The 56,676-nt window shown below is 43.2% G+C and overlaps 3 protein-coding genes and 1 long non-coding RNA gene across 16 annotated transcripts in view; 1 reads left to right on the forward strand and 3 right to left on the reverse strand.

Moving 5' to 3' along the window:
• Positions 1–1,952, forward strand: part of LOC147045697 (paired box protein Pax-3-like) — a 17,748-nt gene extending 15,796 nt beyond the window's left edge. Inside the window, exons 9-10 of the mRNA XM_085929502.1 lie at positions 901–1,112; positions 1,345–1,952. Of these exons, the coding sequence (XP_085785628.1) occupies positions 901–918 (18 nt within the window). The 3' untranslated portion in view covers positions 919–1,112; positions 1,345–1,952. The remainder of the gene's footprint in view (positions 1–900; positions 1,113–1,344) is intronic.
• A 3,953-nt stretch (positions 1,953–5,905) lies between these two features.
• LOC147045698 (collagen alpha-4(VI) chain-like) lies at positions 5,906–11,343 on the reverse strand. 12 transcript variants are annotated; one of them, XM_085930671.1, is made up of 18 exons: positions 11,264–11,343; positions 10,668–10,691; positions 10,380–10,409; positions 10,158–10,172; positions 9,938–9,952; positions 8,965–9,036; positions 8,266–8,286; positions 8,167–8,187; positions 8,065–8,085; positions 7,957–7,977; positions 7,841–7,861; positions 7,707–7,718; positions 7,357–7,371; positions 7,251–7,265; positions 7,017–7,031; positions 6,346–6,933; positions 6,169–6,236; positions 5,906–6,095 (listed from the first exon to the last, which is right to left on the reverse strand). In XM_085930671.1, the coding sequence occupies exons 4-18, from the start codon at positions 10,165–10,167 to the stop codon at positions 6,006–6,008; spliced, it is 1,005 nt and encodes a 334-aa protein (XP_085786797.1). In that variant the 5' UTR covers positions 10,168–10,172; positions 10,380–10,409; positions 10,668–10,691; positions 11,264–11,343; the 3' UTR covers positions 5,906–6,005. The 12 variants fall into 12 exon arrangements, with proteins under 12 accessions (XP_085786797.1, XP_085786793.1, XP_085786787.1 ...); XM_085930667.1 differs by having other exon boundaries at positions 5,906–6,052; positions 11,148–11,313; XM_085930661.1 differs by having other exon boundaries at positions 11,148–11,311.
• Positions 11,344–13,159: 1,816 nt separating this feature from the next.
• LOC147045699 (uncharacterized) lies at positions 13,160–15,101 on the reverse strand. Its single transcript, XR_015068196.1, has 3 exons — positions 14,831–15,101; positions 13,803–14,347; positions 13,160–13,732 (listed from the first exon to the last, which is right to left on the reverse strand). It is a non-coding gene; the product is annotated as an uncharacterized LOC147045699 (long non-coding RNA).
• An 8,405-nt stretch (positions 15,102–23,506) lies between these two features.
• Positions 23,507–35,115, reverse strand: LOC147045700 (uncharacterized). Of its 2 annotated transcripts, none has more exons than XM_085929998.1 (29): positions 34,940–35,115; positions 34,817–34,872; positions 34,672–34,749; positions 33,979–34,193; positions 33,829–33,901; positions 33,253–33,659; positions 32,474–32,990; positions 32,196–32,392; positions 31,741–32,130; positions 31,269–31,561; positions 30,910–31,175; positions 30,784–30,852; positions 30,527–30,664; positions 30,198–30,454; positions 30,033–30,117; positions 29,888–29,953; positions 29,639–29,773; positions 29,298–29,554; positions 29,108–29,192; positions 28,789–29,028; positions 28,561–28,698; positions 27,941–28,197; positions 27,774–27,858; positions 26,682–27,698; positions 26,308–26,519; positions 26,073–26,226; positions 25,668–25,984; positions 25,467–25,596; positions 23,507–25,037 (listed from the first exon to the last, which is right to left on the reverse strand). In XM_085929998.1, exons 1-29 carry the CDS (start codon positions 35,017–35,019, stop codon positions 24,895–24,897), a joined length of 6,357 nt encoding a protein of 2,118 aa, XP_085786124.1. In that variant the 5' UTR covers positions 35,020–35,115; the 3' UTR covers positions 23,507–24,894. The 2 variants fall into 2 exon arrangements, with proteins under 2 accessions (XP_085786124.1, XP_085786123.1); XM_085929997.1 differs by having other exon boundaries at positions 30,784–30,855.
• Positions 35,116–56,676: the final 21,561 nt, after the last annotated feature.

Consider the following 56,676-nt stretch of genomic DNA (forward strand, 5'->3'; position numbering starts at 1 on the left):
ATTGATCCATATAAACAGCATCCCATTTCTTTGAATACATTGAATACAGTCCATACGTCCTTTACGCACGTAAGCTGGTCTATTCATTTACGTATCTGCGGCTCCGTTGAGCAATTTGGGACTAACGTCAACCATGCTAATTGCGCCGACCCTTCTGATGAGTGACCCTCTCAAATGGGCTGGCCCTCCGCTAAGATTACATGTACGTACATACATCGTTGGCCCGGTTACCTCCGTTTACATTACGCTCATCAAACCAGCCGGGTAGTTTGATGCCGAGGCATTTCGGCTGCGGCGATGGCGGGGGTCGCTTCGCTTCGCTCGCTCGCTCGCTCGCTCGCTCGCTCCCTGTCCTTTCGTGAACCCCGGCGATGATGAGCTAGCCAGCCCGTCGGACTCGAGTGCGGCTCACCTATCCATGTAATGAGCCCCGTGTTGGCCTGACTCAAAGAAAGGAGCAGCTTACCAAAAAGTGTGTTTGACAGGAGGGAGGGGCTCGCGCGGCTCCTCGTGGGGGTACGTGGTGACCATCAGTGGCTACATCTTGATCTCATTAATTTAGCCCGTCCTGGGAGAGATGTTGGGCAGGAGAGACATATTTGTGAGGAAGGGGCTCTTTAACAGGGGGCGATTATGACCCTTGGCAGGCTCATATTGAAAACATGTGTCCAACAGGAGGTCAGATTTACTTATTGATCAACAAAGCAGAACTAGAGGGATCCAGGCGGAGGGTTAGCTTTGCTTTGCTTTGCTTTGCTTTGCTCTAGCAACCATCAAAGGGGGTCTCAAGAGATCCCCAAAGCTCTGTTTTGATAGGACGTTTATTGTTCAACCCAGGACCCGACTTTTCCATTCTCACCTGCTCTTAAACACTTTCCTTTGCTCCTTTCTCATCTTCAGGTGCCTTTTATTATTTAAAGCCACCTTCTCTTCAACACGGAGGCTTGCTTCCCTGCACTTCCGCTCGGACTTAGCCGGCGTCTCCTCTAGACCCCCAAGCGCCAACCACCCAAGGACCGCCACAGAGATGGCAAACAAAGGGTTGCATCGCCGCGATGCAGCGTGTCCTGATGGCTGGGCGGACGGACGGACGGGAATGATTAGAACCAAAGGTGCAGCAGCCTCTCCAGTTACCTCGTGCGTCTCGGGCAGGAAAAGCAGGATTGGTGGCGGGCGGGCGGGCGGGCGGGGGTATTTTTAATACATTCAAGATTCTCGACTTGATTCTTGCAACCTGTGGCGGACTTTAGCTGCATTTCCAACACAAAGGGTGGAGCCTGCCTGACATGTTGATTGGTCAGCAGGATAACCACACCTCTTTTTCCTTTTCTCTCTGGGACCAAGTTGAACGAGGATGAATGGATTTCTTTTCCTCCTCAAAAAGGCCAGATGTTCTTCTGGAGGCAGACAACCATTTACCCTGATGTGGTTTCTCCTTGAAGACGACCGGGGAAGAGCCACGGGTCGTGTGTGAAACGGGACGAAGAGACGGCCCGAAGAAAGTGCAATACCTTCATACCTCATAAGCGAACGCAGACCACACGTGCTCGAATGTGTCCTACAAGAATGATTTTTTTGTTTCCTCATTCGTGTGCGTGGCCAATCGGGGGAACGAACGGTTGACGAAAAGTGGAACTAAGCCAAAAAAATGGAAGAAAAAAAATGGTCAACAGGAGAACAAACACATTTGACACTTCTTTTGATTTGCATGTATTGAATTTATTTTGATCACGATTTTTGTTCCATTCCTTATTTATTTAGTTTTGTCAAGTGCTCTGCGTCTTTTGTCATGATGTCATCGCAAGTGCTTCAGTCTTAAAACCATGTTCATTGTTCATGTGTTGTTGTTGGTTTTTTTTTCTCAAATCACATTGTATCCTCTTTGTTTGGCTTCAAATGATTTAGTTTGAAGACTTTGTGTACAATACAGCAGCACTATTTACTATTTATAATAAAAAGAGGTCGTGACTCAGTGAGTATTTTAGATGCGCAGGCTTCCGTTTGAATTCGTTGCGCCGCTCCTCACGGAGTCCCCGTCCCGTCCACCGGGGACACTACGATTACCACCAGACAGACACGAACGAATCCATATCAGCACAACTCTTAGTAACGATATTTGAGTCCAAAAATGACAAAGGCGATTCTAGTGCTAAAAATGTCTCTTCTACAGTATTTATGGCAATGTGTCTGTGAACTGCACAACACCATCTCTTTGTGTGTCTTGACATGTGAAGAAATTGACAATGACGCAGACTTTGACTTTGGTGCACTAAATCAGGAATATCTCCTATTTCATAACCACTTCTTTGGACAAATTCCTGCTCTCGTGGGGCTCCTTTGCACCCCTTGATGACTAAAGCAGAGTTGCCGTAAATCACCCGGGCGCCCACTGGCCCACCGACGCTCTTGGACATCAGTCACTGACATGGGCCGCACAGGGTTCAGAGGTTAGAAAAAAGAATTAGCAACCTCCGCAAAAAGCTGCAAATATCACTGGTGAGTTTTTATCACTCCCACATTTTTTTTTCTTCTCATGTGGAGGATTGAGGGATCAGGTGCGCAGCTGTTAGCGTCATTCATTTGTCACTCTGCTAGTGTGGGAATACATACACGGAATGCGTTTGTTGTTTGAGGACATTTGGGGAAGCCAATGTGCTGTATTCATTTTGTACAATAAGATTGCCTTTATTAGTCCCACAATGAGAAGATTTGCCAATACTTTTGAACAAATGATATATATTTCATAACATAATAAATATTGAAATCAAAGATAGAGCTAAATATTATGTTGATTTATTTTCAAAGTAATCACATGTTCTGGATTTGATTTGATGCTTGCTCTTCATTCTATGAAATGGACTCGCACGCTACGCTGTTCTATCATGTTGTCTTAAATGTTGCCAACTCTGCATCCGTTGCAGCTTGGTCAACCTGGAAAGAGAATTGCCCGCATCTGTGGTCCCTGTTAAAGGCTTTTTGAGTTATTCCTTGCCCTCTTGGGGACTTCATATCAGGGCAAGTGCTTGATATTTGTCAACGGTGTGCCACATTTAGGCACGGATTTTGCCTAAAAGCTGCCAAACCCGTGTTGTCCAAATCTTAGTTTTCTTTCATTTCTCAGCACATCTTCATGACAAAATAAAAGCACAAGAGCACAAGAGCACAAGAGCACAAGAGCACAAGAGCACAAGAGCTCGCTCGCTCGCTCCCTCGCTCGCTCCCTCGCTCGCTCGCTCCCTCCCTCCCTCCCTCGCTCGCTCGCTCGCTCGCTCGCTCGCTCCCTCCCTCCCTCCCTCCCTCCCTCCGCGTGTAGTTTTCAAATGAATTGCTGATTCCAATTAGAATTGCACTTTATTCAGTGCCATTCTTTTTCTCTCCCACCTTAGTGATAAACCTTAATATACAATGACCCAAAAAGTGCACGAGGGAAGCTTTGAGATGGGGTGTCAGTCAAGCAGCAACACACTGGAGACAACTTAACCTTTGACCCCGGCCCTCTTTGAAATGGGTAGACTACTTGACCGGAGGTGACAACAATCCATGAGTCGGTGCGCCTTCCAAGCACTCAGATTGAAAGTGAAGTAAAGCGGACAAAGGGCTTGGAAAAGAAATGTTTCCAATGGGAAGGAAGAAAGGCAGCAAATGCTTTGAATCACAATGACAGAGTGGAATGTTGATTGTAGACTGGCATTTTTCTTTTTCTTTCTCCTTTTCCTCGGGAAGAATTGAAGCCGAAAAAGAATCAAAAGTAAGTCACGGGTCTTTTTAGTATGATGGGTTTCATAGGAAACGGAGTTTTATCCGTTTCTCTCGAGAAATGATCTGCAGAACTTGCAGTAATATTCATCTTTTTGTTGTTGTTGTTGTTGTTGTTGCAGAGGATAAGTTGTGAGTGCTGCAATATTGTCTTTCCACATGTGCTGTTCATGCTCAAATCGCTTCAAAGGTAAGAACACGTACAGATGCTATTGGCTCATCTATGGCGTTTCACCAATTGCGTTGGCTTTCGACTAAAAGCACAACGATGTCGTTGTTTTAACTCGCTCCCAATCGTTCAACTTTAAAACAAACTATCCTCGAATTTTATCGCGTCCAAATACTGAGAATGTATTGAACTATGTTTGGTTAGAAACTATGACCATTCATGCACAAAGCTACTATATACGAGCATGCGGGCTGTTTGAGAACCGCTGCTCCGAAGAGTGGATGGCTCGAATGTTTTGACAGTTACTGAGCCAAAGAAATGTCAGGAAATTTCACTTCAGCCAAGACCTGCAGATTATTTGACCCCCCCCAAAAAAAAAAATCTGTACTATAATTTCTTTTGCTTTACATCTAACAATCAGAAATGTCACGCGACTCGGCCGGCCTGCATCCAGACAGCTGCCTCTGATGATCACATAGAAGGGTGGAAACATGGAAAAGTGCGGGTCAACGGCAGGCTAGAATCTCCTCCGGTGAGGCCCAATCAGGATCAGTATCATACACGCAGGCACACACACACACACACACACACACACAGCGCTGGCTGGGAAGCAGCTAACCCTAACACAACTTGATGGTCGAATTTCAAAGTAGTTTTCATTTCACAGAACATGCCACTTTAGATGTAGTCTTAATGCAAAGTTGTTGTGGAAGTTTCTGAGACACAGGTCAATGGTGTTGCTGGTGCAGTTGGAAATGACAACCACAATACAATGATAAAGCGTATTGCCAGATTGATGTAAAAGTAGAAATCTTTTGGGGTTTTTTTGTATTCAATGTTGCGAGCACTCCGTGTACGCGCGTGCATGTCAGCATTGCTTCAAAGTCCTATACAATGACATCCCACTCTCAAATTGGCTCTAATTAAGACAAGAGAATGGCTATAGTCACCAGAGACTGGGCGACATTCCTTTACCGTTACATGGTAAGTGATCTTTGGTGAGCGGACGCACGGCTACAGGGCTGGCTGCTTCAACCTCGGTTGACCCCGCACGAGCTAAGTTTACAAAGTGGTGACGAAAGGCGAACCACAGTCTGCAGAATTAACTTCAATTGCACGGGAGGTGAGGCCGTGCACTTTAAAAGAGAACGCACGCTTCGAATTTGTGTCTGCGCGCGCACATACGGTTGTGAACAAAACTTGACATGCAGGTATAATTCAAATACGAATTGAAAGATTTGCTCGGACTTTTTAATAAGTCGACAAATCTAATTGTCGACCTGCAAAACAAAATGAGCAGTCACACCGGTTTGTATGAATGTGACAGGATTTGCAGTGCGAGCTGCTGTACAAACAACACCTTGTTAATTGTTGCTTCAATCACGACTCATTTGAGCAACATTCTTTTTTTTTTCCCAGAAAGTGCAAGTCTTATGGCCACCTCTGCCTGCCCAATATCCATCCGCTCGCTACTTTTAAGATTTGCCAAAGGCAAGAGGCATTGACACATGCTCTTTGTGCAATGAAATCAGCCAGGTCAAAGGTTTGTGAGGATGAACAGCGCTTGTTGTCTAATTTGAACTATCCGTGGCAATCCCTGCTTCCACTTCCTACGTGCTAATTGCCTCATCCTCTTTTAGAAGTGGAGGTCATCGTGTAAACAACCCCCAAAAATTCACTCTCTGATGCCAGAGTGGACCAAACATATCCTCCACTCACATTTAGGTCCTTTGAGAAAGTCAACATGCAAAGTCCATCGAATCATTTGTCATCGTTCGACAAAAAAAACGGCTGAACGAATAAGTCCTTTGTGCTGCATTCGCTACCCATGTGTGAATGGAGCGAGAGCGCACATTTGAAAGGAGAGACAAATTCCCAGCCAGAGGCGTAGAAGCCACTTTCTTAAAGCTAGCTGTCAGGCCAGCCTCCACCAATGCCTGGACATAAGTCGTTGGGATATCAAATCCGAATAATCAGAACAATGATTGACTCTTTTATTGTCAGGTTTACATGAGCGTACATTTATTGTCCATATTGACAGACTGGGACAGCGGGCATCTCCTCTTTGGCCCACGGTAGGTCAGGGTGTCGGCGTCTGCTCTGGGGTTACCGTTGCATTAAAGTCAACTTGGCAACCCGTGCAGAAAGTACTGGTTAGATTTAAGACGAACTGTGAGAAAGCAAGCATCCGTAATGAAGAGAGAGCAAGAATGTACATTTCGTTCGCATTTGCATGCACTTACTTGTCGGAGGACTTCCGTCACGTTCGTTCCCGGGGTGAAATCGACACGAGCTTTTATATGCGCATACACTGTTGGGAAATAGGAAGAAAAGATGTCATATAAACTTCACTTGGAAGACCCTGTATTTGTTGGGCGGGCGGGCGGGCGGGCCGCTCGCTCGCTCGCTCGCTCACTCACCTTGTCCCTGCTCGATTATGAAGCGGCACACGGATTGTAGCAGAGCCTCGCTCAGACTTGAAAGACCTTGAAAGTTGTCAATGGAGAATACAAACCGCTCAGACGGTTGGTCGGCGATAGCCTCCAGCTCGGTCAATCGGGTCAGTCCCACTCCGATACTGTAGAGGGTGACACCGTGTTGTCTGAGGCGCCTGGCGGGCTCCACCACATCGTCTAAGGATTGTCCGTCTGTAAGGACCACGGCGACCTGAGGCACCCCCTGGTTGGCTCGGCTTCCGCCGCTTTCCGTGAAGAACCGCGTCCGTATGAAATCCAAGGCCCTGCCTGTCATCGTGCCTCCCCTCCGAACGGGGTAATTGTTCAGTGCGGCTAACAGCGAGTCCTTGTCCTGGTGTTCATTCAATAGGAACTCTTGAAAAGGGTTGTTGGTGAATTGGGCCAAACCCACACGGACGTTGTTGGGACCGATGTCCAAACCGGACACCGAGGTTAGGAGAAAAGATCGGATCTCCTGGAGATTGTCAAGGGTGATGCTGCCAGAGCTGTCCGCCAAGAAGACCACATCAGCCACGCTGGCATTCTCACATTCTGGGAGCGGATTAAAAAAAAAGGGAGTCGCATTCAATTTGCATCCAGACATTTGTTTAGATTCGGCGCCTCAAATAGGTTACCTGTGATGTTGAGATCTGAAAAGTAAAACAAATACGCTGTTTATTCAATTTCATTTCCCAATGTACACTTTTACCATATCCGTGTGTTTTGTGTGTGTGTGGGGGGGGGTCGTGTGTGTGTGTGTTTGTGTGTGTGTGTGTGGGGGGGGGTCAATCAATCATTAAAACCATAGTGGCTACGGGTGGTCCCAATTGGGCACTTGCGTGTTTGAGCTTCCCTTGCAGATTATTTACCTGGGGTGATGACAGCTGGGAAACGAGTAAAGGAGAAATACACACGATTGATTCCATTTTCATTGATGAATGTAGTTTCACGTCATCTTTGCACTAGGTTGGTTACCTGGGGTAGTGGAAGCTGAAAATGAAATGCAAAAGACAAACATCACGAATTGCATTTTAATTTCAGAATGTACAGTATTCCCTTATCTATACATCAGGCATTTGGTGATTCAAACGACTGTGGCTGAGGGCACAATGCTGGTTAGCCGCTAGCCCATTGATGAACTTTTAATCGTGCTCCAACCGACGACAATATCAATATTATAGTATATACAAAACGCTAGTTTCCTTGTCTTGAAGCTCGGCTGAAGCTATTGCTCATATACTATTCTGCAGTAGCCACAACACTTTCCGTCTAAGTCCTTTGGGCATTCGCTTCTGACTTTTGGCTAGAAGCAATTTTGTACTTACTAATTGGGGTCACTGTTGAGAAAAAGAGGGAGGGGGAAGAGAGAGATTTTTGGTTGGACGTTAGTGTATTTGAACTTCCCTTGTAGATCATTTTTCTGGTGTACAATGTACAAAGTCGAAGTGGGGTAGCTTACCTGGGATGAGGGGAGGAGGAGCTTGAAAGTAAAGAAAGAGAAACGTGTTTGAGTTTCCCTTGTCGATATTTTTTCCCCCGGTGTACAATGTGCAAAGTAGACGTGTGGGAGCTTACTTGGGTTGCTGGTTGTAGTATCTTAAAAGTAAAGAAATGGAGAAACCTGCGTTTGAGCTTCCCTTATTCCCGTGACTTTTTTTCAGCGTGCAAAGTGTGGGAGCTTACCCGAGTTGTTGCTAGTAGTATCTTAAAAAGAAAGAATATGAATAAACGTGCTGGGGTTTTCCCCCCGGTGTACGATGTACAAAGTAGAGGTTTGAGGCTTACCCGGGCTGTCGGTCGTAGTATCTTAAAAGGAAAGAAATGGAGAAACATGCGGTTGAGCTTCCCTTATTCCCATGACTTTTTTTCAGTGTGGGAGCTTACCCGAGTTGTTGCTAGTAGTATCTGAAAAGGAAAGACTATGAATAAACGTGCTCGAGTTTTTCCCCCGGTGTACGATGTACAAAGTAGACTCTCAACAGCCCGGGCTTAAGAGTGGAAACTTCAAAGAAAAGAGGAAAAACCTTGCTTGTTCCATTTTCATTTAGGAATGCACATTGTTACCATATCTATCCATGAACTGGTGTCAGGCTGATGACGTGCTGAGAATCAGCATCTCTTTATTGTCGGTCGCAGCCACAACATCATTAGGGATGCGGGATCATTTACGGAGCGAAGAAAGTATCGGAGAAAAGGGATTTCATTTCCTGTCGATCCGCTCGCTCGCTCGCTCGCTAAAACAGGCCGATATTGAAAGGAGTCTCCAAAAAGAACATTTGTGGTCAATATCGAAAGCTTTTCTTTTTAACCGTACTTTTACTTGCCTTCGTCGCTAGATGGTACACCGTCGTCGACGTTGGATTACAGTCCAAATGAAAACCGAGCAAAACTGCAGTATTTGGTCGACACATGCGATCACCGTTATTTGCTAAGCACAACTTTTGACATCATACAATAACAAACATGTCACACTGCACTGAAGTCTTTCTATTAGTTTTAGAGTGAATGAAGGACTTCACAATTTGTAGAGAGGAGTCAGAGATTGGCGTTTTGTCCTAATCACAGAAGGCGCTTGCTTCTTACTTTGAAGCATCCTGATGCCCCGGCGCATGCCGCTTTTTCTTCGTCTTCGAACTCGTGACTTCTCCGTGTTGTCTTGCGTTAAGAAGAGCATAAAAAAAATGACATTAAAAATGCAGGTAGGCTGAAAACATTAGACATTGTGCAGATGATGCATCGAGTTTTCCATCCGAGACCTTTAGACGAGGGCTGCGACATAGCCATAAATATCTGCCGCGTCTGCGGAATGTTGTAGCTCGCTATTTTTTAGGACGGATTTGTGTCTCTAAACCAATAAGTATGATACGTTTGGAGGACACGAACACTGCCGCTTTCATGACTGGATCCTCATTAACGTGATCAGAGTCTGAAGCTTTGGGCATGGAGGGACTGTTTCATGCTATTTTGCCATCCAAAATACAAATGGATGTTAGCCAAACAAACTTGCTCTCAGAATAACGTAAAGTTTTCCAAGTGTTACTATTCGAAGTTACTTTCAAAACATAGCATGTCATATGGATGCATCTTGGAGGAATTGGAGTTTCTTTGTTGTTTTGAAATGAAGTGTTTGTGTGGCTTGCTTGCATTTCATGTGTTCCGCATCATTTAAATGAAAAAGTCAAGAGTGAGTGTGATTATTTTCTCACAGTCCGTTCGCCATTTCATAGATTCGCAGAAAGATCGGAGTTGCGAGCAAGCCTAAAAATCTGGATGAGGCAGTTGAAACTAAGAGTGACTGACTAAAGGTCTTTGCCGTTTTGTGTGTTGGGCCACACCTTACTGTAATCAGAGCTTTGACTTTTTTTTTTTAAATACAGACGCTAACATGTTCATATCGCACACTTTCAGTACTGATGATTTGAAATCGTTTTTTTTTTTGTTTTTTTTAATTGAGGGATTTCAATGGAAACAAATATTTTTGGATTTATATTATCCGATGATTAAAGTCATCTTTTAGTTACAGCCTACTTTAGACCTTCATGTGTGTGTATTTTACCTGCATCCATGGTATCTTAAAAGTAAACAAAAGAGAAAAACATGTCATTTATTCCAATTGACTTGATGAATGTACTGCTGATTTTGAAATCGTTTTTTTTTTTTATGGAGGGATTTAAGTGGAAAAAAAAAGGTTTTGATTTATATTATCCGATGAACCGATGATTAAAGTCATCTTTTAGTTACAGCCTACTTAAAACCTTTAAGTGTGTGTATTTTACCTGCATCCATGGTATCTTAAAAGTAAACAAAAGAGAAAAACATGTCATTTATTCCAATTGAATTGATGGATGTATTATGACTTTATTTAAACATCAGGCGATGATTTGGAGAAAAAGGTCAATAAGTGACGATGATAATGTGTGAAGTTGGAGTGGTTGAGCTTCCTTTCTAGATAACCTTTTCTAGCATACAATGTGCAAAATACATCTTTAGGAGGTTACCTGGGCTGGTTGTGGTGGTATTAGAAACCCCTTGAAAGTAAAGAAAAGAGAAGACAATGATGGCACTTTCCTAATAATGCAACCTTATACTGAAGTCAAATTGATTGATTGCTTCATCTAAAATGTTAAAGCATACTGAATTTCCCCCCCAAAAACTGCAATGGAGTCCTTGTGCAATGTACGTATATCTTGTAGAGTGATCCTTTCCAGAGTTTTGACCAAAATACAAATGCCGTGTGATGCGGTGAACGGCGTACATACGTACAAGGATGCAGTAGCGAATGTTACCTGTCACATCTTGAGTGATTTGCGCTGGGAAAAAGAAAACGATGACATTTACCTTATGACTTAATACACACAAATACAATGGTGAAGAGAGAGAGAGAGAGAGAAAAAAAAAAATGGTCATTTAAAAAAGAGGTCATTTTTGTATTTTGCCAGTTCCATGAAGTCAAACTCAAGTGCCAATTTGAGTCCGGGATGGATGTTTTGACCATTCACGTTCATTTTACTAGCAAATGTGAGCCTTCGTTTACTGTGATACATATCCAACGACAAAACAGTAACATTGTTGAATCCAAATTTGAAAGCTAACCTTTCAAACTATTTTGCGTGCATCGCTATTCCACAAAGTGAATTGGACTTGACTATAAAGTCCCGAAAATTCCAATAACCCACGTGCCTCTGCGTTGAAATGAAAATGGATTGAATCTTTCACCTGCGATTCAGAATCATGTAAGGCTTTCAATCAATGTCACAAGGACTCACCATTGATCAGCACTATACACCCCAACAGTAAAAAATACCATGCAAACAAATCCATCTCGGAGTGTGGCACCTCTTCTCTTACAAGATAAACAGCTTCGTGTATGAATGAGCTCTACCTTTTATTTCCTCGTGGTTTTATGTCTCCTAATTAGCAAACTTTCATTTCAGTTGGCGCACCCTCTACTTTTTATCGGTAGGAATCTTGTTGGGTTACCTGGACAAGGATGTTGTTTAGTGTAGTGTTGGCTCGTGAGTGAACGGTTCGTTCAAAAGAACGAATCTTTTCAGTGAACGAGAGTGAACGAATCACTTTCGAAAGGGATTCGTTACTTTTGTTCTATGTGTCCTCTCTGCAGCCATTGCAGTCTGGTCCTCCTGGAAGAGGGACCCTCACATCTGTGGTCTCTTCTCAAGGTTTCTCATTTCCCCTAGTTGGAGTTTTGAGTTTTTCCTTGCCCTCCTGAGAGTTTAAGATCAGGGGATGTTTGAGAATATTTGTCATTTTTCACATGTCCTGAGTGTTGTTAGTCACCTAAATTTTGAACAGAGGCTGTGATGTACCGAGGTCAAATTCCTTGTTTGGCACGCTCAAACACGGCGAATAAAAACTCTGGAATCTTGGTTTGAAATGTACTTTTATTATGATTATGATTATTTCAAGAAACATTGATGATAAAACTTGTCTGGTGGTTTCTTCCTTGTTTTAATATTCGCCAAATTAAAACATAAAAATCAGACATTTGGTTCACTGCTTTATATACGTATGTGTTTTACGATGTGATATGAGTTGGTGTGCCCCGAAATAACAAATGTCGGCACAACGGATTTTTTTTCTCAACCTTTTATTCAAACACAAACACGTTCGCTATAACACCATCAACTGCAATCCGACAAATACAAAATGAAAACATCAATGTCGGCATGTGTCGGTGTGTCGGTTGGCATAGCAGCAACGCTGTCTGTCACTCGCTCGTGAATCTTCGCGAACGAACCTGAAAATGGCGGTGTACCTAATAGAGTGTCCGAGTGACGTCACAGCTCAAACAGCCAACCAGAAAGTGGGGGTGAGGGCGGGTGTGGCACTTTTCACTTTCATTTAAGCTTTGACGGGGATTTTTCCCTCATGAAGTGGCCTGTGATTAGGTACACCTGAAAATGCCGGCGTACCTAATAGAGTGTCCGAGTGACGTTACAGCTCAAACAGCCAATCAGAAAGTGGGGGTGAGGGCGGGTGTGGCACCTTTCACTTTCATTTCAACTTTGACCATGATTTTTCCCTAATGAAGTGGCCTGTGATTAGGTACACCTGAAAATGGCGGTGTGCCTAATGGAGTGTCCGAGTGACGTCACAGATCAAACAGCCAATCAGAAAGTGGGGGTGAGGGCGGGTGTGGCACTTTTCACTTTCGTTTAAGCTCTGACCATGATTTTTCCCTCATGAAGTGGCCTGTTATCAGGAACACCTGAAAATGGCGGTGTACCTAATGGTTTTTGATGATTTGATTTGTAAAAAGATTTTTTTTTTTTAAAACGTGACCGCACTCGGACACTCCATTAGGTACGCCGGCATTTTCAGGTGTACCGAATCACAGGCCACTTCATTAGGGAAAAATCATGGTCAAAGCTTAAGTGAAAGTGAAAAGTGCCACACCCGCCCTCACCCCCACTTTCTGATTGGCTGGTTGATGTGACGTCACTTGGACACTCCATTAGGTACGCCGCCATTTTAAGGTGTCCCTAATAACAGGCCACTTCATTAGGGAAAAATCACGGTCAAATCTTAAGTGAAAGTGAAAAGTGCCACACCCGCCCTCACCCCCACTTTCTGATTGGCTGTTGGATTTGTGACGTCACACGGACACTCCATTAGGTACGCCGCCATTTTCAGGTGTACCTAATCACAGGCCACTTGATTAGGGAAAAATCATGGTCAAAATTTCAATGAAAGGGAAAAGTGCCACAGCCGCCCTCACCCCCACTTTCTGATTGGCCGTTTGATCTGTGTGGTTGAATTCCTCTATTCACTTAAGTGAACCTCATTTTTTTTTCAAGTCTTAACAGTAGTCTGGTTATGATTACGTGCAACATAATGCAACCAGTGCAACATCATCGGCTGGGCTGACAAAGTTCACACGAGTATACCTTCACATTCAAATCTACCTAAAAAATGAAGGAAGCTGCCATCTTACTCCGTACATGTCATTGACATCTGTAATTATCATAAATATCTTTCTCAGCTAATTCACAAAGTGAAACTATTTTTGCGGATGTCAGGTTAATGACGTCAGCAGTCGAGCCAGCCGCTTTGGCTTGATTCCATTGGCAGATAATGAGCACAAAGAAGTCGATGCTCTCGCACTGTAGAAACTATTTTATTGGCTTGATGACAATTTGACTCAGGAATGCTGATAATTGCACTCTTTCATTGTTTAAACACAAGCACACATCCATCATCATTGACAAACTGGAACAGTGAGCATGCGGCGGCGTTAGATGAGGGGCGGTGTCTCGTCTGTTGCGAGGGTTACCGTTGCATCAATTTGGCAATTGTCGTCGCAGAAACCACGAGTTGCATTTAAGATGAACTGTGAGGAAAGCATAGATCCGTAATGAGCGCAAGAACGTCTCCTGGTGTCTCATTTTGCATGCACTTACTTGTTGGAGGATTTCTGTCACGTTAGCTCCCCGGGTAAATTGAAGGCTGGCTTTTATATGCGCATACACTGTAGGGAAAAGTGATGATTATTTTGTCTTTAGTTGTACACTCACTACTTGTGCTTTTGAACAGGAATTTACTAGAACATCCCGACATTTTGTCATCATTTCACAAAAAGCAATAGTATTTGCTACATTCAGAAATGAGGAAAGTTATTTCCATTTTTTTTTTTTTTTTTTGGGGGGGAAAGTTCTTTGTAGCCCAAAAGGATACCAAAATGACAACGACAACATCATTCAAGTAATTTAGCCCGGAAGTGTAATAACGTCAAGACACTGCGAGGTCTGTGTTCCTTCCTACTGGAGCGCATTCTCACCGTACTTTAGTAATAGCAAGCATTCGTAGACGGCGATCTGCTGTCATCTAGCGGTGAAGACACAGCTGTGCCTTCTTTTTGTTTTTTTGTTTTTTGCGGGGAACAAGTAGATTAGTGTGTGTGCTTGTGTGGGTGAGATACCTGTTTGTCCACCTATGGGGTTATCATCTAGTAAAAACAAAAGACCAAAAATATATTCATATTAGTACCAGAAAAAGTATCTATAAGGGAAGCTCAAACACGCGTGCCCATTTGTTTCCATTCAAAATGATATCAAATCGTTTTTTCGCTCTTGCGACAGGCATGTAGATGTGTTTAGGGTGTCCTTGTAGATCAATTTGTAAAATACAACTGAAAAGTTCATCAAATCAAAATGTCATGATTGAAATAATTCTCCATTTTTGAAAGAACACTATGGATCAGGAATTTGGTGGGAAAAAAAACATGGCTGTGTCCGTATGATGTGTGGAAGCAATTGGACACTTCTATTTCAGGTGCACCAAATGTAAAATATATACATAGGTGTGAGAAGTCATTCTTTCCACGACTCATTTCTGGATGTACCGTTTTACGTTAGCTCTACATCAGGTATTAGGCGATTAAAAAGTTCAAACCACTGCTGTGAAATATACAGTAAGTGTGAGAGGTTACCTGGGATGGGGGTAGCTGAAAAAGATAAAGAAGTGAAAAGCATAATTAGTTCAACTATCAGTTAATTTCTGAATGGAGTATTAAGTTGTGTACATCAGGCATGAGGTGAGAAAAAACCCTTCAAAGCATCCCTGTAAAATTGGACAGTAGATGTGATACGTTACCTGCGCTGGTGGTAGCTGGAAAAAAATAAAAACAGAAAAATTCTCATTTCAATTATGAGTTAATTTCTGAATAGAGTATTACGTTATGTGTACATCAGACATTAGGTGAGAAAAAAACCCCTTCAAAGCATCCCTGTAAAATTGGACAGTAGATGTGATACGTTACCTGCGCTGGTGGTAGCTGGAAAAAAATAAAAACAGAAAAATTCTTATTTCTGAATGGAGTATTACGTTATGTGTACATCAGGTATTAGGCGATTAAAAAGTTCAAACCACTGCTGTGAAATATACAGTAAGTGTGAGAGGTTACCTGTGATGGGGGTAGCTGAAAAAGATAAAGAAGTGAAAAGCATAATTAGTTCAACTATCAGTTAATTTCTGAATGGAGTATTAAGTTGTGTACATCAGGCATGAGGTGAGAAAAAACCCTTCAAAGCATCCCTGTAAAATTGGACAGTAGATGTGATACGTTACCTGCGCTGGTGGTAGCTGGAAAAAAATAAAAACAGAAAAATTCTCATTTCAATTATGAGTTAATTTCTGAATAGAGTATTACGTTATGTGTACATCAGACATTAGGTGAGAAAAAAAACCCTTCAAAGCATTCCTGTAAAAATAGATAGCAGATGTGATACATTACCTGCGCTGATGGTAGCTGAAAAAAAAATGAAAAGAGAAAAATCATTCATTGTTATTATTTCCATTATTAGTTAATTTCTGAATGGAGTACTACGTTATGTGTACATCAGGCATTAGGTGAGGAAAAAAAACCCTTGAAACCATTCCTATAAAAATTGACAGTAGATGGGATACGTTACTTGAGCTGTTGGGAGCTGGAAAAAAATAAAAACAGAAAAATTATTATTTCTGAATGGAGTATTACGTTATGTGTACATCAGGTATTAGGCGATTAAAAAGTTCAAACCACTGCTGTGAAATATACAGTAAGTGTGAGAGGTTACCTGTGATGGGGGTAGCTGAAAAAGATAAAGAAGTGAAAAGCATAATTAGTTCAACTATCAGTTAATTTCTGAATGGAGTATTAAGTTGTGTACATCAGGCATGAGGTGAGAAAAAACCCTTCAAAGCATCCCTGTAAAATTGGACAGTAGATGTGATACGTTACCTGCGCTGGTGGTAGCTGGAAAAAAATAAAAACAGAAAAATTCTCATTTCAATTATGAGTTAATTTCTGAATAGAGTATTACGTTATGTGTACATCAGACATTAGGTGAGAAAAAAACCCCTTCAAAGCATTCCTGTAAAAATAGATAGCAGATGTGATACATTACCTGCGCTGATGGTAGCTGAAAAAAAAATGAAAAGAGAAAAATCATTCATTGTTATTATTTCCATTATTAGTTAATTTCTGAATGGAGTACTACGTTATGTGTACATCAGGCATTAGGTGAGGAAAAAAACCCCTTGAAACCATTCCTATAAAAATTGACAGTAGATGGGATACGTTACTTGAGCTGTTGGGAGCTGGAAAAAAATAAAAACAGAAAAATTATTATTTCTGAATGGAGTATTACGTTATGTGTACATCAGGTATTAGGCGATTAAAAAGTTCAAACCACTGCTGTGAAATATACAGTAAGTGTGAGAGGTTACCTGTGATGGGGGTAGCTGAAAAAGATAAAGAAGTGAAAAGCATAATTAGTTCAACTATCAGTTAATTTCTGAATGGAGTATTAAGTTGTGTACATCAGGCATGAGGTGAGAAAAAACCCTTCAAAGCATCCCTGTAAAATTGGACAGTAGATGTGATACGTTACCTGCGCTGGTGGTAGCTGGAAAAAAATAAAAACAGAAAAATTCTCATTTCAATTATGAGTTAATTTCTGAATAGAGTATTACGTTATGTGTACATCAGACATTAGGTGAGAAAAAAACCCCTTCAAAGCATTCCTGTAAAAATAGATAGCAGATGTGATACATTACCTGCGCTGATGGTAGCTGAAAAAAAAATGAAAAGAGAAAAATCATTCATTGTTATTATTTCCATTATTAGTTAATTTCTGAATGGAGTACTACGTTATGTGTACATCAGGCATTAGGTGAGGAAAAAAACCCCTTGAAACCATTCCTATAAAAATTGACAGTAGATGGGATACGTTACTTGAGCTGTTGGGAGCTGGAAAAAAATAAAAACAGAAAAATTATTATTTCTGAATGGAGTATTACGTTATGTGTACATCAGGTATTAGGCGATTAAAAAGTTCAAACCACTGCTGTGAAATATACAGTAAGTGTGAGAGGTTACCTGTGATGGGGGTAGCTGAAAAAGATAAAGAAGTGAAAAGCATAATTAGTTCAACTATCAGTTAATTTCTGAATGGAGTATTAAGTTGTGTACATCAGGCATGAGGTGAGAAAAAACCCTTCAAAGCATCCCTGTAAAATTGGACAGTAGATGTGATACGTTACCTGCGCTGGTGGTAGCTGGAAAAAAATAAAAACAGAAAAATTCTCATTTCAATTATGAGTTAATTTCTGAATAGAGTATTACGTTATGTGTACATCAGACATTAGGTGAGAAAAAAACCCCTTCAAAGCATTCCTGTAAAAATAGATAGCAGATGTGATACATTACCTGCGCTGATGGTAGCTGAAAAAAAAATGAAAAGAGAAAAATCATTCATTGTTATTATTTCCATTATTAGTTAATTTCTGAATGGAGTACTACGTTATGTGTACATCAGGCATTAGGTGAGGAAAAAAACCCCTTGAAACCATTCCTATAAAAATTGACAGTAGATGGGATACGTTACTTGAGCTGTTGGGAGCTGGAAAAAAATAAAAACAGAAAAATTATTATTTCTGAATGGAGTATTACGTTATGTGTACATCAGGTATTAGGCGATTAAAAAGTTCAAACCACTGCTGTGAAATATACAGTAAGTGTGAGAGGTTACCTGTGATGGGGGTAGCTGAAAAAGATAAAGAAGTGAAAAGCATAATTAGTTCAACTATCAGTTAATTTCTGAATGGAGTATTAAGTTGTGTACATCAGGCATGAGGTGAGAAAAAACCCTTCAAAGCATCCCTGTAAAATTGGACAGTAGATGTGATACGTTACCTGCGCTGGTGGTAGCTGGAAAAAAATAAAAACAGAAAAATTCTCATTTCAATTATGAGTTAATTTCTGAATAGAGTATTACGTTATGTGTACATCAGACATTAGGTGAGAAAAAAACCCCTTCAAAGCATTCCTGTAAAAATAGATAGCAGATGTGATACATTACCTGCGCTGATGGTAGCTGAAAAAAAAATGAAAAGAGAAAAATCATTCATTGTTATTATTTCCATTATTAGTTAATTTCTGAATGGAGTACTACGTTATGTGTACATCAGGCATTAGGTGAGGAAAAAAACCCCTTGAAACCATTCCTATAAAAATTGACAGTAGATGGGATACGTTACTTGAGCTGTTGGGAGCTGGAAAAAAATAAAAACAGAAAAATTATTATTTCTGAATGGAGTATTACGTTATGTGTACATCAGGTATTAGGCGATTAAAAAGTTCAAACCACTGCTGTGAAATATACAGTAAGTGTGAGAGGTTACCTGTGATGGGGGTAGCTGAAAAAGATAAAGAAGTGAAAAGCATAATTAGTTCAACTATCAGTTAATTTCTGAATGGAGTATTAAGTTGTGTACATCAGGCATGAGGTGAGAAAAAACCCTTCAAAGCATCCCTGTAAAATTGGACAGTAGATGTGATACGTTACCTGCGCTGGTGGTAGCTGGAAAAAAATAAAAACAGAAAAATTCTCATTTCAATTATGAGTTAATTTCTGAATAGAGTATTACGTTATGTGTACATCAGACATTAGGTGAGAAAAAAACCCCTTCAAAGCATTCCTGTAAAAATAGATAGCAGATGTGATACATTACCTGCGCTGATGGTAGCTGAAAAAAAAATGAAAAGAGAAAAATCATTCATTGTTATTATTTCCATTATTAGTTAATTTCTGAATGGAGTACTACGTTATGTGTACATCAGGCATTAGGTGAGGAAAAAAAACCCTTGAAACCATTCCTATAAAAATTGACAGTAGATGGGATACGTTACTTGAGCTGTTGGGAGCTGGAAAAAAATAAAAACAGAAAAATTATTATTTCTGAATGGAGTATTACGTTATGTGTACATCAGGTATTAGGCGATTAAAAAGTTCAAACCACTGCTGTGAAATATACAGTAAGTGTGAGAGGTTACCTGTGATGGGGGTAGCTGAAAAAGATAAAGAAGTGAAAAGCATAATTAGTTCAACTATCAGTTAATTTCTGAATGGAGTATTAAGTTGTGTACATCAGGCATGAGGTGAGAAAAAACCCTTCAAAGCATCCCTGTAAAATTGGACAGTAGATGTGATACGTTACCTGCGCTGGTGGTAGCTGGAAAAAAATAAAAACAGAAAAATTCTCATTTCAATTATGAGTTAATTTCTGAATAGAGTATTACGTTATGTGTACATCAGACATTAGGTGAGAAAAAAACCCCTTCAAAGCATTCCTGTAAAAATAGATAGCAGATGTGATACATTACCTGCGCTGATGGTAGCTGAAAAAAAAATGAAAAGAGAAAAATCATTCATTGTTATTATTTCCATTATTAGTTAATTTCTGAATGGAGTACTACGTTATGTGTACATCAGGCATTAGGTGAGGAAAAAAACCCCTTGAAACCATTCCTATAAAAATTGACAGTAGATGGGATACGTTACTTGAGCTGTTGGGAGCTGGAAAAAAATAAAAACAGAAAAATTATTATTTCTGAATGGAGTATTACGTTATGTGTACATCAGGTATTAGGCGATTAAAAAGTTCAAACCACTGCTGTGAAATATACAGTAAGTGTGAGAGGTTACCTGTGATGGGGGTAGCTGAAAAAGATAAAGAAGTGAAAAGCATAATTAGTTCAACTATCAGTTAATTTCTGAATGGAGTATTAAGTTGTGTACATCAGGCATGAGGTGAGAAAAAACCCTTCAAAGCATCCCTGTAAAATTGGACAGTAGATGTGATACGTTACCTGCGCTGGTGGTAGCTGGAAAAAAATAAAAACAGAAAAATTCTCATTTCAATTATGAGTTAATTTCTGAATAGAGTATTACGTTATGTGTACATCAGACATTAGGTGAGAAAAAAACCCCTTCAAAGCATTCCTGTAAAAATAGATAGCAGATGTGATACATTACCTGCGCTGATGGTAGCTGAAAAAAAAATGAAAAGAGAAAAATCATTCATTGTTATTATTTCCATTATTAGTTAATTTCTGAATGGAGTACTACGTTATGTGTACATCAGGCATTAGGTGAGGAAAAAAACCCCTTGAAACCATTCCTATAAAAATTGACAGTAGATGGGATACGTTACTTGAGCTGTTGGGAGCTGGAAAAAAATAAAAACAGAAAAATTATTATTTCTGAATGGAGTATTACGTTATGTGTACATCAGGTATTAGGCGATTAAAAAGTTCAAACCACTGCTGTGAAATATACAGTAAGTGTGAGAGGTTACCTGTGATGGGGGTAGCTGAAAAAGATAAAGAAGTGAAAAGCATAATTAGTTCAACTATCAGTTAATTTCTGAATGGAGTATTAAGTTGTGTACATCAGGCATGAGGTGAGAAAAAACCCTTCAAAGCATCCCTGTAAAATTGGACAGTAGATGTGATACGTTACCTGCGCTGGTGGTAGCTGGAAAAAAATAAAAACAGAAAAATTCTCATTTCAATTATGAGTTAATTTCTGAATAGAGTATTACGTTATGTGTACATCAGACATTAGGTGAGAAAAAAACCCCTTCAAAGCATTCCTGTAAAAATAGATAGCAGATGTGATACATTACCTGCGCTGATGGTAGCTGAAAAAAAAATGAAAAGAGAAAAATCATTCATTGTTATTATTTCCATTATTAGTTAATTTCTGAATGGAGTACTACGTTATGTGTACATCAGGCATTAGGTGAGGAAAAAAAACCCTTGAAACCATTCCTATAAAAATTGACAGTAGATGGGATACGTTACTTGAGCTGTTGGGAGCTGGAAAAAAATAAAAACAGAAAAATTATTATTTCTGAATGGAGTATTACGTTATGTGTACATCAGGTATTAGGCGATTAAAAAGTTCAAACCACTGCTGTGAAATATACAGTAAGTGTGAGAGGTTACCTGTGATGGGGGTAGCTGAAAAAGATAAAGAAGTGAAAAGCATAATTAGTTCAACTATCAGTTAATTTCTGAATGGAGTATTAAGTTGTGTACATCAGGCATGAGGTGAGAAAAAACCCTTCAAAGCATCCCTGTAAAATTGGACAGTAGATGTGATACGTTACCTGCGCTGGTGGTAGCTGGAAAAAAATAAAAACAGAAAAATTCTCATTTCAATTATGAGTTAATTTCTGAATAGAGTATTACGTTATGTGTACATCAGACATTAGGTGAGAAAAAAACCCCTTCAAAGCATTCCTGTAAAAATAGATAGCAGATGTGATACATTACCTGCGCTGATGGTAGCTGAAAAAAAAATGAAAAGAGAAAAATCATTCATTGTTATTATTTCCATTATTAGTTAATTTCTGAATGGAGTACTACGTTATGTGTACATCAGGCATTAGGTGAGGAAAAAAACCCCTTGAAACCATTCCTATAAAAATTGACAGTAGATGGGATACGTTACTTGAGCTGTTGGGAGCTGGAAAAAAATAAAAACAGAAAAATTATTATTTCTGAATGGAGTATTACGTTATGTGTACATCAGGTATTAGGCGATTAAAAAGTTCAAACCACTGCTGTGAAATATACAGTAAGTGTGAGAGGTTACCTGTGATGGGGGTAGCTGAAAAAGATAAAGAAGTGAAAAGCATAATTAGTTCAACTATCAGTTAATTTCTGAATGGAGTATTAAGTTGTGTACATCAGGCATGAGGTGAGAAAAAACCCTTCAAAGCATCCCTGTAAAATTGGACAGTAGATGTGATACGTTACCTGCGCTGGTGGTAGCTGGAAAAAAATAAAAACAGAAAAATTCTCATTTCAATTATGAGTTAATTTCTGAATAGAGTATTACGTTATGTGTACATCAGACATTAGGTGAGAAAAAAACCCCTTCAAAGCATTCCTGTAAAAATAGATAGCAGATGTGATACATTACCTGCGCTGATGGTAGCTGAAAAAAAAATGAAAAGAGAAAAATCATTCATTGTTATTATTTCCATTATTAGTTAATTTCTGAATGGAGTACTACGTTATGTGTACATCAGGCATGAGGTGAGAAAAAACCCTTGAAACCATTCCTATAAAAATTGACAGTAGATGGGATACGTTACTTGAGCTTTTGGGAGCTGGAAAAAAATAAAAACAGAAAAATTCTTATTTCAATTATGAGTTAATTTCTGAATGGAGTACTACGTTATGTGTACATCAGGCATTAGGTGAGATAAAAACCCTTCAAACCATTCTTGTAAAACTCGCTAGTAGATGTGATACCTTACCTGCGGTGTTGGTAGCTGAAAAAAAAAGAGGGGAAGATCTATAATTATTATTACTTCTATTATTAGTCAATTTTTGAATGGAGTACGACCTTATGTGTACGTCAGGCATTAGGTGAGAAAAAAAAAACCTTTAAACCATTCCTGTAAAAATGGACAGTAGGTGTGATAAGATACCTATGCTGATGGTAGCTGGAAAAAAAAAACAGAAAAATTATTATTTGGATGAATAATTTATTAAAATATAATAATATTATAATCAATCAATCAATCAATCAGTCAGTCAGTCAGTCAGTCAGTCAGTCAGTCAGTCAGTCAGTCAGTCAGTCAGTCAGTCCGTCCGTCCGTCCGTCCGTCCGTCCGCCCGCCCGCCCGTCCGTGAGTGTGTGTGTGTGGATTGCTGTCGGAGTTTACCTGTGCTTCCAGTTGCTGAAGATTAGAGGAGAAAAAAAGGAGTTATTTAGTTTTGGTGCGACACAACCGGCACTTGTGTGTTTTAGCTTCCCGTCCTAACTTTTCTGGTGTATATTATGTAAAGTACATAGTAGGTGTCAATAAGTACATTCAAAAGCTATGAAATAATATATGCATGCAATTTGGACACTTGATTTTGTTTTTCCCATTTAAAGTATTACCTTGGGTGGTATTGGTGGTGGAAGCTTGAAAGTAAAGAAAAACCGAGAACATGTTATTTATTCCATTGGAATTCACAAATGGACAAATTGACCTGACCTCTACGCTAGACAATTAGTGATTCTGAATTGCTTATCATATAACCTTTGGGTAGTTTTAACGTTGCTAGCCTCTAATTATTGCTCAAATGCGACCCCCCCCCCCCCCCCCCCCCATCAAAACAGGCTTTATTTAAGATCTTTAAACACATGTGATTCAAATTTTCTTTGAAGAAGTTTGGTCCTTGACTATTTGAGCTTCTCTTATAGATGATTTTTAGAGTATAGGTGTGGTATTTACGTGTTCGTCCGGTGGTAGTGGTCGAATCTTAAAAGTCAAAAGATCAACGTGTTATTTATTCCATTTGAGTTCTGAATGTACAGAATGACATTATTTACACATTAGCCATGGCACGACATTACATTCGGGAAAATAAAAAAAACATATACGGCAATGGGATCGTGTACGAGGATCGAGTAGTGGATGATACCTGATCCGATCTTTTGTGCTGGAAAAAATGAAAGAGAAAAGGATGCCATGTCACATTCAATCGGGGGAAAATACCACTGACAAATTGCTCGATGACACTCTGTTTCTTCTACTTGATGAATTTTTTGAGCCATGGATGCACAATTTGCCGTGGTCCCGAATCAGCGCTCTAAGAGCTGCGTGACCAGGCTGAAACTATATATATGGGAATAGATCAGGCCTGAGGAAAATGGTGTCAAACCATCCTCACCTCTTTTAATATAAGGAACATACAGGTATGCAAATGAACAAAAAAGTGACAAGAATTTCTATGTCAATCATAAATATGCATCATTATATACGGAATAAGTTCTCACCGTTGATCAGCCGCATCGACACCGATAGTAAGAAATAGCAAACAAACAGATTCATCTTTGACTATAGTGTCACTTCCTACGAGGAGGTCAACTTCTGTATTTCATTTCCTTGTTGTTTGATGTCGACTCGTTAGTTAGTTCAATCTCGGGAGACACACCCCTCTGCTTTTTATCGGTAGGAATCTTGTTTGGTCACTTGAAGAGGGAGCGAGGGAGGGAGGGAGGGAGGGAGGGAGGGAGGGAGGGAGGGAGCGAGCGAGGGAGGGAGGGAGGGAGCGAGGGAGGGAGGGAGGGAAGGCAGCTTGGGGTTAGTTGACTTTGAATGACCCCAGTGCGGCACCCGAGGGAGGACACATTCTCGTGTGCCATGGTCGCTTTTCAAATAAGGCTTTCAATTTATGAACAAAGCCCGAGTGTGTCATGTTTTCCAGACAAACAAACAAACAAAACAAAGTCAAACTAAACCACGAGTAGACTGCTAAAATGAGATATGCCATCGGGTGGCATTCTTTTGCGTGTTGCCTAGATACAAAAGGATCATTATTGTTGTCCCCCTGAACATTTCCTTAACAATCACTGCACCACAATAGGTACAAGGAAAATGACAAAAAAAGGATTGTGGAAAAAGGTGCACTGATGTCTAATGCCGTATAATCACATCACAATAAAAGAGATCACAAAGTAGTTTCCCTTCTAAGGAGATAGGAGGGTGCGTCAATATGGTATAGCAAGAGCCGAGTTGAATGAATTCAGGCAAGGTACAGACATGATCCGAAAACAAAGACGTGAATGACTATTCAGCATTTGCTTGATGTGAAGAAAATAAAAACGTATAACTTCCTGAGCAGTTTCCAATGGGCCGTTACTTTTCTCATCAATGACTCTGTCACACTCTCCAACTTTCTCCAAACTCTTGAAGCGTCTGGGCCAGCGTGCCGTCCGGCTTCATCCGGTCATTCAAGATTCGACCGTCAAAGTTTCCACACAGGCCCCCCAGCTTCCGTTTGTATGTCCGCGGTAGAGTTATTTCTGCGGGAACAAAGCAGTTGATTTGAGGGTTAGATACACATTTACAGTTGAGTCTGTCCTATCGTCTCTGAAATAGGTCCTTTTCTGCAAACAAATTGCCCAGACTGTTGAGCTCCTTCCTCATGACATCTTTTCAAACTTAAGTGTCTGAGAAGACGATTGGAGTTGAATTGAGGAAGTCATTATTTTGTGTATTGGAAGCACGGGACGACCCTTGATTTGTTTTCACGTGATGATAATAGCAAGATGACTTGACTTCACAGCAGAGAGAAATTGTGTATGGCAATCAACACCCATGAGGCAATTTGGTTACAGTGGCATGTAGTTGTCCAGAATATTCAGTCACAGCAAGTCCCGATATAAAGATTGTTGGTGTTTTAGAGAATTAAAAAAAAAAAAAAAAAAAAAACAGGAAAAAAAGAAACTCACCTGCGTCACTTTGACCATCAAACTTTACGGAAAGACCAAAGTCTGTTTTGAGATAAATGTGAGAGGAATTCTTGATCATCTTTAGACCAGGAGACGGTGAAACAGGTGTCTTTGCTCTCTGTCCATCCACCTATAGGAAAGCAGAAACAACTTTTGAACAATCAAATCTGGTCCATCAATTTAAAGGCCGTGGGAACTCACAAACAACTTCCCAAACTTCTTGAACTCCACGGTATGATTGTACACTTTCATTTTGAGGCTCTGCAATCCGTGGTGTCCTTCGTGCTCATTGCTTTCGTCGTCACCGTCATTGTCTTCGTCGCGGTCGTGGTCTTCTTCGCTACTATCATCATCATCATCGTCGGGTGTATTGATCCCCTCGATGTAAACATCCTGGATATTACTAGGCAAGTTTTTGGTTTGGACCAGCACGTACGAGTGTGCTCCCTCAAAGCCGTGCTTCATGTCGTCAAAGGTCCTGTAGCCGGAGTCTTCATTTATTGTACATTCATCGAAAGCTGTTGTGTGGCACAAAATGACAATTTGGAATTGATTAGCCATATAAAATGCGTGACCAGCTATGAGCTATTGAATAATACACAGTACTTGTTTTCTGGCAGTAATAATGTCCCTCTTTGTGTTGGAGGCAAACGGCATTTCTGTCACACTCTCCTTCGTCACAATCAACCTCCCCGCCGTCATCTTCCCGCTCACATCTACATTTCCGACCGCAGTGTTCGGTATACCAAACTTGGCCGAACTGCAAAGACAGAAACCCGACACGGTAACAGCAGCGGGCTTTCACTCAACTGATCCAAAGAAATTCTGGCTCGTCACTTACTTGGTATTTATTGCCATCTCTGTCCACGCATCCGCATTGTCGGATTGGCACACAGAGGCCGAATTTCAGTACATAGCCGTCATCACACACGCAACCCGGCTCACAAAGCCCACTTTCATTACAATGTGGCGGAGCGTTCAAAAATCTGCAGGTTGGACTGCAGGCTGGGATACATGTGCTGTAATGGCTGTTCTGCTTGCAGAAAGGTGTTGCTGAGAGAGAGAATGAGAACATCCTATAACCAATCAGTTATTGCTTCACTCGTCTCGGTGGGTTCTCCAGAATGTCTTTATTAGTGTAGTGTCGCATCATGTTGGCGGTCTCGTTTGTAGGTCGTTACAAGGTTTAAAGTCTCCCAATGAGTTCATACTTACTTGATTCGGGTGCAGTTGGGGGCTGTGGTAGAACAGTTGTCGCTGGTTGAGATTCATTCGGGTGTTGTGGTTTGATGGTCGTGGTTAACTGTGGTTCAGTTGTTGCATTAGGAGGCTGAGGTTCAAGGCTAGTTGTTGACTGAGGTCCAGCTGTTGCTGTCGGAGTCTCTGGTGTCACTGGTGTCGGCGGGTGTGGTTTAGTTGTCGGTTCATTGCTTTCTGTTGTTAGCGGTATGGGCTTAGCTGTGGACCCGGGGTATGTAACAGGTGCTGTCATTTCTTCAGTCGTCGGTTCAGGTCCCGGATCTTCCGTTTCTTCGTCTGCTGGGTGGTTGGTGGATGATGGGTGAACTACGGCGGTGGTCTGCGGTGGGATGGTAACTGTCGCACCAGACACCGATGTTATCGGGTGTGGTTTAGTTGTCGGTTCATTGCTTTCTGTTGTCAGCGGTATGGGCTTAGCTGTGGACCCGGGGTATGTAACGGGGTCTGTCATTTCTTCAGTCGTCGGTTCAGGTCCCGGATCTTCCGTTTCTTCGTCTGCTGGGTGGTTGGTGGATGATGGGTGAACTACGGCGGTGGTCTGCGGTGGGATGGTAACTGTCGCACCAGACACCGATGTTATCGGGTGTGGTTTAGTTGTCGGTTCATTGCTTTCTGTTGTTAGCGGTATGGGCTTAGCTGTGGACCCGGGGTATGTAATAGGTGCTGTCATTTCTTCAGTCGTCGGTTCAGGTCCCGGATCTTCCGTTCCTTCGTCTACTGGGTGGTTGGTGGATGATGGGTGAACTACGGCGGTGGTCTGCGGTTGGATGGTAACTGTCGCACCAGGCGTTTCTGGTGAGGCATTTGGAGTCGAAGGCTTGGTTGTTGTCTGTGTGTCAGTGACACTTATATCTGTTGTTGTTTGGATTGTAGACGTTAGTGTCGTCGACATGTTTCCTGTTGGAGGTTCAGCACCTTCTGTTGTAATCGAATGAGTTGTCATGGGTGCAGGGGGGGTAGTGTTAGACGAGTCTGCAAAACAAATCACTTTTGATGAGGTAGACTGGACATCTGGTACATTGACTGTCAGATGGAGTCAATGATTACCTGAACAGCGCCCACTGTATAGGGATATATCATCTATGGCCACATCTGACTGATCATTAGAACCTCGTCGACCCTCAAAAAGGAGCTATTTTAAAGAACACATTTGAATTCTCCTCTCAGTACTCGGCTGAAAATATGAGGGTGAAACATTATTCGATTTTCCCGACCTGAAAAGATCCAGTTGCGGTGAAGTCAACCCGGGCTAGATGCCACACATCCCCTTGATTGTTCCTGGTCCGACTAATAGCATAAGCCTCTTTGTCTTGCAGCAAATATACATGGAGGCCCATGGTGTCGGCCGAGCCGTACATATGGTACCAGAACTGCAGACATTGCGGACCAGAGGCAGAGCACTCTGAACTGATGAGGCGAGCTGTGTCTCCATACGATGCGCTGTCGGCTTCAATGTAAAGGTAGTGGCCGTCTGGATTCACGACACAAGGCTTTTGTCAGTTACCATCAAGGACATTATGACAAACGAAGCCCGTGCAACAAAACAAAACAACTCTGCATGAATCCTTTGTACAAGATTTGTTAAATAACACAGAGGAATGGCCCATTCCAACATACTTTGATCTCACGCTGTGTAAATGTAGTTGGTATTTAAAGATGATTCATCACTCATGACTCAGGAAAAGGAAACAAAATCTCCTTTGAACGACAAGGAAGTTGGTACTTGAAGGTGTGCTTCATATAAAACCTGTCCTTCTCATGCTGTCGTTATGAATAGCTTTCTAGTCTGGCAAAGTGTGCGGCATTAGTATGGGTGAGTCCGAGGTTTAATTACATCCTGTGGTGTGATCTGAAGAGGGCCCTGTCAGGAGTGTCGGGGTTGAGCCACTTTGTCTCGTCCAGTCAAATACGTCAGTAACGAGCTGATTCCAACGGCATAGGTCTTCCTCAAAATGACAAGTGATTTGGCACGCTGGAAGGTCAGAAATGTTACAAGATTGACAATCCATCGAGGGGAGAGACAAAGCTAACGTCCTAAATGGTGGCATGGCGAGCGCTGTACCTGACTGTAGTGGTCTGTTCTCCGCAGCTCCAGTAACAACGTCATTGATTGTTAAATGAGTTGTTACTTCAAGATCTATTGTGGCATTTGCCACAGGTGGCTGAGTTGAAACAGGGACTCGATCTGTAACATTCACTCCGGGAAGCTCTGTCACCTCAGGTAAAGGCGGTGTCACACTTGGAACAGCTGTGATGTTTCCATCAGGTTTGGGAGGTTGTGTTGTCATGGCACCACTTAGCTCTAAATGTCATGAGGCATACTGATCTTTGAACTAGGGAACACATTTGCACGATATGCTATTCTGTGCTGTCGGTCACACCTGAGCACTGTCCGTGATAAAGCATTATATCATCTATGGCAACATCCGATTCGTCAGTGGAGCCCCTGCGTCCCTCTATGACCATCTTAGATAGGAAAAACAACGTTTGACCTTTTGGTTATTTTTTTTTCTTTGCTTTTGAACCGTCTGTAATTTTAAGCAGACGAATGGTCAAATGGAAGCGACTGACCTGGAAAGCTCCCGCGACTTTCAAGTCCACCTGAGCCAAGTGCCACATATTTCCTTGATCATTCCTCTTCCGCCAAATGACATCAGCTTTTTTGTCCTGCACCAAATATAGACGGAGGCCCATAGTATCGGCCGAGCCGTACATATGGTACCAGAACTGCAGGCAATGAGGCCCGGAGGCGGAACATTCAGAACTGATGAGACGAGCTGTATCGCCATGTGACACGGCGCTGGCCTCAATGTAGAGGTAGTGACCATCTTAGAGAAGAGAAATCAAAGGGCCAGTTCTGTTCATAAGTTCACCTTAGTCTTTGATGCTTGGTGTGTCCACCGAGATCGTACCTCCCGTGTGGTCAGAGGAGGGGCCTGTCATTAGGGTGGGCGTAGAAGCGCTTTGCCTCGTCCAGTCAAAAGCATCTGTGATCATCTGTTTCCAGCTACAAACATTTCTATCAAAGCTGCAATTCAAGCTACAAGCTGCAAGGGAAGCAAAAGAAACAGGAGTTGCGACTCCATAAATACGGGCAACTTGAATGGCTGACTTAGGGCAATACTTCCTGGACCATCAAGTTGAGCTTTCTTTGAACAAACCTGGGACTGAAGGCAGGAGGAGGGCGTCTGTAATCAAAGGAGCTTCTGTTCCGCTTCCCAGACTACCTAAAGAAACACCTATGTAACATACTGGCATTTTCATTTCAACACCCCAAGACACATTTTCGTACGGATCGATAATTACTCGAGCAAGAGTGGAACTGGATGGAAATATCATCGATGGCCACATCCGACAGAGCGTCGGAACCTCGGATTCCCTCCGCGATGATCTGACGGGGTCAACGTACAACAATAACCAAAGCAAGACCAAGAAAATGCAAACAAAATCCATGAAATGGCCACGGCTAACCTGGAAAGGGCTGAAGACATTGATGTCAACATTTGCTGGATGCCATTCTTGCCCATGGTCGTTTGTCACGAACCAAATCTTGGTCGCTTTATTTCCTCGGAGCAGGTATACGTTAAGAGCCATGGCCGTAGCCGAGCCATACATATGGTACCAGAAGCGGAGGCAGACGGGGCCGCTGTAAAGGCATTCGGCGCTCAACAGACGAGCCGGATCTCCTTGTGCCACACTGTCGCCCTCAATGTACATATAGAATCCCTCTATCACACAGACAATCAGTCATGAAAAGTCAATCAAACCATGTACTTAGTATGTATGACATTAGGTCTCACCCCCCGTGGTGTGGTCGTGGTTTGGCCCGCTTCCGATTGTCGGAGTGGCACCGGCATATCTTGTCCAATCAAAGGTGTCCTGTACGAGTTGCTGCCACCCGCACAAATTTTCCTCAAAGTTGCAGTTTATGGGGCACACTATGGGGAAGGGAAAGAATTGTTAGCAACTCAGAGAATTCTATTTCTCAGTTTGAATATCCCCTAAATTGTATTTGCTGCAAAATGATTCATTGACTGAAATCTTTCATCTCTCTTACAAGCTGGATCTGGTGTTTGCGAGGAGGGACGAGTTGGAGTCGTTGGAGGATTTTCTGTGGTTTGGGCTTCTGCTGAAAAAGCCAAAATAAACAATTGCGCTTGTATCTCGGCCGCACCTGACTCACCACCACAGATGGAACCTGTCGCCCAATGGGGTAGCTCCACTCCTGCCACACGGCAAGCGACTGCGTAGGATTTAAGAGCTTCACACAAGGTGTGTTGGTTGCCACTTGTTGCGCAATAGTCACCAACACAACTATTGATATAGATGCTCGGGTGAACGCTATCATGGCAAGGTTGGAAGGCATCTCCAAGGATGGCAAAGCACTCATTGTAGGCCTCCTCCTCCTGGTTTCCACAGGGTTGAGGATCATTTGGGTGGGAAACACATCTTGGGAGGGAGAACGTATCGGTGGAAAATTGCCATTGATTATTACGAGGCATCTGTTAGCTTTATGTCCGTTGTATCAATAAAATAACTCACTCATTGTTGTGCGGTGCCCTCCAGCTATCAGCAAACTCAAACGCTCCTGTAGCATTTTGGCCACTTGGTTTTATGAAGTCATCATCCTGCTGGTCTGAGTAGGTACCACAAAGACCACACAGTTGGTATTTGTAGCTCTCATCGACTTGCAGGAAGAACCTGTTTTGCCCATCCATCACCATCCTTAGTCCAAAGGTTGTCTCTAAGACAACGTAGCTATTATTGTTGTAAACCCACACAGAACCGTAAGAAGCAGTACTGAAGTAAGGGAGTTCGGCATAGCTTTTATTCACCTAGAGAGAGAGAGAGAGAGAGAGGGAGAGGGAGAGGGAGAGGGAGAGGGAGAGGGAGAGGGAGAGGGAGAGGGAGAGGGAGAGAGAGAGAGAGAGAGAGAGAGAGAGAGAGAGACAGAGCTTACACATTTATGCGCCCTCGAGAATTGCAAAACCGTGACGACGAGGATCTTACTTACATAGACTTTGTTGCTCTCATTCAACGTGAGGTTGAAATTGTCCATTTGAAGTGTCACAGCGTCCAGTTTAGACCGGGTGAAGTTATGAAGGAGAGGATGCACGTTGTGACCGGTCACTGTGAAACGGACTGAGCTCTGGGCTCCACATGTGGTAGCCAGTATGTAACTGCATCCGCCTTGAAAGTCGTACGCCATCCCGTCAAAGGTGATATAGTGCGGATCACCGTACACGCTACAGGTGGCAGGCTTGCTGGGGAAGCATCCTTTGACTCCGGCTTCAACCTTACAAGCTTCATTTCTGGCGCATCGCAATTGAGTGCACCGGACACGATCGCCGGCCGTACATTGGCACTGCTGCAAACATTCTCCTTCCAAGACCATTTGTCCTCTCTGCGATCAAGCCATTTGTGACAATCACTAGTGGTCTGTATAATATAGCCATCGATCCATCTTACCTCATAGTGTTTTCCTTGACGCCAGCAGCCACAGTCCTCCGCCGGAACACATTTGCCCCCGCTGAGTTTGAAGCCCTCGTCGCACTCGCACCTTTCCTGGCAACGTCCGCACCGTCCCGCTCTATCCTGACTGGAGCAGACGTCTCCACATCCATTGGCGCACGAGTTGTAATGGCTGTTGTCACCACATGGCGGAGCTGTAAGACAGCCAGAGAGACCTGGTTCCTACTATTTGTTGCAAGGGATGTCAGAGAAATTGAAGCCACAAAGTCACCTACGGCACATTGTAGAATTCCACCATGAAGGCACAGTAACTCCAGCGTCGCTGCAGATCTCAGCATACATCTGCAATGCCTCACACAGCACCCGAGGGTCACCGTGAGTGGCGCACATTTTCTTCACACATCCCCTGAAGTAGCTTTCTGCTCCCAGAAAGGCTCGACATGCTGCAAACGGTCCCGTACTCGAGAGGAGGCCCCCGCACTTCAGCTCGTCGCCATACTGGGCTTCTTCGGCGGGGTCGCAGCGGTGAGGAACGAGAACCCTTTCACAGCCGTTAGCCGAACCGCCGTCAGGATTTCCCAAGTCATCTTCTCTGAGATGGTTAAAGTTGCCACATAATCCGCAGACCTTCTCGGAGTAAACGGACGGCAGCTTGACGTGCACGCCACCCGCATTGTGGTATGACACGGAAAGGCCGAAACTGGTTTCGAGTTCAACAGCGGCCGGGTTACTGGTGATTTTGACCGTGCTACTCCTGAGGATGAGTGGAAGAGTCCTCCAAATCCCGTTGACCTGAAGGACAGACAATATTCGTGCGATCTTCCTTTCTCATCATATGAAATGGCACAGAGATAAAGCAACTCGTGAATTCAAATGGGTTTTGGATCAAATTGCTACTCCAAGTATGACTTGGTTCAACTTGCAAAAAATACAATACCTCATACTAATTCAAGGATATGAGCTGAAAATGGTGTCGGCTGAAAATGACACCATTTTGATGGCTAAAACTCATCCAAAGTTTCAAAATCTGTCGTCATTTTCATCTTCAACTCACCACAACTCTTTGTGTCTGCCATTTCAGAAGAGACACTCTGTCATCCCCCACAGACACAGTGACCCGCTGCGCAGCCGGAACCGACGAATTGCCATCATGGCCACTGACTAGCGCCACACTAAAAGTGGACAAAGCCTCAGAGGAAGAAGAGCAGGTCTGTGCCAGAATGTAGTTGCAGGGGGCCGCCGTCAAGCGAAATGAAACTCCGTCTAAAGTGCTGCAGTCCGTGTTGCTGTGGACAGTACACATCCCAGCGTCTGGCGCCTCCCCGGGGCTTCCGATTGGAGCACCGATGCAGCTTTGACCCTCGGGACACCGAGAGGGAGCGCAGTAGAGCCGTCCGTCTGAGCAGAAGCAACGGGCGGACGGGTCTGTCCGTATCTCTTTGTTTGGATCACACTGGTGTCCTGCGGGAGATGAGAGCCAATAAGTGGAATTGTTAAGTAGAGGCGTGGAGCGCATTTGAATGAAATAGAAGAAGAGCTCCAAATAGATGACGCTGTAAAATGGACTTTTCCAGTCATACTGATCGCTACCTGCCAAAGAAGTACCAGACCAAAACTAGACAGTACTCACCGCACGAACCTCTCCTTACTCCGATGCGGTTAAATGTGACCCGAGTCTCCGAGGACACGGTTTCAAGAACAACCTCGTTGAAAGACAATTATTGACATGGACTTGCTTATTCACGTCAACATTTTCAGATCGATTCAGTCTCCTTCTTACCTTTGTCCCAGATTCAATGACCTTTAGTGGCACAAACACCAGTCGCCAAGAATCTTGTGCCAGGGCAGGCGAGGTCCAGATTTCCGCTCGACCAGTAGTGCTTTTGAGCAAAGCTCCAAGTTTGAAAGCATTGGTGGGGACCAAGTACCAGAACTCCAGACAGGCTTCGCCTTGATCCAGTGCATGACTTTCTATCGTCTCCACCGTTAGACTATCTGAAGGTGAAAATTAGCCAGTGAGATGCTTTTCGTTCGAAAGCAATGCGCGCCTTTTACGCTCGTGCGGACCGTCGCGTTAGTCTTTCCAATGGACAATAGGTGTGCTACAATGTTTGCCTAAGCCGTTTAGAGAAGGCGAGTTCGATCACGTTGACGACGGAAGAAAATCCACCCCTCCCTAGATTGTCGGTGTTGAAATAAAACAGGAGCACATCTGCTGTCATGTAAAATTCATTGAATGGAAGCTGTCTTTGATTGACTTTTTCCGAGCCTCTCCAGTCGTCCCAGAGAGAGCATGAAGTTGTAAAATATCAGTCTGGGTAATAAAATGGAACCGTGGAGCCACGACACAGCTGAATGGTAGCACCGGTTACAAATGAAACAAACGCTTGTGCATTGTTTACATGAGGACATAAATGATGAGGAAAAGCAAATACATTCTTCAGTCCAATGATCCCAGATGTGTCTTTCTTACTTGATCTTTGATGACTGGTTGTCCAATCGCACACTGCGTTGCTGCCGTGTTTGTCGAATGAACATTGTGTCAGATACTCTGTCAAAGAGTAGCAAAGCAGTTCTCAAATGCCATGTTCTGAAAAGCCACAGCAATGACGTCATACCTGAATCACTTCTCCAGTCAGGCAATTTGATGGATGAAATGTCATCATTTTCTGCCCTAACCAAAATATACGATACGAGGTTTTTGAGCAAAACACAACAGCTTCCGACGTTCAATCTATTACCTGCTGCACTGAGTCCCAGTGTGAGTTAGAAAGAGGAGAGTCGCCGTGACCAGCAAATGTGTGCAGAATCCTCCAAGCATGGCTGATCCCTTGACGCCAGCTCTTCTCTTGCTAATTCCTTGACAATCTTAAGATTGGAGTGACTTGATGAATCAATATGACCTTTCCACTGCCAGGACAAGTGGCTCACTTGTGTCACTCTACAAAGGCTGGAAAGCTTTTATAGCCTACCGCTGAAGCAGGTAACCAAAGTGGGTGGGTGGGTGGGCGGAGACGCCAGATAAAAAACAAAGGACTTCAGCAACATAGTTACAGGAAGTGGCAACAGATAAGGTCTGCATTTGACTGTTGCTAGGTCATAAAAAAGGGTCAATACAGGCTTTTGCCAAACAATTGTCCATTTCGTTTGCAAAAGAGTTCCTTCGTCAAATGGATGAATAGCTAATATTTGCCTTTGCATTGAAAACAAATGTAATTTTCCAACAGATTTTCTTTGTGCTCTTCTACTTTGCACTGCACACCACTGATAGATTTGAGGTTGAACTTGAATGAAATGAATGATTTTCAAATGAAACTTTCCAAATTTAGAGCGCGCCCAGTGTGACACACAGATAGACCGACTGACCTGCGAGATCTCCCCTTGTAGATGAGCGTGCGTGTGCCAATTAAGACCGCCTTACATGACAAAAAAGTCCTGGACATTTAGTGTATGGCCATTGTGCAAGTGCAGGTGGGAAGAGAGATAAGAGTTAACATTCCAGAAGCCCATCTGGAATGTGCCAACAGAGAGAGAGCAAACATTGGAAGTGTCCAGCTGAAGAGAAGGAAGGTCTTTGTTAGGCAGCTGTAAAATAGCCATCGGCGCTGTATACATCTCCACTATGAGTCGGCGGCTATGGTACTCTGACAGCACCCGAGCGCGTTTTGGGAAGGTGATGCAATCAATCTGCCCTTATCTAACGAGACAGCTGGCTGATTTCACGACAGATAACGCCGATTTCTCTTTGGGTGCCCGAGTCGCAAAAAAAAAAAAAAACCCGAGCCGAAAGACTTTGTCATGACAGACAAATGAAACTTGTCCGTCCGTCCGTCCGTCCATCCATCCATCCATCCATCCATCCATCCATCCATCCATCCATCCATCCATCCATCCATCCATCCATCCATCCATCCATCCATCCCACATTCTGATCGCTGGTGTCATTATGGTGTCAGGTATTCCCATACTTTTTCTGGACTCGGTTAATGTTCTGTCACATTCGGTTATTGATTTACTCTGCAATGCACTATTGCAGTGCGGCCATGACTCGATCAAATTGGAAAATTGTACAATCACTGACACGTACCGGTGGATTACCGGAAAGGCTTTGGAAAGCGTGACGTGCTCAATCGATAAACCTCTGATTTGGATGGGTGTCTCGCGTCGTAAGATTGGGCAACGCTTCTGACCATCAATCGACATATAGCGTATTCCAAAATGACCACGGTTTGTACACCAATCAAGCTATGTACTTAAAATCCATAAACCTGCAGCTGTTCCCACATCCTGCATTTGTCAAGCAAACAAAAAGGCAATTTGTTATCAAGCTCCCCCAATGAAGGCATATAAAAGTTACATCTGCATGGACTCTTTGTGCAACTTCAATATACTAATCTGTTAACTGTGAACGCCCTTGTTGGCTTTAGGTGGACTGAAAATGTTTAAAAAATGGAACCAAATGTAAATATGATACACTTGAAATATGGACTGAAAAGGTTTGAGGTGATTAAAACACGGAACCAAAAGTAAATAGGATTCTATAATACACTTGAACAACCAGTCATCAAAGTGACCAGTTGCCCATCCCTTCTCTGCGCCTAGCCGTCACCACCGCTTTGATCTATTAGGAGCAGGTCAAGGTCGCATTTCAGAGATACGTAGGGTGCGGATTGTCGCAGCTTTAGTGCTCTTCCTTTCATTGACAGACAGGAGTCAAACAAACACCTGCTCCTCATTCTCTATTCTTAGTTTTTGTCCAGAATTTTCAACGGGACGCAATTTATATGACGGAAATCAAAGACTCGCGATGTGATTGCAGAAACCTCTGTCACTACTTGATATTTTTCAGGAGCATTTGACAACAACCCTTTCCGGTACACGTTGAAGACAAAAAGAGATCCCAACACTCTTCTGTGTGTGTCCAACCCAGTGTTGCTTTTCACAGCACATCGGTCCCGCCCTACATGTCAGGCAGACTCGATCGATACTGTTAGCAAGCATCGATCGGTTAGTTGGTCTTTATTCCTCTGAAGTACAGGGAACATCACACGCCGTCTATTTTGCCTTTCCGAATGAGGACATATTAATTGAGTTTCTTTTTTTTCAACACCACCATAGGGCTTCTCCCTCTGAATTGGAAAACCTAGTGAACAATTCTGAACTTTATTTCACATGCCCTGAAGTCTGTTTGAAAGTTTATTCACCTCTGCCACCCTCTGGTGGTTTGTTTGACACACCAAATGTGCACTCCCTGCCTGATAAGCTTGTGGACCAGAAGGTGGCACTCTCTCTCCTTCTGAAAATGTCCCCAATGTCCCGAGCTTTTATATGTGATCATTCATGCATTCATTCCTATTCATCCAACCATTCCGACTCATCCATCCATCCATCCATCCATCCATTCATCCGTTCATTCGTCCATTCATATTCATCCATCCATTGGTATTCATCATCCATTGGTATTCATCCATCCATTGGTATTCATCATCCATTGGTATTCATTCATCCATTCCTATTCATCATCCATTGGTATTCATCCATCCATTCATATTCATCATCCATTGGTATTCATCCATCCATTCATATTCACCATCCATTCATATTCACCATCCATCCATCCATCCCTCCCTCCCTCCCTCCCTCCCTCCCTCCCTCCCTCCCTCCCTCCCTCCCTCCCTCCCTCCATCCATCCATCCATCCATCCATCCATCCATCCATCCATCCATCCATCCATCCATCCATCCATCCATCCATCTTCTGAGCCGCTTATTTTGGTACTGAAAAACATATACCAGTCATAGAATAGAGAGTATTTTTTTTCACCTGGATTTTCTGTGGCTGTCAGTTTGAATGGGCCATTCGCACCTTAGAAATAGATGAAAAGAATATGAATTTAATGATGATAATCTACTCTGTTAAACCAAGATAATTGTCATTTGCGCCGCGATAAGGAATTGGGTCCAGTGATTTTGCCACTGATGAGCTCCGTGCCCTGTTAGAATACTCGCTCGGGCAGACTGTGGCCCGGTGTACTATCTCCCCTAAATTAACTTCAAACTGCTCTCCATTACACGCTACCGTGAGATAGGCCATTTCACGACCTCATACGGCCTCCATCAGCGCCACTAGTTGTTTTCTTGTTTTCAACATCTCTCCATGTTCATAAAGAGGTGAGAGGATGAAGGTGGTCAAGGAAAAAGAGGGAACCTTCAAACATGACATAGTGGGTTTTCTTTTCTGAACCTTTAGAGTTTGGTGCCTTGGCTCAGTACAAGTTAGGAAACACACTCAAATCTTGAGTCCAAAATCCATTTTAGGACAATGGCTCCTTAGAACCGGACTTGCTTATTCCTCTTTTAGGACAATGCAGATGTATTGTCATCAGGTTACCCCAAAAAATAAATAAAAGGCTTTTCCATGGGTCCATCATTAGAATGGACTAGAATTGCTGGGCAATCAGTCAAATGGTTAGCAAGGGATCCCTAATCACACACGCTTGACTGCTCTTCTCTTTAAAGTCGCCGTCTGTTCATGCTAGGTGAGCCAAGGTCTTTCGAACGAGAGAGTTCTTTTTTTTTTTTTTCTTCCACGCCTAAATCCCAGCTGCCTGCTGTGACTAAAATCGGCGAGTATGGAAATGGTCGGTCTGAAACACACCAGACAAGCCTTTTATCGTCAAATAGAAACAAAGGTACGGCAAATATCTTCTCCTCGTCTTTTGATCGGTGGATTGAATGAAAACAAACTGCATCATAGCCTTTATTTTTCTTCTTCAGTACTATTGGTGGAGGTGATGACATCATCAGCTCTTAAACCAGAAATGTTACTTGACCTCCCAGAAGACAGAGGTCTCTTAATCATGCAAGTTGCATATGAGACGATGATGTCATCAAGGTGGAAAAGCACACCCTCTATTGGCTTCTTTTCATATTTTAGCTTTTGTTTCCTAAGCGCAGCAGTCAGTCAGTCAGTCAGTCAGTCAGTCAGTCAGTCAGTCAGTCAGTCAGTCAGTCAGTCAGTCAGTCAGTCGGTCAGTCAGTCAGTCAGTCAGTCACTCAGTCACTCAATCACTCAGTCTCATCGTCCTTCCAAGTCATCCCATCCAACGTACTCCGATGACCGCGGTGCGAGGCTCGGTATCTCGTCTCCGCCTGAATTCGTTTCAGTCACGCCGTCCGAGACCAGTTTGTGATGAGGTGCTGGTCTCCGGCCGAGCTATAGAAATCACATCCGCGCTGTTTTACTACACTGGCAAAGAGTGACAAATGGAACATAAGAGAGGTACAAAATAAAGAGTGAAGAGAAGTTCAGGAGCTTCAGGCAAAGTAAAGAGGTCGCCTGGCGAAAGCGCAGTGGAGCATGTAAGACCGATCAAAGCTCACGCGCGTATGCACGCAATTAGAGAAATGAAAAACGGAAGCCTCTGCTCTGGCAATTACTAACTGCTCTGCATATATTCTAAGAACGGTGAATTTGCCCAAGGTGCTCGGAAGAATAACTGGCTTCTTTGGCGCCATAACAAGGAACGAACGCTCAGTCAAGGCCGTACTTAATGTCTTTTATTAGATTGTTTGATGGTTATAGCTTAGAATTTTTTCTCATGCAGATATTTCCTGATTTCAAGACTCCCGATGCGATCGACAATGACGGAAAATCCCCAAAACACGGGAGCACTTGTTTCTTTGCCACATTGAGGAGGTTTAGATTTGGTGCAAGGTAGCTGTTATATTTCTGGGAGTAAAGAATGATAAAACATGAAAAAGGCCACATTCACCAATGAACATTTTCAGATAGAAAGAAATAGGATTATTATTACAAGCATACATATTACATTTTATTTCCGAATGGCCCGCCGCCGGCCCACCGCCGTCCAAGAAATTGAGAGCAATTTTAGGTGGTGTTTTTGGGCGCCAGCCATTACAATGTCTTTCTGAACGCTCGCCCAACAACTCGATCAAGTACTGATAAGTCTTGACTGAATCTTGTATTGACACACGGGAACAAGGAGCACGCCGACCGACATCTCGGGAGGACTCGGAACACGGACATAAAATGACCCCTCACCCATCTCCGAGTCGATAAACAATTTGCGCACTACAAAAGAACAACAGCCACCACCGAGCAGGAAAACATGCGTCCTTTTCAAATGTCAAATGAAACAAGCCTTTCCAAGGGTGCGCTGTTCGATTGATTTAAAGCAGGCTCATCATTTGACCACCAAGCTCAATTATGGGCTCCCTCCCTGCCTCCCTCCCTCCATATTGAATACGGACTAGCAGAAAAAGTCCCAGGGTTATTTAACAAGTTGGAGAGAAAAGGTTTGTAAATCTATTCCCGAGGCTCCTAAAAATACAAAGAGCGGGGGGGGGGGGGATCACACTGAATGGATTCGTGTTTTTACGTCATTTCGGAATAGTTGTTAGTCTTAGATGAAACTTGATGATGCAATCCTTATCCTGCGTGATGTGTTCTTCAGGCCTCAGTGGCTCCGTGATGAATCCTTATGGCCCGGTGGGCATCTGCTGGGCCAGCCTAATGAACTGGACCCATACACTGTCACCATCAGATTAATTAACAATGTTCAGGTACAAAATGAGCCAAATCAATAGGGAGAACGTGAGAAGCCAGGCCACGGACAAAGGATAATTCGACACTGTCGACAGGCCCGCGTGGTGTCAAGGTCAGTGGCAAGATGGGTGGCGGACAAAAGTAGTAAGCACCGGGAGCAAATGAATACATGAAAAAGAAAAAGTCACCAAGGACTCTGGCAGGTATTCCGCGTGCCTGCTGTTGTCGTCGTCGTCGTCTGCATATGAAATGGATGGAGACCCCTGACGTATGGTGACATCGGTCCTCTTCGTCTGCCATCCTCGTCTCCATCCCGCCAGATAGTATCTGCTGACGTATTTGCATCGATGCGTGTCGCTCGAAGCCGTTCTTGAGGGTAAGTGTCAGAGCTTAGTTTTTCTGTTTATTCAAAGTCTTCTATCGACATGCTCACGTTTGCCGTCTGAAGCGTCATAGCCAAGTGGATCCGGCTGTCTATTTCTGAGGCGCGCGGAAGCCCATTTTCTGTCTTTTGCCGACAGCCGTGATGTGTGCGGAGCCCTCGTTCCTCAGCTGGGAAATCAGCCTTAGTACGGCGCAGTCACAAACAATCAGCCCTCATTACCCACTGTGCGCTTTACTTTTCTATCCCATTTACCTACAACGTCTAGACGGCACGTGCCAATGTGTTTGTCTCGCAGTGTGTAATGTCTGATTTGGATTTTGTGTATGCAAGATAAATTGGAGTACTTCTCATTGAATTGCTGTTTGCCCGTATTACTTTGGATGTGGAGCCTGATTTAAAAGCTCTGCAGTCAGAGTTGTTGGTTTTACTTAGACCTTGTAAACCTTGCATTTTGAAAAGCAGACATGCTTTTATCTGCCTTTAAAGGGTGGCCCAGCAATGAGCACTCAACCAATTACGTTCTCTCTCGCCAGATGGAAATATCTCGCTGCTTTTTTTAAAACAATTTTTGCCTCAACTTTATTATAAATGTAAAGAACAAGACAATTTGCAACATCTGGATCATTTGCTTTCGCGGGCCACATTAAATGATGCGGTGGGCCTGATCTGGCCCCCAGGCCTTAAGTGGGAGTCCGACATTTGTTTGGAAACTAAATTTGTTTGCACATTGTGTTTTTGATCCATGAAAGCGTGCTGCTGTTAGGATGAGTCTTTCATCGTTTTCAATAGGTCCCATTTGCACGATTAAGCTTTCCTAAGGACGCGATGCTTCAGCGCTCATTAAAAGCAAATAACGGAGTGGTTTGCATTGACTCGCGCTACGGTATTTAGCAAACAAACTCAATAACTCTGCTGAGGAGTTTTGTGTTCATAACTTGCCCAAATATATTTGCAAACTCTGGAAGTTGTGCACTGATAACAGCCGAGAGGCAAATGCAAGTCCTTATTTTCTTCATTGTGTTGCCTGGCTTGAAAGCTTTTTCGCAGCGATTCTAGTGTACTTGACGAATCCATATTTGTTTTTTTCCACTTGTCAGAGCTTTAATGAAGGACAGTTGAGGCCACACAAATAAAGGCTTGGAAGTGAATTTCAATGCAGCAAGGTAAGAATTGTAAAAATCGAAAAATCTTCCATTAACCACTGCCGCATTCCGCTTGTTAATGAAAACCTAGAAGTGGGGTAGATTTTGTGGATGGCAAACAGTATAGAATGTTTTTTTTTTTTTTTTTTCATAAATATCCTGTTAAAGCGGAAAGCACATTCAGTAACGTAGCATGTTTTGAGACACGAGTGACTTCATGCATTATATCTCATAAATGATTATGAATGTTGCGTGATCACAGAAGGAATTGAACTTGTATCTCAAGGCACTGTGTGTGTGTGTGTCTGAAACACTTTTTTTTTCTTAGCACAGTGGCTGTTTTCTTGGGTTCTCTGAAAGCCAAACAACCAGCCCATTTACCCTGCAGGGCGTAATGTGTCAAGAAGAAAAAAAAAAGAAGAAGAAATATTTGACTATTGCATTTGAAAATGTTGCTTATTCCAAGAGACATGACAAAGCTCAGCAGGTAGGGACTCTCTCTCGTCTTCCCTCCAGATTGTCCGGCCGGCGTCAAGTGAGAGTTGCCAGCGCAGATTTAGCAATTGAAATGACCTCTGCTGCGTAGGATCGGCATGGAGGAAAACCTCGTTAACGGTTTTCATTTACCTCCTAGTTAGCCGGCCAGCCAGACTAAGCACATCTGCATTGGTTGACACAGTGCACTTACTGAGAGCGCAAGTGGAAGTGGCCTTGCAGTTGTGGTGGCACAAGAAGCAGCCAAGAGCTGCTTGCTGCTAAAAACATTTGGATCATCATTCAGAACTGAAGGTTCCATTTGCGGAGAATGTGTCCATTTGCCGCACGCTCGATTAACCGAATAAGTCAACGACGACGACGAGAGAGGATTTGTTCTCGGCTCAGCACACATTACGCCCGTTTCTCCAAATAACCCTCCTGAGGCTAAAATTGATTTGAGAACGCCAGAGGAATTGGGCGACGCACGCCGACGACTCTAGGAAATAATAAAGATGGAACGTACCGGTGTCTTTGTTGCATCAGAACAACTATTAAGTAGTCTTCCCGAGGTCTCATTCTGGATCGTTGGACTAAATCTGGACGATAGCAGTCTGCTTCGTGGAATGGACCAGGAGAGGATGAGGAATTTGTGGTCAATGTTCAAGCAATTGAACAGCAACATGCCTTTCAATCTTGTCTCAATCACTGCGCCATTCTTTCAAGACACTCGGCCATGTTCAATGTGGCATCGGTCATGGTTTATCACAAAAGGCCTGATCTTTTTTTGAAAGTCTCTGAACCTTCCCCCAGTGTTTGGTCTGGGTCATGCTTAGCCTTCAAAATAGTAGTCTCACCCTGACCGACCGAGCGTCTCTTCTTCAATTCCACTAAACGGAAAATTCTGCATCCTTGCACCACCATGAATAAAACATCACATCCTTCTTCCTTTCCTCCTATATTTTCTGCACTCTCTCCTGCTGCTCCGCTGGTTGACAGCTAAACACTGTGGCGGCTTGCACCCTAGCGATTTTCATCAAAATTGGACGCATCACACAATCTGTGTGTCTGTGGTCTTATATCCAACTGCAATGTAAGGCACAATTGGAAAGAAGAAATGGGAAGCTGAAATGATGTGATGCGTACAGAATTATTTCAAGGAAGCAAAAAAGAAGGTCACTTGGACGTACCGCCAGTGGTCTGGCAATCCTTAAGCACCTTCAGTTCTTGCAACAAAAATGGACCCGCCCCGTCGGCCCGTGACAATGAATACGTGGAAAGGGAGCCCCGTCGCTAAACGTACATACTGTGCTGTGCATGCGACTGGAAGGCTGGCTGCGCTAGCTGCAAAATGGCCCCACTCTGTGGCTGACTTTTTATTCCTGCCAACAACTTCTACTCCTGCTGGGTCCCCATCCTGCGTGTGGATGACGCGGCCAATTTCCATGCACGAGAAGAAGAGGCCAAGTTTGAAAGGAAGAAGTGGCCCCTATTTTGGAGTCAGGCGGACGGTTTGCTTCATTTGGTCAAGTATGTTCTCGGGACTGACCGCTAAAGCGCGCTAGTCACACAAAGGGAAGTAAAAAGAGACACTTTTTCTTTCAAATATCTATTTTGCCCCTTCTGATGCTCAGGGGAGGCCTCGACTTTTGTCAGCGTTCCCCGATTGTCATCGTCACTCTACCGGATCAATTAGACTACGGATGGGAGTTGAAAGCTGGTTCCGTTCCCTTGAAAACGGCTAAGCGATCGGCGGTATCGGAATTACTCAATGCTCGTCCCTTCTCCTCCCTAATAATGACAAGTTGTTTGTTTAGAAATCACCTTTGAGTTACGATAAGGTCGGGAACATCGCTTGAGCTTCACTTCACGTCTTCCATTTCCATTATTTGGTAAGATTGTCGCGGTTGCCTCACCTGGTTCAGTTCGTGGGATGGTCTGTTCCGTACGTATACGTGACCTTGACTATTGGCCTCGCCTACCTATCTGCAAGCTCCCCGTGGCCCCGAACAGTCGAAAGTGGATAAAGGTATCATCCGCTTGCAGGACACGATTGGAATATGTCAAACACAATGTCGTGTCGGTCTGGAGCGAGTACTCCAGCCGTTAGCGTCGACTATCTTTGCAGTTGGAAAGTCAAAGTCACACCTCGGAAATAGTACGGTGACCGGACAGTTGAGTCTGAATTGTATCGTCTGAATTTAGTGAAAGGAGTTGAGTTGAGCTGACTGAGATTGAGAATCAGTATAGCAGGTGGAGGATCATCTCTGCCCAGGTGGCTAAGAAAGCTCGTCTTACCCGGGTTTAGTTTGGCTTACGGTGCTGGGTGCATTTGTAGAATTGAAGGCTCAGTGTTTCAAATCTCTGATCAACCCTCAGATAGACTCACACTTAGCCATTGGCGCCAAAGGTTCCGTACCTTTTGACGTCGGAGAGAGAGAAAGCGGCTTTTAGATCTCTTTCTCTTGGGTAGGATACCGACCCAGTTGAACGTGTTTGCCGCAGATAGCGATCAAATCTTGAGACGCGCCGGGAGTGATGGGCAAGCGAGGAGACGTGATCAGATCTCGAAACACGGCCTATGCCGGGAGTGACGGGCAAGCGAGGAGACGTTCAGCTGACCACACGTGACACCATGAATCGGATAGAGCCTGGGTTTAGTCTGAGCATGTAGAGGATTTCAACTGGTAAATTCACCTCATTTCCACAAATATAGGATATGATATATTTGAAATATGCACACAAAACATCTACTTTTGGCAGATAGTTGAGTGTCTGTCAAATTAAACGCATATTCTGGATCATTTACATTGCGTAATACCTCCCTCTGAAAGACATCAGCTGTATGCACATTTGACTCATTGTTAATCATAAACATCCAGTTGAATAGCCAAAAGCTATACCTGTGGACAAAAGAACAAAAGTTAGCTGAAAAGTGACCCTCCCCTCCCCTGCCCTCCCCTCCGTAGGTAAAAGGAATTGATGGAAATAGTGCCCTAGCCATCGACACACTCATCACAGCATGTATTGTCGTATCAGCAGCTCATTGGTTCTATCGTTTCGCTGTGATTTACACCTAAAACAAAAGCTCAAAGTGGATTTCAGGAATGGTCAGGTAGAATGCATGCTGCTTAAATGCAATCTGCTGGATTTGTCGCTGTTCCAAAGCACCTCGAGCTTTATGGAAGCACAGTCGTTAGAGTATCCAAAGGTATATCCTATATTGTTTTCATAATACGTAGCACGTCAACATTAACGTAATAATCATGTACAAGTTACGCAAAAGTCATTTTACTGGGACTATTATTGAACAATCCTATCTTGTATTCTTCTTTTTTCCATTTTGGATGAGGGAGGCTGGAGCAAATTCATGCCACGTATATTCATTTCAATGGGCAAATGTGAAAATGGAGTGTTTTGAGTTCCAAGCACGGTCACGGAATAAATTCAACGGCTACCGAGCGCAAGCAAGGCCGCGTGTCTAATGAGTGAAACTAATTGACGTCTGACCCCGATACTCGCCCACTTGATTTGCTCTTTCTGCCACTTTGTTTTTCTTGTCTCAAAATACCAATCAATAGTCAATATAGACACTGCATATAGCCGCCATTTGGAGTTGATGGTGCTATTTCATGATAGCTGACACCGGTCTAAACAAAGCAAGCCTATTTCCCTGCCAACAGACAAACATAATGGTATCAGATAAAAGAGAGGCAGGAGGGAACATTGACTTTCACGTAATGGGGAATCACTAACTGGCGACCACTCCGTGTTTTTTTCTTTTCTCACGCCTTTCTGTCACGTTCATATCTTACCGCTCGCCATGATCTGTCAATTTCGGCTCCAATTATCTTACCGGTAATTATCTAGCTTAGTAATAGCCATCTTCTATTTGTCATCGATCCACTTTTAGATCCTGCTGTCAATTTTTTTTAGGTGGGTCGGGCGGGAGTGAGGTTGTTTTGTTGTTGGAACTGGGGGTTTTGTTTCATGAAATAAATAAATGATATCTGCGCAGTGGAGTGGAAAGCATAACGAATGGCAGTTGGAGAAAAGGCAATTTAGGGAGAAGTGCTCTGGCCTGCTGAAGGAGCAGAAAGTGGGGTTTTTTTTTCCTTTATGGTGAAGTATAACCAATGCATTACAAAACACATCTGCGGAGGTTTATTGAAAAAGCCGAGCATTATCATGGCCTACATGTTTGGGTTATAACAGTCACTTTCAGAAACTCTGACGGGAGAGGATTTGATCATTATTATCTTTGTGCGTCGGCATGCAGACATTGAAGAGCTGCGGGTGAACGATGGATCAAATCAGCTTTCAAATCATTACATAACCAAGGTGAAGATCTATTTCCCAACGCACAGCATGGGGCGGCCCGTCTACTGACACATGGCTTCTTGATTCACAGCATGCCATTTACAGTTCATATGTATTCCATGATGTAGTCATCAAAGAAAACGCCAAGATATTTAGCGACGAAGGCAGACGAAGGCAGAGACAAACAACCATCCGCACTGTGTGCCACTGGATGACGGCTCCCGAGTGGGTTCGTCATTGAACAGAAAAGTTGTAGAGATATTATCATGAATTTGCAAAGACATATTTATTCTCCTCTATCCATTCAAGAACCATTTTAAAATAGGAGGAGGATTTAAAAAAAACAAAAAAAGACGTTTTTGTAGTCGGCGTTTCCTAGCCTCGGTTGTCCATGCCAAATTCTATTCGCATTGTATCATTTTAAAATGATGTGACGGCTTGTTCGAATTGACAGGTCAGAACTCCCCAAATGTCCCCGCTTCACCTTTGCAGAGAGATACACCGAGTTCCCTGTACCATTCATTTGGCTCAATTGAATCCATCTGATGTAAGGCGTTGTTTGAAAAGCTGGCAGGGTGCTTCATAGAAAGCTGAATAAAGTTGTTACATTGTAGAAGAGCGAAGCCTGTAATTCTCCCCGTTATTCTTGGTTGTGGCAGTGCGGCTCCTTTGTGAAAAAGCAATATCGCGGGTATAATACGGCCCTGGATAAAGCCTGGCTCTCAGTTCAAGGGGAATGAATGACCGACACAGAGGCATTATCATATTAACACTCGGAGCTAGAGAGAATCTGCCCTTCACCGCAAAAAGTAGGTGAACGTCAGTCATGCGTGCGTGCGTGCGTGCAACACTGTGCTGCCATAGACCGGGGTGTTAGAAAAAAAATCAAATAAAATAGTTTTGCGCCGGAAGCTCCGCCTATCCATCCCACTCGGGAGCTGGGAAAATCAAAAACAAAAGGTTCAGCCAACTCAGGTTCATGATAACAAATACGTAGGGAGGGAGACGTTAGCAGATGTCGCTTTCCTGCTTTCCAAGGAGACATTAGCAGATGTCTCTTGCCATTGTTGTGGCTTAGTTCAACAGGTTTATTTGATGTCATTAGTTTTTGTAAAATTCTTGCTACCATTTTGCCCGTGTTATTAGGGGGGAAAGAATCATGAGCCTGGAATGAATGAATTCAACTTCTTTGATCAAATGGGAAAAAGAAATCATGAGCCTTGTATGAATGAATGAAACTTCTTTGATCAAATGAAAGGTTAGCTCGCATCCTGAAATCATAGCAATTGCACCATTTGTAAGTTCTGATAAACAAAATGAATGATCAATAGCTATCGCATCTTTCTAGGCTTCCTTCTTGTGCTGATGTCAGACTTTGAGCCTAACCGCGTTGTGTTTACATTTGCGCGAGATAGACTCTTGAAGCTCTGACACATCAAATATGAATTGTAATGGCGGCGTGTTGCACATCTGCTGTTTGCTAACTAGCGCAAGATGTGTGTAAAGATTAATGGAGATGCATTCTCGTATCAACGAGCCCAGGACGAACGAACGGACGGACGGGCAGACGGACAGATAAATATGCTGCAGGCAGGCGGGCGAGCGGGCGGTCAGGCAGGCGGGCAGGCGGGCAGGCGGGCAGGCGGGCAGGCGGCCAGGCAGGCAGGCAGGCAGGCAGGCAGGCAGGCAGGCAGGCAGGCAGGCAGGCAGGCAGGCAGGCAGGCAGGCAGCCACGCAGCCACGCAGCCACGCAGGAGACTTTGTATGTACGAGACAAATGAAAGTGTGAGCAACATTAAACATTCACCTTCCAGTGGATTGTGATCAGTCTGTCAAATACACGTGTAGAGAAATGCATCCCCACAGTATAGGTTACATGATAAACATTCAGTAAACACTTTCTGATGCATGTATTAGGATAATGCCATAGGTGCAAGAACAGCTTCATTTGAATATGTATAGAACTCCAGTTTGATATGTATTCGCCACTCACTGGCTGAGGATTTACCCAAGTGGAGAAAATCATTTGTGAGTAGAGAAGGCCCGTCATGTTTTGCATCATAAAATGAATCTCGGTCAGCTAGCTAGCTAGCTAGCTAGCTAGCTAGCTAGCTTTGTTATGTATTCAACCTTTGCTTGTTGTACTTGTTTATTTCTCATTCCTAGTCACCCTTAAAGAACGAGACTGTCTGGATTTGGCTTGGGTTTTTGTCAGAGGCAGCGGTGTGCAAAATTGCTCTTTGTTGTCCTTACCCTTTATTGATTATCCTTCAGGCACTTTTGACGGGGACTCTTTGAAGAATTCTGTAAACAGAATTCAAAAAGGGCTTGTGAGATTTCCTATTATGGGTGAAGTCTGTCAGTCTTGTCATAACTACTGACAGGGAAAGTGCAGGTCCAACGTTTGTTCCATAAAAAGCCAAAAGGACCTGCCTGATGTCTCGGCTCATTTTCTTCATAGCTTCGTGGTGGCACCGACCCCGATTCAAAACATGACTTCACCAAACGATATCATATCATTTGCTCGAATAAAGCTCGTTGACCAAAATGAACACGAGTACGTACGTGAGGCACAATGCGTGCGTTTTTCTAAAAAGCAATTGTTCTGCTCTCCATGGCAGTTTTGATAAAGAGGTGACTGGGCCTGGGTGACAGGACATTTTTTCCTTCCACTTGGTGTCACTTCAGAATTACCATTGGCTGAAAGCTGTCATGTGCCTGAGCTACGGTAGTCTGTTGGGGAAAAAAAAAAAAAAAAGTAACAACTCAAAACGCCCAAAGGCAATGGCATGGCTAAAAAGACGTGAGCCGCCGTGCTCACACTAGTGTCAACTTTGGGGCTGTAAAATATCATTCTGCCACCGGGCAGCGACTTTGAGCCCCCTAATTCAGGCAGAAACTCGACAGCAGACATTTGAACAGACACCGGAGAAAAACATTCAAGGTTATGGAGCATTATGTTTTTGTGCATTTGTTTTGTACAGAGGGGATGCAGGCATGGTGCTTTCTCACCAGGACAAAAAAAGTGCCGAGAAATTGGCACGCAGCGAGCACGGAGCAGCCAAAGGCCAGGGTGAGAACAAACAAACCCAGCCAGCCAGATGAAAAGGGGCGGGAAAAAGTACAGCTCAGAGTGCTGACACTGATAAATGGATTGCCTTTGTCATTCATATTTGACATCCATACTGTTCATTGCATGATTTACATTCCAATGAAAACAACTATGAACAAGCAAATACGTATGTGACATTTGCATATATAGACAAAAGAGATTTTGAATGAACAAACATTTGAGACTTCATCAGTTTCACACAAGATGGCCTTTTTGTGGTAAAAAGCCACACGCAATCAGCGCGCTTGCTTCATGAATGTTTTTGCAACTATTCCAAACACAGCAGAATTGTTGGAGACACACGCCAATGTTGTCACTACTTTGAATTATTCATTAAAAGCACGCAGTCTGTTTGCTGAGATAAGGCCAACCGACTCATTCGGATCATCCGCAGCCGTGCGAGCAGCGCGGCGCGCTCCATGCGCTCCCTTTTCTTGGAAACGACTTGAACTCAGATGGACTTGGCCTAATTCAATGAAAATGTCTGACATCTTCCGTTGGCTTTTTTCTACTCGTGCTTTGCCGGGTTGTCTGACTCGATTATTTAGCAATTACATTTTCCTTACTTGATCGAGGACTAGGGGCTGTTTCTTGCTCATGGGATTTGTTCTGATATGGAATTGATTTGCCTGCATAAAGTAGACAACAATTGTTCTGTTTATATCCATGTTTGCTTTTCTTCATTGATTTGTATCGTATCATATCGTATCTGATAATCACACGTAGGGTCCATTTGGAAGCTGGAAAGGCAAGAATCTGGCAAAAATGACGAATATCCATTGCTAATGCATCGAGTGACGCTCGAGCTTGAGCGCAGCTGGCGTGACAGGTGCAAGGTCCCGCATTACCCCCATTTGCCCATTTGTATTCATCTCGCCATAGCAGAGAGAAGGGTGTGTGCGGTTGTGTGCATGCAAGTGAATTTAAAAAAAAAAAAAGTAATCAATTAGGCTTTCAAGTCTCTCTCTCCCCCTCAGTCATTCGTCAGGACTGCGTCATGTCCAACAGAGGTCGCAGCTGGGTTTGAGGGCGAGGTGTTTACTAACGGCACATGATGAGCATGGACTGCTCGTGGAGCGGAAAGTCACGACGGGGAAGACGACGTGGTGTAAAGGGATAAAAGTAATACTTTTCAGAGTGAATGACAAGCACAAAGAACATCAGACCACGTTGTCCTTGGCAGCAGCCCAGCGTGGACTCTTCCTTTCCTTCTTTATCTCGGCCCCCGGGTGGCGGCCGGACACGAAGAAAAAAAAAAAAAAAAAAAGAGAAATAAAGCATCATCAAATACAAACGATACCCTCCGATGATGTCCGTTTTTGCGCTCGGGAAATTGTAGTCATTGAGAAGTGGTCAAGTCCTTGGGAGTCAGGGGATGAATGACCCAAAACAATCAGGGTCGTGATGAAGCCTGGACATGGGTCCGGCGACATGTAGCTGTCAGAGAGGCCAATGGAGCCTCCTGAGGCCACGCCCCGATTGAAATGAGGTAAGGTGAAGTGGTGCAAGATGGTGAGCGGAGGCCTGATTGATATGTATTGCTCTTGTTTTTAAATGACTCACACTGGTTACACACATTTCCGTCGCGCCGTGATCCCTGCTGGTGGAAGAAAACATGACCTCGGCCAATGCATGCTGGCTGCTTCATGTCTTGGCGCCTGATTTAGTCCAAATCCCAACTACCAGGCAGTAAACGGCTTGGTCACTCAAACAGATTGCATGCTCTGAGCGTATTGTGCGTAAATTTGTTTTCAAATAGCTAGCCAGTACTTTGCACAAAATCAAATTGAATGTGATGGGATTGAGTTATTGTGCAAGACAAACAAAGGTCGGGAATAGGAAAACCAATTCTTCAAGTCGACCTACCTGAGGAAAGTCAAATCTAAACGGGCTAACTAAAAACCTACATAGCACAGGAATAAAGTCGACCGGGGATTATACTGGTTTCATGTCTTGATTCATCAGCACTTTTCTTATTCTCGTGCTGAGTTGCTGCCTTTGAAGCCATATCACCTGGAAATGCCCTTTTTAATATCCTCGTTTTCAAATACATACAAAAGTGCCTTTGGCTTTTCCTGCAGCAGATCAATGAGATTTTAAATATATTTCAATTCAAAATGAAGCTGACTTGTTCTCAAAAATTCATGACCAAAGTTCCAATATTATTCTGATATGGACAATAATCGCAATCAATCGAAATGCCGAGCATTCGCCTATTAAAAGTTTGCTTTTGATGCTGTGGTGTTTGCGTCTGAGAGTTCCTCGATGAGAACAACTCATCTCCATTCTGAGGACTTTCTTATTTGTCCTGTAATGAGCCCGCGGGTAGCTGTTGTCTCCTACTGCGTGTTCTCAACTGATAGTTTCTTTTTGAAACACACCTCAGCAAGCCCCCGCAGTCGCAGTGCCTGGCCGCCTGCTATTGTGCGTCATTATTTGCCCTGACACTGACACAACTCGGACTTGTACAAGCTGTGTTCAGGAGTCATAACGTACTAAGTATACGTGTGCAAATGGCTTCCCGTTATGCTGATGTATTCTTTTCCCGAGGTGTTAAAAGATCCACCTGACGGACTCTCAGCGGGTGACCGCCGCCGATTCATCTCTCAGACTGCCCGTGCCGGGTTTACATTCAACCGCGTCGCAAATGGATTTCTCAAAAGGGCCTGGTTGGCTGGGGGTGAGAAAAGGCGGTGAACAATGAAAATGCTCTTCCCTGGGAACTACGTATCGCTGAGCTCCACAAAAAGAGAAAATCAGACATTTGTTTCTGAATATGGTGCACACTTTGCACACTGTAATTGCGATAATAGGGTTGAACTATTTTTTGGTTACCTCAAGGCTTTAAAAGCAAAAGCCATGCGCACTTGATGCAGCATGGAGCCATACTGTGGAGTCCATTTAATTAGGTGCTTCAGTGATAGATTTGTTTGGGATTCTTGCCATTAGGAAAGAACACAAAGGTATTTCTTATGTCCTTGTTACAAAGTGGCCATGGAGGGAGTAATTAACAACGGTGTGATGGTCCAATGAGCTTCCACGCTTGAACCTCATGAGAGAAATGAAATCTGCTGCTTCTCCGGTCGAAGTTTATCTTTGCGGAGGAGGCGGGGAGTTTATTGATTAAATCCCGCCGTTTCTGTCCAGCAGAAGAAATCCCAGTCGAGAATCTATGGAGCACTACTAGGCTTCCACGGTGCGGATTAAAACCTACGAGCAGCATTTGGTTTTGCAATTCATTGAAAGCACGAATGCCCATTTAGCTCACTAATACCTTTTTTTCCCCCCCGAGTATTGAATATAGTTCAACTTTTAACTCTCCATCATTCTCTGGATGCCGTGTTCAAAGATAAGGCTGATTAATCACAGATTTATTTGTTTTCGTTAGTGAACCTTTATTTATTCAAGTGAAGCAATGGAGAACAGATTCTCATTGGAGCAAAAAAAAAAAACAACAAAATCCATTCTACTTTTCCCCCAAAATTCTATTTGATTTGTTTCAGACCCTTATACCAATTTGCCATTGTTACTTTCAAATCTTTGTTTTTGGATCTTCTTCTGAGGCATAACTCTTGCTTGCAACAAGAAAATAAATCTATCAAGGTCCTTTTCATATGTCACTGAATTACTCATTAAGTCTGTCATTAATCACTTTGGCAATGACAGCTCATCCCAATTGCAAATGTTATGCTTAATTTGGCCCACTATCAAGCTTTATTATCATTGTGTACAAATAAGCTTGCCTTAACGCACCAGCCTTATCTTAAATAATACGCAGCAGTGAAAACTTCTTAAACAAGTGAGGACACATCATGGAATGACATTAGGCAATCAGCTAAATGTAAACGTCACTACTGAAGTGCTTGCTTGCAATGCTGCTTCGCAACTCCTGACAGACTGTGAACATTTTACTATGAAAATGAGAAAAAAGAAACTCTACGTATCATATGAATTCAAAAAGATTGAATTCCAAGCAATTATCAAATGATTCAATCGCGTTTTCCCCGCGGTAACGTCAGGCAAGGCGTGTTTCACGAAATATAAAGTAGCAAATGAGGTTGGAGGAAAACTATGACATCATTGCTATGTCGCCGGTAAAGGAGAAGAAAACAATTCTGTGTTTTGACACAACACACGGGAGGAAGTTTCAAATCTGGCTCTGAGTCGAAAGGTTTTCTCATCATAACCGCCTTTGATAGTATCATGAGAAGCCTTTATTTGACATGACAGTCATTTCTAGAGAATAGAAAGAAAGATGGTGTGTGTGTGTGTGTGTATGTGTGTGTGTGTGTGTGTGTGTGTGTGCGCACAAATCTAAATCTTATTGTTATAACACAGCTATCCATCAGATTTGACCGCCTTGTCACTGCAGGCGCTGTACCTGCAGCATCTTTCGCTACGACAGCGATGAGATGAATCCTCCGGAACCGGCAGCAAAAACACTTTTATCGGCCTTGTGTTGTTAGTATGGAATAAAGAAAAATATGCTATTCATATTTAGGTTTCATTGTCATATTGTACATTTTTTTTCTATTCTATTTCCCATGGAATCCAAAAAAGAGAATGACATTCAAACATTGCGTCGTCTTTTTGTTTCCACCGTCCCTTTCGTTTTCTAACCACAGCTAGACCTGGCCGCCGCCGCCGCCTCCTCGTCGCGCCACTAAATTTGGATTCCACTCGTGTCCTTGTGACAGCAATTTAGTATTTGAAAGCTTTTAAAAGAATCCTCTTCAAAGCAGCACAGGCGTGGAAAGAGGTACTAGAACAAATAGCAGATGGTGTCGAAACTCTGTGTTCGGTCACATCAGGGGGTGAAGCAAATGCTCATCTTTCATTAACGCTGAGTACAGTAGTTTGATGCCCCCAGAATAGGCTCAACATGCCTCCTCTTTTATGTAGCGTTCTGCGCTCAAGTGCAGACATCCGTATTTGTTTGAAAGAAAGAGCTCAGGAATGATACCAACAAGCAGGAAAAGGGAACATCAGAACCGCAGAGCTGATGATGTGCCGTGCGTTAGCTGGGCACAAATGAAGGGATGGACTATGAATACCTATCAGACCGCGCATCCGTTCATTAGCACGGCTAATCATTTTGGCTGCGGCTCCAACCGAAAGCACGCGGTTATTTTCGCCGGCCACCGTTAGCCGAGCAACTAACACATTGTTTCCATAATGCTGTGCACCCGGTATTCCATCCGTGTTAATATCTGGAATGCAATCAAGGGGTACCGCCAAATATGTCATTTCCACATACACAGTCGATTCTTTTGTATAAAACTAAAGCCGCGCACATTCAAAGTCACAGATGCTGTAATATAGTGTCGTCGAACATGAGGAGTGCAATCCCAAGTTGACAAAACTCAAAGTCACAGATACTGTAATATAGTGTGGAACATGAGGAGTGCAATCCCAAATTGACAAAAATTCACATTCTGAGGCACCGTGATGTGCTCACTCACATATGTTTGGCCACAAAAGCAGCAATGACACGCGGAACTCCTAAACATTGATACTGTACATGTAACCCTAACCCTGTTCTCTTACCACCCACAATGAGTGACTGGCTGGCTGCAGAGTAAGTGCCCCCCTCTTCCAAACTTTATTATCAGTCTTTTCTAAGCCGTCCACCTTGTCCTCTCATCAGCCTTCTCCTAATCCCTCTCTCCGATCCTCTCCGCCACTGTGTCGCCGGCCGAGCAGCGGGAGCTGCCGAAGAGGATTCAGAGGTCATTTTGTGAGTGCGGCTACTAATTAACAGAGATGGAATTCATCATTTCATTGGAGATGAAGCGAGAACACAGTTCAGATCTCGGCCACATCTCTGTGTATTTTGGGTGGTTTTTTTTCCTCAAATGCTAAAAAAAGCAACAAAAAAAAGCACTTCATTCTATTTCCATGGGCACGGACGGCTCTCCTTTCTGGTATTAAGGCTCGTTTCGATGGATGACTTTTAATACCACCCGAATCTATTCTTCACCATTATAGTTGATCGTTTCAATTCAAACTTAGTTCAAACAGATGAAAACTGGTTTTATATTCCTTCCTAATGTTTCCCTTTTAACGATACGCCATTGGTTTCACAGCTGTTTGATTTCAGCCATTTTGAGACATCACGGACTTGAAAACGCTCGTCGTCTGTTCAGAGGGATTGCTGCGTTGTAATGGAAATGCAAATCCCCGTGAAAGAGCTGAGCTGACGTGGCAAGCCAGACAAAGTCAGCACATTTCTATGGAAAAGCGGCTTATGAAACTCATCCATCCGTTCGTGGGTCAGAGTTGCTGCTTACCAATAGGGAGTTAACTTGGACACAAGTATTGGGGGACCTGCCATTATTCCTTCAGGAATTTAAAATGGAAGCTAAAGAGTACGGATTGACAGCTCCGTAAAGTCAGTTGCAAAACACGCAAGTCTATCCTCAAGTATAATATATATAGCAAGTTGACAAATGGATGACCTTTGGTTGTTTATTTCCG

Source organism: Syngnathus leptorhynchus, chromosome 14 (assembly GCF_054491065.1).
Source record: "Syngnathus leptorhynchus isolate UIUO chromosome 14, UIUO_Slep, whole genome shotgun sequence".
Taxonomy (NCBI): Eukaryota; Metazoa; Chordata; class Actinopteri; order Syngnathiformes; family Syngnathidae; genus Syngnathus; species Syngnathus leptorhynchus.

What these genes read in the sequence shown, in the direction of transcription:
- LOC147045700 (XM_085929997.1), bottom strand. Translation starts at nt 35,019, where the DNA reads ATGCTTGGAGGATTCTGCACACATTTGCTGGTCACGGCGACTCTCCTC. An exon ending in ATGAGAGCAACAAAGTCTAT is followed by an intron (nt 31,562 to 31,740) that starts GTAAGTAAGATC and finishes CTCTCTCTCTAG; the next exon opens with GTGAATAAAAGCTATGCCGA. An exon ending in AGAAGTTTGGGAAGTTGTTT is followed by an intron (nt 25,597 to 25,667) that starts GTGAGTTCCCAC and finishes GCTTTCCTATAG; the next exon opens with GTGGATGGACAGAGAGCAAA.
- LOC147045698 (XM_085930661.1), bottom strand. Translation starts at nt 11,202, where the DNA reads ATGGATTTGTTTGCATGGTATTTTTTACTGTTGGGGTGTATAGTGCTG. An exon ending in TACTACGACCGACAGCCCGG is followed by an intron (nt 8,086 to 8,166) that starts GTAAGCCTCAAA and finishes TTTCTTTTTAAG; the next exon opens with ATACTACTAGCAACAACTCG. An exon ending in TACTACTAGCAACAACTCGG is followed by an intron (nt 7,978 to 8,064) that starts GTAAGCTCCCAC and finishes TTTACTTTTAAG; the next exon opens with ATACTACAACCAGCAACCCA.